Below are 60,948 nucleotides of genomic sequence, written 5' to 3'. Positions count from 1 at the left end.
GACTTTAGCCTTGTGTCTCTCCCTCCTGTTGAGCCTATAAAACTTTTGTATTTGCGATTATATGTAGTTGCCTCTGGAACTAAATCTATTAAGAGGTTCAATATGCTAAGGCAAAGCAGAAGAAAGATAGTAGAGCCTTGAGGGCTCACAAATAAAAGACTTGAGCAAGTGTAGGAAATAAGAGAAGCAGAAGGGAAAAAGTGTCTCAGTAGTTCAGACTAGTGAAGTCTCCACATAGCAGGCTTTCTCTACAGGTAACAGTAAGTAAGTTTTATTTATGACTGATTAACAGCGATTGATTTATAAAAGGCTTCCCTTCCAAAGAGAGCACCAGGATGCTTTATTTCCTAATTGGATAGTGACTTTGCACATAAATAAAGGGAGAATCCCCGCCACTGGTTGGGAAGACATTTTGACATGGCAGGTTTCTTCTTGTCTCTGCCCTGATTTACTGTATGACCTTGGACAAGTAATTTATCTTCCCCCAAACAAGTTTCCCTAATTATAAAACGGAAATACAAATACTTGCTGCCGTCACTGAGGATTAATGAGCAAGGTGAGTGTCCTCAAGCTCCCAGAGGGGAAAAGGCTGTATATAACGGAGCAAAGAACCCCTCGGTAACACTGTTGGACTTTTCACAAAACTGGGGAAAGAAAAAAACCCACAGCACTAAAAATCCCTGCAGCTTTCAGTTTCACAGTCTAAAAACAAAAAGCGCTCCCCTCTTACAACCAGACCAATTTTTCCTGCACGTTACCCAGCACACGCTGGAGACGAGGAAGTTTCCTGGCTGGAAGACAGGCGCTGAATTTATTCCTCCAGGGTTCTGGCCCTTGCTCTACCGTGAACAGTGATATCTTTGGGGTGGGGTGGGTGGGCAAACTGGTGTTTCGGTGCCCCCATTTCTTCTTCTGTAAAATGCTGGATAATAATACGGCTTGCCATATATAAGGAGATATGTGTAGGTGCCTGGCGTATGGTAAATTACAAATAAATAATCTGCTGTAACTTCTGTTCTTAGCAGCATAGTTCAAACTGCTGGAGTATTTTCCTCCTAAAAGTCAAAGGTCCTTATGAAACAGTGTCGGGGTACAAAGGTAAACCTGATGTAAACATTTGTATTTTAAAAGGGGGCCGGGGAACTAGTATAAAGCCTTGAAGCTCACTTCTTTGGGGGGGGAGGTGTGCTTGAACAACTCGTTAAAATTCGGCCGCGCGATCGCTAGGGGGCACTGTGAGCCTGCTTTGGCGAGAGAGAGGCGGCGAGCTGCGCGGGGCGGAAGGGTCTTGGTGCTTTCAGCACCCAAGCGCGCAGGAGAAACGCAACCTAGCAGAGCCGGCGACCCTAGGTCGAGCTCCGTCAGGCGTGACCCGGGCGACCCAGCGCGGTGGGGGACGGGCTACATGCAGCCCCACAGCTCTGCGCGCTCGACTCCCCACGCCCACCAGGCTCCTTCCTGGCAACTGTTCTTAATGTGGTATCCGCGAGTCCGGAGGCTTGGGAACCCGGACCACCCTCTCCCCCTGCCCCCAACTATAGGCAATATTTTGGGTGCACCTAGGTGGGTTGTTTTGCCTGCCCAAAGGGCCAAAGCTGTCATTTGATTCTTTAAGGGGTCTACGGCCGCAAACGGGTTCAGCTCTTTTGATTTAGGAAAGAGGGCCCCCTCCCTGCCCTGAAGGCTAAATGAGCAGGTCTGGAAACGACACTGAAATCATCGTCGTCCACCTCCAGGGTCGGGGCTAGCGGCTGGCATGCCCCACGGCGACTCCAGGAAAAGTGTCCAGTTCAGGTCCTGAAATGGCTCAGGTGCGAAGTTGAAACGCCCTTCCGCGAAGAGTGGAGTCAGTGAACCTGCCCCACTGAGTACCTAGACTAAAATTCCCTTAGCCCCAAGAAGAGGTCAAGACACTTAAGGAAACTCGGGCGAGGCACTCGGCGGTTCCACCTGCTCCTCGGGTCCCCACCCTAGGCGCCCGTTCAGGCGTTGGGCACGAAAGGGAATATCGGTAGACTGCGTTCTTCCCTAGAGAGAAATTGTGGCGGGCGGAGGTCCGTGCGTCTCCTCTAACGCGAGCTGGGTGGTGGTGTATCGATGTCCACGCGATCCCGGGGCGGGAGGCGTAAGCTCTGCTCCCCAGGATCCAGGACCGAACGCCTCGAAGTGTCGTCCCTGGGGGGCAGAGCACCCGGAGAGGTAGGGCAGAATGCTGGGGGGGATGGGGGGGGACCGGAAAGAAAGCATAGTGGAGACGAGGGTGAGAGGACCCGGCAGAAAGTCGCGCGGGGAGGGGGGGGGCGGGGCGGCAGGGAATGCGCCAGCCGAGGGGAAAGTACAACCCATCCCAAACTTTCGCAGATCCGGGGGCCTAGGAAGGGAGAGCCAGGCCGAAGCACCAGCCTCTCCCGCCGCCGAGAGTGCCCAGCTGCAGCGAGGAGGGGGTGCACGCAGCGCCGGCTGAAAACGGGCGGTCCCCGCATCGCGCCCACCCGCCGAGCCAAGGCGCCGCGGCCGGGCGCCGAGCGGCCGTCCCTGGGAGAAGCCAGAACGCCGGGCTCCGGCCTGCGCGCGGGCTCCGAGCAAAGGGGGATCCAACGCGGATCGGGAAAGGAGAAGGGAAAGTTGACCTCACAGCCTCGCCCAGCCTGGGGAAGTGCCCGTGGGCGGCCGGCGAGCGCGCAGGCTGCAGCCAGAGAGGTTCGGGAAGAAGTGAGCGCAGAGATTTCCACGAGCTAGAGAAAGCGGATTAAAAAGAAATGTGAAAAGCAATCCAAGGCATCCGCGGGAGCCCGGCAGTTTAGAAGACACCCCGTCCCCGCTAGGAGGACGACAGTGACTCGCACTCGCGAAGACGAGGCGCTCCTGGGCGGCCGCGGATCTGCGCCGAGGAGCTGCCTCCGCAGCGTGGGGCGCGCGTTCAGACGCCAACGGCGGCGGCCAGAAACTGAGATGCGGCGCGCAGCCCCAGGACGGTCCGGGCTGCGGAAAGTCCTGGGCGGCGCGACGCGCCCCTGACCCCGCGCGGGTCCGAGGGGTGTGCCCGGGCCCCGCCCGCCTCCGCCCCCTCGCGCGCCCGCCGCGCGCCCCTCCCCGCGGCGCCGGCGGCGGCAGCGGAGAATCTAGGGGCGGCGCGGAGCGGCTCCCCGAGCCGTCAGTGCCTGCGAGCTCGAGGCTGCTTGGGGAATTCACTGTGCCGCTTTTCCGCTTCTCCCTCTTCAGGCTTCTGATGGCTTTCTACCTCCGGCCCTATCCTTTTCTTTAAAAGGAAAACTTCACTGAGATTTTTCTTTCCCCTTGGAGGAGAGGATTAAAAGTTCTCAGAACTGGTGCCGCCCGTGCCGCTCGGGCGCTGGGACGCCGTTTGCCGGCGGGGGTTCCAGTCCCACCATGTGCACCAACATAGTTTACGAGTGGCTGAAAGCGCTGCAGCTCCCGCAGTACGCGGAGTCCTTCGTGGATAACGGCTACGATGACCTGGAGGTGTGCAAGCAGATCGGGGACCCGGACCTGGACGCCATCGGGGTGCTGGCGCCCGCGCACCGGCGCCGCATCCTGGAGGCCGTGCGCCGGCTGCGGGAGCAGGACGCCGCCGCCGCCGGCCTCTACTTCACGCTGGAGCCACAGCCACCGCCCGCGCCACCCGGGCCGCCCGCGGTCGCCGTCCCCACTCGCCGCCGGGGGGAGCCTTGCGGCGGCCAGGCCCAGGGCCCCCGCGAAGACCCCCGCAGCCAGACGACCGCCCCTCGCGGCAGGGAGCTGGTGAGCTACCCGAAACTGAAGCTGAAGATCATGATCAGGGATAAGCTCGTCCGCGACGGCATCCACCTGAGCAAGCCCCCGTACTCCCGCAAGGTAAGGAGGCGGCGTGGGCGCGCGGCGGGAGGGACGCGGCCCGGCCGCTCCTGCCCAGGCTTGGCAGCCCACTTTTCCCAGGAAACGACGGGAGACGAGGAGGCTCTGGGTATTTGGGATTCTCTTCTGGGTTCTTTCTGTGTTCGCTCTTCTATTCCTTGCTTCCAGGTGTCACCAACGGTTGATAAGACAGGATCCCTCACCCAGGTGTTACTTCTAAACTAGGGCCAAGTGTCCGCGTAGTCTCGGTCAGGAGCTGGGCGCGCGGGGCTTCTACAGGAGCACAGGACAGGTCATGATACCCTCCGTGGTAGTGTTTGGGTCTGAAGGTACCAGAAGACTGGTTAAAACCCACATTGTTCTCGACCTTTCTTTTTCTCACCTTTTTGAGAAGCTCCCAAGGGAAATTGGCCGACTCTTTTCTTCAAAGAGTGAGAAATGATGCCCTGTTGCTCTCAATTCCAGAAAGTCGAATCCCAGCTGCAAATTTGAAAAGTGAACGACTGACATGAGCAGTCTAGGAGAGAAGTTAACAAAACACAAGTCAGTCCGCTTGGGATAAGTTCGTTCAGCTTAAGTATAGGGAGGTAATGGGTGCTAAGGACATTGGTGGTAATGGGGTCACGAGGGCGTGCTGCCGAGTTCTGTGCTGGGTCACCGGTTTGGTTGATTGTTAATCCAGATGAGATGAAGCAGGTACAGCTGTGACTTCTAGAAAGCCTGAGTGGATTCGCATGTAGGAAAGGAGGGCACAACACAAGGAAGTGAGATTTTCCGTCACCAGTGAGGACTTCCCTGGGGAGAAACTGGGAAAGTATGGCAGCTGATCTGTGAGGAAGGCTGAACTGTGGATTTGGGCTTTTAATAATTAACTACAGAAAGTCTTAATTTCTTACAAGAGCTCGGCCACCAGCTGAGTCTGTTCAGTTCAGGCTTCTGCAGCCGTCCAGGTAGAGGGTCCTGACTTGAAAGGGAGAAGTAAACAGTACATGTAATCCTCAAGCTTGCCTGGAGTTGCCCAGGAAAAGGAGCACCTCAGCGGGAAAGTCAAGACATAGAGAGAAGCCCAGCGGAAAATGATGGCAAGCATGCTGTAGCTGGAGGGGAGTAGACACAGCACCGCAGCAGAGACATGCGGATAATCCAAATGTTGTGTGCGGATAATCCAAATGTGTGCTTGTCTAGGACACTTGCGTTGCTTTATAGTCTTAAGTTAGGGTCATAATGTCTGGATTTAAAGAAGTTCAAGAGAAAACTTTGTAAAAAGTAGATAAAAATATCTAGGGTAGATGAGAATAGAAGGTTTAATATTATCCATATGTTATCTTGTAAGACAGGCAACTGAGATAACCTGCTTAAGAGTATAAATTTGTTTTATAAGAACTATATAAAGAGGGCAAGTCCGGAGGACAGTTTGCCTCAAATTAAACACATGTTCCAATTACCCACTCTGACTGTGTTTCTGATATGTGCCCCAAACAGGGCGATGAAGGGGAGAACACAGTTTTCCCAGGCAGGTAGAGGTGGAGATATGTGTAGTGTGTATATAATGACTCTGACCATCACTGTAAAATAAAGGCTCGTTTCTGGAGATGGCACGTCAAAGGAGTTCAAGGCCAGTCAGACTTTTGTGATTACATCCCGGGAAGTGAGGCGGGCTTAGGCTGAGAGAGTGTGAGCTCCTGGGCACATGGTGAGGGCAGAGGTCAAGTCCTGGCCAGAAAGGGATGCCAAGAACAAGTTAATATCACTAGGGCTTGCTTCTTCTTCAGGAGAAGAGCTGGGTACAGGGCTGGGAGGGCAGAGGAGAGTGTGGGCTGCAGGTGGGGATGATGTAACACATTTTGATTCTGATGCTTAAAAAGACAGGCCTCGATATCAAACTCAGAAGCTGAAAAGGATAAGTGGAAGAGGATACTAAGGACATGAATAGTCTGGGCATTGGCTTTGGACTGTGCATTCCTGCCTAGATCAGTGTGTGAGATGGTAGTGCATGTGAGTAAGTGCAATTTATCAAAGAAAATTTCGACTTACGTTGTAGTACTATTTACTTTTGTAAATAATAATTTATGTCAACTTCTATATAAATCCCATAACAATAATGTTTGATAGTAAAAATATACCCTCATTCACTTTCTATACATATGTAATTTGTCGAACTGATGAAGAATAAAATGGGGCCAGAAGTGTTTTTGTACCTCCTTCATTGATGCTCCAGGTGGGGATCAAAAAAATGGAGCTGACGAATTTAAGTGTAAAAAAAATTCTGTAACTTCATATACTTGTTACAAGAAAAACACACACTGAAATAGAAACTAAAATACAATTAATGTACCCCAAACTGAGCATGCACGTGTGTAGTGCCAAATCATGTTGGTTTTTCTGAATTTGTTGTTTACGTGTGCATTGCTTCTTAAATTTTGGATTTTAAATGATCTAAGACGTTGTTTTCTGCAACAGTGTTAGGACTCTTTTTTTAAAAATAAATTTATTTATTTATTTTTGGCTGCGTTGGGTCTTTGTTGCTGAGCTCGGGCTTTCTCTAGTTGCTGCGAGCGGGGGCTGCTCTTCATTGCGGTGCGCGGGCTTCTTATTGCGGTGGCTTCTTTTGTTGCGGAGCACAGGCTCTAGGCCCACGAGCTTAAGTAGTTGTGGCACTCAGGCTCAGTAGTTGTGGCTCACGGGCTCTAGAGCACAGGCTCAGTAGTTGTGGCACACGGGCTTAGTTGCTCCGCGGCATGTGGGATCTTCCCTGACCAGGGCTTGAACCCGTGTCCATTGCATTGGCAGGCGGATTCTTAACTGGGCCACCAGGGAAGCCCAGGACTCTCTTTAAAGTGTGATCCACTTTTTAATCTCTCCAGATTCCTTTGCTCTGTCATGATCAGAACACAGTGTTCATTCTGTGCACTTGGACTTCTGCTTGTTAGAGAGGCTACGTCGCCTTTATAGTCTGCATGGCTGATCCTTGTAATTTTTTTGTACTTTGGTGAGAATATTAGATGGTTTGAAAGCGGATTTTACGTAGGGTGATCAAGGCAGGAATAGTGAATCTTTACAGAGGAAAGTAAGTTGAGGAATTTTCCCAAGAATTACTTGAAAGGACTGCAGGATTGTGGTATTTGCCCCAGTAACAGTTAATGTTCCCAGGAACTGTGCTGCAGTGCTGTGTTCATTGTCTTATCAACAGTTGCCACTTTCCTCTTTTAGGTGAGTTAAAATGTAAGAAAAGTAAGTTTTTCTTTGTACCAAGGCAATCCACTTTGGAAAACCAGGAGCTTGGAAAGAGCACTACTTGAAATCTAAAAACATTGGATGAATCCCTCTTCTGCCCTGTCCTTAGCTTCTCCGACTGCTGTGATTTCTACCTTAATGAAGTGGGGATATGTTTTCACAAAGTAAGGATTAGGAAAAGCTTTGTGTACATGTTCTCAATACTTTACCAAGCTTCTCTATGCTGAGGCTCTGCCAGGCTCCAGGTTACTATGATTGGCAGGATGCAGAAGCCCTGCCTTCAAAAACTTGGGATCGAGCGGGGAAGACATAAAATGGAATGAACAACAGTGATGAAGTGTAGTGATTGCTTCCAACCTAGTTTGCGGGGAGGGGGGACCATGGCAGACTTTCTAGAACTGGCCTTTGGTCTGAGAACTGAAGGATGGAGGGTTTAGCCTGAAGGAGAGGAGGGTCCTAAGGGAACAAGTGTTCTAGGTATAGAGAACAGTGTGTGCAAAGGGCCAGAAAGGGAAGAAGTGCAGCAGGGCACCGGGAATTTAAAGGAATTCAGTCTGGCTGGAGCATAGAATGCTTGGAAGAAGTGGCAAGAGATGGCGAGACAGGCAGGGGCTGGTCCTGGATGGCCTTGGAGTAATATGTAGGAGTTGGAGTGTATCTCGAGAGGGGAGCTATTGATGGATCCTGACCAGAGATAGAGGAAAGGATTAGGACGAGGTTGCAGTGTCAGGAGAGATTTGCTGGCAGCCTGGACTGCATGGCGACAGGCTGGGAGGTGCCGTGGAGGTAACTGAGAGGTAGAATTGCCAGAACTGGGTGATTGTTTGGATGACAGGGATGAGAGGGGAGAGAGGTTGAGATGACGTGTAGATTTCTGATTTAGGATTGCGATGCCCTTTCCTGAGCAGGGGACCCAGGAGAAGAGCAAGTTTGGAAACAAAGGTGTTACCTTCAGGTTTAAATATACTGAGTGTCTGATGCCGGAGGCATATTTGAACATATTTGTCTAGTTGGCAGTTGGAAATACAGTTGTGGAGCAGAGGAGAGATGCTGGGACAAAAGATACAGATTTGGGAGTAGTCTGCACATTGAAGCCACAAATATGAGTGATCTGTAGAGGGAGAAGGGAGAAGGGACCAGGACAGAACCTTGGGGAACACCAGGATTTGGGAGATGGGCAGAGGACGAAGAACCTTCGAGGGAGGCGGAAAGGGTGAGTCAGTGGAAGCAGTGACGCTTCGGGGAGGAGGGACTGGTCAGGAGGTCAGAGACCGGTCAAGCAGGACAAGAACTAAATGTATCCATGCTATGGGAAGTAGCAGCCATGCCAGCAGGGACCTCTGAAATAGCAGGTTCAAGTGAGGGACCAATGAGAGGACGTGGAAACAGGGAGCCTAGACAACTTTTATTTTAAGATTTAATTTTTTTTAAAGAGCGGTTTTAGGTTTGCAGCAAAATTGAGAGGATGGTCCAGAGAGTTCCTATATACCGCTGCCCCACACATGCATAGTGTTCCTCACTCCCACCAGAAGTGGTACTTTTGTTACAGTTGATGAACCTACCTTGATACATTATAACCACCTAAAGTTCATAGCTTACATTAGGGGGTCACTCTTGGTGGTGTGCATTCTTGACTTTGAACAAATGTATAATGAATGACATGTAGCCATCATTATGGTATCACGCAGAGTATATTCATTGCCCTAAAAATCCTCTGTGCTCTGCCCATTCATTCTTCTTTTCCCCCAACTCCTGGCAAGCAATGATTTTTTGCTCTCTCCACAGTATTGCCTTTTCTAGAACGTCACATATTTGGAAAGGCTACATAATATATAACCTTTTCAGATTGGTTTCTTTCACTTGGTGATAGGCATTTATGGTTCCTTTGTGTCTTTCCATGGCTTGATAGCTCATTTGTTTTTAGCGCTGAGTAATATTCCATTGTCTGGATGTACTATAGGCAACTTTTTAATGAAGTCAGACTGAGAAGATAGAACTAAAGCTATAGCTGGAGGAAGAAGGGAGAATTTGAGTCAAGGGAAGAGTTTGTGAATTTGTATTTTTTTCTAAGGATGAGAGAAGCTACAGCATGTCTAAGTGTTGGTGGGAGGGAGCCAGAGAGAGGGAGCGGGTGAAGATGTGGGAGAAGGGAGACCACCCAAGAGATCAAGGAGGTGGGAGGGAATTGTGTCCAGAGTACTGGAAAAAAAAGGGGGACACACTTCCAGTGGGAGGGGATGCCTTCTCTATGACAGAGGGGCGGAGAGGAAGGGTGAATGAGGAGACTGGGAACTTTGTGGGGATGGTGTTGAAGAGCCCTCACTTCTCTGTCTGCTCACATGATACCAGTGAGGGGGGAGATGGAGAGATTAAAGGTTTATGGAGCGTATTGCGTTAATATACAAATACTAGGTATTATGCATCTGGTGTTTATAGCTATGCCTAAATGTAAACATTATACAATAATGCTTGTAGGGTGGATATAGCTAAACGTGAATAGAAAGTACCCTCACCATTCCTATGTTTGCGCTGCAGGTTACAAGCTATGTGTGATGTTGTATTGCATCCTGTAAGTTTGGCAGTGCTTGTGCATGGAGGTTGTGGTAGATGTGGATTGTATGGGACTGTAAAAGTATCCTGTTTTCTAGCAGACTTGGAAAAGCGGAAGGCAGGCTCTAGGGTAGATGGTGGATGGGGAAGGTGTATAGACTTCTTCACTGAAAAATATCTCCTTGCCACACACTACCAAGTAGAGCTGAGTTAATATAATGTTATTTAGCATTGCTGTAGGAGTGTTAAGCTTCATTCACGCCTCAGTGTGAATTTAATTACTGTAAGTAACAAGACTCTCATGGTAATAGGGTTATTCATGGATTTTGGGGAGAGATGGCTTGGGATGGAGGTGTTTGGAGAGACAGGTGGCATGAAGGCTTTTGTTTTTGGGGGCCAGGGTGAAGGATATAGAAAAAATATTTAGAAAGGAAAGAGAGAGGTTGGCAGAGAATATGCTTGTGTCCTTTGGAGTTGTGCCTTGGGTCCTGGCAGAAGCTGAAATGACAGTAAATATTCCTTCTCCCAAGAATTCCTCTGCCTTCATGGTGCTATCACTGTTTATTTTCAATTTATTGTTTAACTTATTCATGTAGTACCATGGGAGACATGACAACTTTTGCAAACTTATTTTAGAAAATGACTCTTATAACCAAGTTTGTGGATATTAGCAGGCATTGAGCAAACAACATTTGCCAGATGGATAGCCTGGCCCCTGTTACCCCGTAGCTGTCCTTGCTTGGACATTTCAGCCGCCATCATAGTGGTCATGTCTTGGCTGTGTACAGAAAAGCCTGTTGGCCCAGGTCTTACTCCTGATAATAGGGGGATTTGGTAATTAATCAGCAGTAAATTTTTAGTACAAGTGATACCCAGTCATTTCTGCAGGCCTGAGGATACAATAATGAAAATTATTTGTAAAAACTTCAAAAATTAGATTTTCAAAATTCGGTTGTAATGTTCAAAACTGTCACCTGGTAGTGAGAGATTGACATATATACTACTGATACTGTGTATAAAATAGAGAACTAATGAGAACCTACTGTATAGCACAGGGAACTCTACTCAGTGCTCTGTGGTGATCTAAATGGGAAGGAAATCCAAAAAAGAGGGGATATATATACGTATAGCTGACTCACTTTGCTGTACAGTAGAAACTAACACAACATTGTAAAGCAAATATACTGCAAAGAAAATTTTTTTAAAAAGGAAGATAAAAAAAGAGCAAAAAAAAGAGAGAGGTTAAGCAACCTGCCCAAGGTCATACAACTTGCCCAAGGTCACACTCTTAACTACTGTGGATGGGAAGAAAAATACAGCTATTCCTTCTTGGTACGTATTATTATTTTCATATTTTTATTAAAATTAAAAAGGTCAAAAAAAAAGAGAAAGCTCTTTTCTCTGCATTGGCATCTCCAGTCTTAAAGAGGTCTCAATTGTGCTTATTCTTCCTTCCTCACTGTTCAATGAGAAAAAAATGCTCGAGGCAGGGTTAGCAGTACTAAGGGTGGCCTCATGAACCTTGTCTGTCCTTAGGTAGTTGTCTAACACATGCCAAAAAAGAAGAAAGAAATTTTGATAAAAAAGCACATTTTTTCAGATTATGTAAGTAATTAGATTCCAGTTCACCAGAAATATGTTCTGAAATGGATTTTCTTGAAGTAAGGTAAGTCAGATGACACGGACTCAACCAACGCTGGTGCTTGAAATTAACAAGGGATATCCTAAGGTATTTGGAAGAACATTGCCCATGGTGAGGGAAAGTACACCCAGGACCATGATCGGTATAACTTTTCAAGGTTATAGTCTGTGTAGAGCTAGAAACAGCATCGAGTCCTTAGCTATAGCTAAGACTTATTATACTATTGCTAGCACTTGAGTTAAAAAGTTTTTAACAGTTATTTTCTAAGTTTTATGAAAAATGCTATTTCAGATCAACCGCTGATTTGGACTCGAGGACACCTGGGAGGAGTAGGAAGGGAATCCTTGTTTTCAGTCAATATAAAAAGTATTAAGGGCAGATAATTGTGGATCATGCCAAACGGCATTAAGCATACAATCCGTCTTACATAGAGACTAAGTGACATCTAATAGTTTAAAGAGATTTAATTACTGCTTCTAATTGAAATAAATGGTCTGATGAGCTCTTAAAACCTTACTGTTATGTTTCCATAAAGTTATAAATACAAACAAAATAAGACCTACTTCATTTGGAACATGTCGGAAAGGTGAGGAAAACAATCAGCATGTATTCTTTACCAAAATCATAATGAAAAGATTTTCGAAATTTTAAGATATTTTCCCTAGAGCATACCATAATTTTATAAGACTGGAAGTGTACCTGTTGTATTTGACACCCATATTTTTTTAACACCCTACCTCTATTTGACAAAACTATTTTAAGTAAAGTCATGGACTAATACACAGCAATTATTTTCTTGATTTCTTCTTTAGTTTTAAACAGTTAACAGTTAAAATAAGGAATATATTTCAGTTTTAAAGAATTCAAATTTAGTAAAAACATTTCGTCTATAAAATAGAATTTGCACTTAACCAAACTAACATATTGCACCTTGCAGTTTGTACTCTGTTTCACTGTTTTGAGTTTTCAACACATACAAAAACTCTTAAGTGGTCATAAGAATAATGGAATTGAACTAACTCAAGTTTCACGTTTTTCTGTTTTTTTACAAATCACGATGCTATCATTGTTTATTTTCAATCTACAGTTTAACTTATTCATGTAGTACCATGGGAGAGACATGACAACTTTTACAAACTTATTTTATTTATTTATTTTTAAGTTTTTTAAAAAAATTAATTAATTTATCTTTGGCTGTGTTAGGTCTTTGTTGCTGCACCTGGGCTTTGTTTAGTCGCAGCGAGTGGGGGCTACTCTTTGTTGCGGTGTGTCGGCTTCTCATTGCGGTGGCTTCTCTTGTTGTGGAGCACGGGCTCTAGGCGCACGGGCTTCAGTAGTTGTGGCATGTGGGCTCAGTAGTTGTGGCTCGCGGGCTCTAGAGCGCAGGCTCAGTAGTTGTGGCACACGGGCGTAGTTGCTCCACGGCATGTGGTATCTTCCTGGACCAGGGATTGAACCCGTGTCCCCTGCATTGGCAGGCGGATTCTTAACCACTGCACCACCAGGGAAGTCCTACAAACTTATTTTAGAAAGGACTCTTATAACCAAGTTTGTGGGTTGGTGCCAACCATATAACCAGGAGTTCTGTGAATTAACTCCCAGGTAGAACACAGTGCCTATAAAAGGACAGGTAATAAAAGATGCTAATTAGAAGCAAATGTAAATGCCATTGAAACTCGACAGTAACTGTGACAGCTAGAAGTTAGGCCAACAAAAGGTTTTTTTCAGGGAGAAGTGTTTTATCACTGACATTGTTTAGAGTTTCTATACGTCTTGTTCATAATTTAAAATTTCATTTTGTTTTAAGGGCCCCTTCTTTGCCTGCCCTTTCTCTCTGCCCTTTCCTTGGAAGACATAAGGAAATATGATCTTTTTAGTTTAAGAAACGTTATTTCTTCTTTAAAATAATGCCAGTATTTATCTCAAAAGGTTGTAGTATGAATTAAATGGGATAATATTTATGAGGTTGTTTTGTAAATTCTAAAAGAACTTCACAAATTTGAAGTGTTCTTACTGATAGTGAATAAATCATTGTTTCTAATACAATTTTGAAAATATTTCTGATTGAAAAGTAAATATACTGAATTGAGAAAATTTGGAGAACACTGAAGCAGACTGAGAAGAAATTTAAAACGGTCTGTTTTACAGTTTCTAACACTACAGTGTATTTCTTTAAAAATCACCTATGAATTAGAATTTCTGTCTTGTACACATGCATAAATCTGGTATTGGATAAGAGTAAGGATACGGCTAGTCCTATGTTGGCAGATATCATTTGAAAAATGATTTTAATGCTAAGACATATTCCATCTTAGTTTAGCACCATAATTAATTTAACCATTTTCTTATTGGGTTGAAACCTCACCCATGTTATTATTGATTATTTTAATTTCTTCATAATTTGAAAATGTCATGTTTGAGAAATAGTATTTCATCATTCTTTGAATGACATTTCTTAGATTATTGATTTACATAATTTCATGTTTGTGGCTTTTATAATTATGTATTGCTTGTTCACTGTGCTTGCCTGTTTTTTCTGTTGGTCTTAGACCACTTCCAGTTGCTTGGCAAGAGCTCTTTATATATTAAGGAAAATAATCATTGTTGCATAGAGGTTGCAGAGATTTTTCAGAATGTGGTTTACGTTAGATTTTAATGATTTATTTTTGGATGTCCAAAATTTAAAAACTCTTATGTATTCCACCTTATCAATAATTTTAGTTGTTTCTTCCAGACTGGAGGAATATAGAGGGTACAGACTTAGATAGAATTGAAGTTACATTCTTTTTTACCACTTACTTGGACAAATTATTTAATATTTCTAAAACTAAGTTGCTTCATCTATAAAATGGGTATAATATTACCTACTTCTTAAGGGTGTTGAATCAGAGAGACAGTATATGAAAAGTGCCTCAAAGAATAACTGACAGTAATTCCTCAAAACATCTGGCTAATCTTTGTCGTATAATACAAAATCTTGTGATTATGAAGTTATTCTCAATATGAAGACCTATCTTAAATTATTAGTTCATGTCCTGATGATTCTGTTGAGGCTAAATGTTCTTTCCATAATTTCAAAAAGCTCTTTAAATAACAACATACATAATTTGTTTGTCATAATAATTGAAAATATTTTACTCAATTTACCATCTGCCTTTTCGGTTTTCCTTTCTCTTTTTTAAAATTAATTTTTATTGGAGAATCGTTGCTTTATACTGTTGTGTTAGCCTCCACTGCACAACAAAATGAATCAGCCATACACATGCGGATATCCCCTCCCTTTTGGACTTCCCTCCCATTTAGGTTACCACAGTGCATTAGGTAGAGTTCCCTGTGCTATACAGTATGTTCCCATCAGCTCTCTATTTTATACATAGTACCAATAATGTATATGTGTCAATCCTAGTCTCCCAATTCCTCCCACCCCACCCCTTTCCCCCTTAGTATCCATACATTTGTTCTCTATGTCTGTGTCTCTATTTCTGCTTTGCAAATAAGATCATCTATACCATTTTTCTAGATTCCACATATATGCTTTATTATATGATATTTGCTTTTCTCTTTCTGATTTACTTCACTGTGCATGACACTCTCTAGGTCCACCCATGTCTCTACAAATGACCCAATTTCATTCCTTTTTATGGCTGAGTAATACTCCATTTTATATATGTACCACATCTTTATCCATTCATCTGTGGATGGACACTTAGGTTGCTTCCATGTCCTGGCTATTGTAAATAGAGCTGCAATGAACATTGTGGTACATGACTCTTTTTGAATTATGATTTTCTCAGGGTATATGCCGAGTAGTGGGATTGCTGGGCTGTATGGTAGTTCTATTTTTAGTTTTTTAAGGAACCTCCATACTGTTCTCCATAGTGGCTGTATCAATTTACATTCCTACCAACAGTGCAAGAGGGTTCCCTTTTCTCCACACGCTCTCCAGCATTTATTGTTTGTAGATTTTTTGAGGATGGCCATTCTGACTGGTATGAGGTGATGCCTCATTGTAGTTTTGATTTGCATTTCTCTAATAATTAGTGATGTTGAGCATCTTTTCATGTGTTTTTTGGCCATCTGTATGTCTTCTTTGGAGAAATGTCTAAGTCTTCCACCCATTTTTTGATTGGATTGTTTGTTTTTTACGTATTGTGCTGTATGAGCTGTTTGTATATTTTGGAGATTAATCCTTTGTCAGTTGCTTCATTCGCAAATATTTTCTCCCATTCTGAGGGTTGTCTTTTCATCTCGTTTATGGTTTCCTTTGCTGTGCAAAAGCTTTTAAGTTTAATTAGGTCCCATTTGTTTATTTTTGTTTTTATTTCCATTTCTGTAGGAGGTGGGTCAAAAAGGATCTTGCTGTGATTAATGTCAAAGAGTGTTCTGCCTATGTTTTCCTCTAAGAATTTTATAGTGTCTGGCCTTACATTTAGGTCTTTAATCCATTTTGAGTTTATTTTTGTGTCTGGTGTTAGGGAGTGTTCTAATTTCATTCTTTTACATGTAGCTGCCCAGTTTTCCCAGCACCACTTATTGAAGAGACTGTCTTTTCTCCCTTGTATATTTTTGCCTCCTTTGTCATAGCCTAGGTGACCACAGGTGCGTGGGTTTATCTCTGGGCTTTCTATCCTGTACCACTGACCTATATTTCTGTTTTTGTGCCAGTACTATACTGTCTTGATTACTGTAGCTTTGTAGTATAGTATGAAGTCAGGGAGCCTGGTTCCTCCAGCTCTGTTTTTCTTTCTCAAGATTGCTTTGGGGACTTCCCTGGTGGCACAGTGGTTAAGAATCCACCTGCCAATGCAGGGGACACAGGTTCGATCCCTGGTCCGAGAAGGTCCCACATGCCGCAGAGCAACTAAGCTCGTGCGCCACAACTACTGAGCTTGTGCTCTAGAGCCTGTGAGCCACAACTACTGAGCCCGCATGCCACAACTACTGAAGCCCGCACACCTAGAGCCTGTGCTGGGCAACAAGAGAAGGCACCATGATGAGAAGCCCGCGCACTGCAATGAAGAGTAGCCCCTGCTCGCCATAACTGGAGAAAGCCTGTGAGCAGTAATGAAGACCCAACGCAGCCATAAACAAATAATTTAATTTAAAAATTTAAACAACCTAACCTCACACCTAAAGCAACTAGAGAAAGAAGAACAAACAAAACCCAAAGTTAGTAGAAGGAAAGAAATCATAAAGATCGGAGCAGAAATAAATGAAATAGAAACAAAGAAAACAATAGCAAAGATCAATAAAACTAAAAGCTTGTTCTTTGAGAAGATAAACAAAATTGATAAACCTTTAGCCAGACTCATCAAGAAAAAAAAGGAGAGGACTCAAATCAATCAAAAAAAAAAGCAAAAAAAAAGATTGCTTTGGCTATTCGGGGTCTTTTGTGTTTCCATACAAATTGTAAAATTTTTTGTTCTAGTTCTGTGAAAAATGCCATTGGTAATTTGATAGGGATCGTATTGAACCTTTTTTTTTAATGGAGAAGTATAATCAATCTATTTTTGTGATTACTTTTATTCTTATAATAAATCCTTTCTTTAGTCCAGGATCAGTTAATATTTACCTATATCTCCAATTAATTTATTTGGTTTTAGGTTTACATTTAACTCTAATTCATCCGAAATTTATTTTGGGACATGATATAAGATAGAGTTCTAATGTTATATGTAATCATACACAGGTGATAATTTTATCACCTACTTTACAGGAATTATAGCTTTTATTTCTGTGTTCTGGTCCTATTGCATTGGCTAGAATTTATGTAGCATTGTTAAATGATAGTGATAATTAGATGTTCTTGTCTTATTCCAAATTTTAATGGACATGCAACAAGTATTTTGTTATTATTCTGACATTGGCTCTCAGCTTAAGATACTCTTCATGATGTTGAAAAACATCTTTGTTTTCCTAATTTTGTAGGCATTTTTATTGGGAATGGATATTTGATTCTATTAAATATCTTTGTAGCAACTTAAAAATAATTGAAAGTCTTTTTCTTCCTGGGCCTAATGTTGTGATGTATTGCATGAACAAATTTCCTAATATGAAACCATCCGTAAGTGTTCTCTTTTGAAGCAACCTGAGTGTGAGAGGAGGAATTTTGTGATCTTACTCCCAGATTATTGTGACATTCTTTTACATTACATAGCTTTTCTTTCATGAATGATGTTTGACATTTACCTTCAGTTTGGTAACTACTATGGCAGTTATTGTCATGATATTATTACAGTTGACTTCCTGCCAATAGCTTTTTGGAAGTTGCCGTCTCTGTCTAGACAAGCAAGAGAGGCAGTGACAGCAGTGAGACGTGGGGACCAGCCCCGCACCCTTCTTGCTCAAAAGACAACAGCCACATAGTCGTGGGTAACGATTTAATTTTCTGGTTTTGCAGGCATTTTGTTTTTGAACCAGAGGGCAGAGACTCTGAGGGGGGTGAGGGGTTAACTTGAATCTTTATTGATTTTACTGTTTTCACAGCCAAAATGGGCTTTTTTCCCCCGTAAGTATAGTTCGGGAAATTGCTCCCAGATTCTAGAATTATATTCTTCTCCTTCATCCTCCCACTCTTCCACTCCCCCCACTCCCCTGTACTCCCCCATCAACTAGTCTGCTCCCTTCCTGCCCTCACCCTACCCAAGGCCTGTTGGTGGAAAATACAGATGGGGGCTGCTTGCCAGATGCCATGTTAAACTGAAAACCCTTATAAAAGAAATTGAAGTGGCGTTCATTTTAATTTGAATGTTTGGCTTTGCGTAGAAACAATAGCCCAATTGTAACAAAGATGAAGTTGGAAAACTCTGTAAGAAATATTGTTATAACAAATCCTTGATTTACATTTAAACATCTGTTGACAGGTCAAAAAGAATTACTTTTTTAAAAGGTAGTTGAAGCAAGGATTAAAGATGGGGTACAGGAATGGTATGTTTCTGGAAGAAATACCTACCTCAGGTGCTGAATTCAGCTCAGTGTGTAGAAATGGATGCACCCAACGCTTCCCAAGCTGGCCATCAATCATGCAATAAATATATAGGCACTTTAAAGTAACCATATATCAACGCAGAATGGAACACTGCTGGATTAGGAAGTGCTCCTTTGGGAAACTCTTGATTGACAAAAGTAGTACTGCATTAAGTAGCAGCAATATTTTCATGGCCAGAAAGTAATAAAGCAATAGATAATCTTTATGAAGAGGAAAATATTTTACATAAAAAACCGTTGAGCAATTCTTAGGACTTGCTAACTACAGGATCCAGTTAAGGTGAAAAATAGCTCTACCTAAAGAAAAAAATGGTAATTCAGTGAATTGTTAATTGCATCCAAGTTCAGTGCTCTAGTCACTGTCATTGATAAGGCATCTAAAGAAAAGAGGGGATTCGTTGCTATCTGGGATTGCACGAACCCCCTGTATCTCTGGCTTGCACAGTAGGAGAAAAATTCAGGATATGCGTATTGCATCCATTATAGATTAGAGTGGAGCCAGAGGGTATGCAAAATAATTTACTCTTTTGAGACCTACTTCGTTATGGAGAGGTGGTGGAGAGTTGGAGTTAGGTTGGTGACATTAACTTTTTTTTTTTTTTTTTATTAAGGTTTGCATTTTTTTTTTTTTAAGTTATTTATTTACGGCTGTGTTGGGTCTTCGTTTCTGTGTGAGGGCTTTCTCCAGTTGCAGCAAGCAGGGGCCACTCTTCATCGCGGTGTGCGGGCCTCTCACCATCGCGGCCTCTCCCGTTGCGGAGCACAGGCTCCAGACGCGCAGGCTCAGCAGTTGTGGCTCACGGGCCCAGCCGCTCCGCGGCACGCGGGATCCTCCCAGACCAGGGCTCGAACCCGTGTCCCCGGCACTGGCAGGCAGACTCTCAACCAGTGCGCCACGAGGGAAGCCCGGTGACATTAACTTTGAGTTTTATTGTTGTGTCATTTTATTTTATTTATTTTTATTTTTGGCTGCACTGGGTCTTTGTTGCTGCGTGCGGGCTTTCTCTAGTTGCGGCGAGCAGCGGCTACTCTTCATTGCGGTGCGCGGGCTTCTCATTGCGGTGGCTTCTCTTGTTGCAGAGCACAGGCTCTAGGAGCGTGGGCTTCAGTAGTTGTGGCACGCGGGCTCAGTAGTTGTGGCGCACGGACTTAGTTGCTCCGCGGCATGTGGGATCTTCCCAGACCAGGGCTCGAACCTGTGTGCCCTGCATTGGCAGGCGGACTCTTAACCACTGCGCCACCAGGGAAGCCCCTTGCTGTGTCATTTTAAATCAGTTTTCACCGCCACTTCTTGGCATAGCAGTTTGGGCCATATGTTTATTCTGTTAATATGGTTCCTTGTATTGATATACTTACCTTGAAAATGGTGGTGAATTGAATCTTCTGATCGTTTATGAAAACATTGTGACAGTGACATGCTTGACCTGCTGAGGCATATTAGTCCTGCTCCCTGACAGGAAGCATGATCTTCTTTGTTATCCCCAAGATTGCTGTTTTGGGATGCACATGCTAAATTATATTACAAGTGATTTGTAGGGAAACGGGGAGAGGGATGGTGTTCTTTTGAAAGCAGGCAAATTGAAAAAGCAAGAGCTTCCTAGAGTAGGGAACTCACCCTGTAGTCTGAACACCTTTCACTGTGCTTTGATTTCATTCACTGTAAAATTTAGACTTATTCTTGATTCAACCTTATATGAATTATTTATGGATATGTCTGATTTTCCTCTTCACATCAGGGGAGGACTTCTCTTTTTCCTTGTACCACCTCCCTCGTGCAGGATAATAATAGTGATAACAGTCTATATTATTTGTTAAGAGTGCTTTATCACATTATTTCATTCAATCCTCATCACAGGTCTCTGAGGAAGATGCTATTTTTGCTATCCTTGTTTTATAGGTGGGAAAAATGAGGCATAGTTGTGGGGTAGGGAGTGAATATGTCCTAAAGATTTTTACTTTATTTTTAAAATTTAATAGCATACTAATTAGTGTAAATTTCACAGACTTACGGTAGAATGAATCCATATTTCGTGTTTGATTTAAGATAAGGAGAATTCCTTTATTCTTTCCACATGCATTACAAATACTGATTGGCAAAAGGAGACTGGAAAGAAAGTCATATATAAATTAAATCACACCAGTTTGTTTGTCTTTACGGAATGTCATACAGTTGAAATCACACAGTATGTAGCCTTTTCTGATTGGCTTCTTTCACTTAGTAGTATGTATTTAAGGTCCCTTAGTGTCTTTTCATGGCTTGATTGCTTATTTCTTTTTAGTGCTGAATAATATTCCATTTTACAGATTTACCATAGTTTATTTATCCATTCACTTACTGAAGTTCATTTTGGCTGTTCCCAGGTTGTGACAATTATGAATAAAGCTGCTATAAATATCAAAAAAAAAAAAATCACACCAGTTTGGTGACAAAAGTCCCTGTTAATCTTGAGCATCCACTGATGAAGTGAGTAGCCATCATTAACTATGTATGATTGTTACTGTGGTACATACTCTGCAAAGCAAATATTGGTTTCCTTTGGTTCTGCTTTTCAGGAGTTTTTACTGAATTAATGTCTTTGCTAATAAATACATAACCTGTGATTTTAGTTTAAGATAAGTTCTTAAGATCAGGACTTTTCTTCTTTTAGACAAAGTGGAGAATAGTACTGGAAGCAGGCATTTAATCAAATGATTCTTTTCTTTCTTGGAACACTTCTTGAAGTTAATTTGAGTTGCTTTCTTAGCCTCCAGCACAGTTTTTGAATATCCATAATGGCATATTTGGTGTTTGAGGTGGGATTTGGAAACAGTTGAAAGTCATTTTGGTAAACAAGTTAGTTAGCGGGTAGTCCTGTTTAAGTCCCAAATACCAAACAATCAAATAAAAAACAAAACAAAAATGTTGACTATCACGAGACAAGTCTGATTTTCTTAGAACTGTGCATTTCTCAGGAGAAATGATTTATTAATATCTTGATCATGTACATAGCTCTACTGTTGTAATAAGCATTGTCTCCCAACAAAAATTATTTTAAAAAAATTTCTTATTTTAAAATTTTTTTAAAAATTTAATTTTATTGGGTTATAGTTGATTTACAATGTTGTGTTAGTTTCAGGTGTACAGCAAAGTGATTCAGTTATACATATATATATATATATATTCATTCTTTTTTAGATATTTTTCTCATATAGGTTATCACAGAATATTGAGTAGAGGTCCCTGTGCTATACAGTAGCTCCTTGTTGGTTATCTATCTTATATATAGTAGTGTGTGTATGTTCATCTCAAGCTCCTGATTTATCCCTCCCCCCACGTTTCCCCTTTGGTAACTCTAAGTTTGTTTTCGATATCTGTAAGTCTGCTTCTGTTTTGTAAATAAGTTCATTTGTATCTTTTTTTTTAATTAGATTCCACATATGAGTGATATCATATGCTATTTGTCTTCCTCTGTTTGACTTCATTTAGTATGATAATCTCTAGGTCCATCCATGTTGCTACAAATGGCATTATTTCATTCTTTTTTATGGCTAATATTCCACTGTATATATGTGCCGCATCTTTATTCAGCCCTCTGTCGACGGGCATTTAGGTTGCTTCCATGTCTTGGCTATTGTAAATAGTCCGAAAGGATACATGCACCCCAATGTTCATTGCAGCACTATTTACAAAAATTACTTTTTTTTTTTTTTAAAGAAATGTTTCTTTTTCCTTTTGCTTTCATTTATTTATTTATTTTTTTTTAATATTTATTTTTGGCTGTGTTGGGTCTTCGTTTCTGTGCGAGGGCTTTCTCCAGGTGCGGCAAGCGGGGGCCACTCTTCATCGCGGTGCGCGGGCCTCTCACTATCGTGGCCTCTCTTGTTGCGGAGCACAGGCTCCAGACGCGCAGGCTCAGTAGTTGTGGCTCACGGGCCCAGTTACTCCGCAGCATGTGGGATCCTCCCAGACCAGGGCTCGAACACGTGTCCCCTGCATTGGCAGGCAGATTCTCAACCACTGCGCCACCAGGGAAGCCTCACAAAAATTGCTTTTAAAGATACCTTTTTGGGTCAACTGTAAGTCTTGATTTGTTTGCTTAAAAAATCTATTTAATCATTTGTAATAAGTATCCCCTTTGCTTAGGTTCATGTGTTTTAATGGTCTTATTTTGCAATTAAAATTAAGAATAGATATTTGAAATTGAGTAGCAATTATAAACTTGGAGAAACAGGCTGTCTTCTAGGCCTAAATTATAAAAGAGGGAATTAACCTCTTCTGAAGAATTAGCTGACATATTATTCAATTCCAGTAAGACTCAGCCCATGTTACATCTGTGAACACTGTGTGTGTCTTAACGGGAATATTCCTAGGATACCTTCAGATCATTTGAGTCTGAAAAAAGACTCACATACTGAATATGAGGCTTAATTTTGTTGGAAAGAAGGAAAGGAAAGTTTCAAAATAATGAGAAAGCCTTTGGTTCTACTGTAAAGTCCTATAGGATCATTAACTTGTTTTAAATAATACTTAACTCTAGAGTTCTGCTTTCATTTAAGGTGTAGAAAACCACAAGAAGATACTGCTCCCACATTAACCGTGAGAAAAAGGTGGATAATGTACAGTATCATGCCTATTTTTGGTCCCATCAGAGACCTGAGTTCTAAAGGTAGTCGGATGATCTAAATTCCAAGGAGAGAAGGGACACATCATTGTTTTGTCTTTAGCAGGGCCCGAGAAGGAGGGTTAGCAGCCATCAGAGCAGATGCGAAGACAGCAAGTAAAATTTTTGTGAATATTTAAAAGCTAGTATGGGCTAGCATGACAATTTTAAATTGTCAGGAACCCCAGATACAAAGAGGATCTGTGTCTATCAGTACTTACCACTTTTTACCATAGGCCTTCAACTCCATACTCATGAGAAAGAATGAGTGGGGCAGGAAACCAGAGGCAGCTTGTCAGTGGTGCAGGCATGTAGGTGATGACCAACTCTACCCCTCGGAGACAGGCACAAAATCCACCAGTGTCCCAGGACTTGTGTCATAGGACACAGAAGCTGTCATAGGCAGGGGATGGGCAAGAAACCTGCCCAGACCTGGATCCAGGCAAAGTTTGGCACATTGTTGGAATAGGGATAGAAAGTATACTGTCTCAGCCCTGCACTGATGCTGGATAGATCCCATCAGCTGAGGAGAGCAGGCTTGGATTCATGATCCACTGATCCACCAGTGGTGCAAGGTAGAGGCTGGCTGTCGTTCATAGGTAGCAGAGGAAGGGATGCTGAGAAAGCCTCACTTCTGAAGCTCAGGTGCACAAGGTCTGTCAAGACAGAGGCTGCAGCAGGAGAATAAAGAAAACTCCTTTGACCCCACCATGTATCGTTGTGGAACAGGAACACTAAGAAAAACCCTCTGTTACCCCAGATCTCACATTAACCATAAGGTGGCTGGAATCCACTGCTAGAAGAATTCATAGTTTTCGCTGTACCGAAAGTTACTATAGCATCAACAAAACACACACCCACCTCAGTACTCTTAGATTAACTCAAGCACTCACAATAATAGCCTGACAACAGAAGAGATATGCCCATTCCAGAAGTAAATTCATTTACCTCAGTCTCAGCTGCTCTTCTGTATACAGTGTTTTGTATTTAATCAAAATCTGTAAGATATGCAGAATAAAAAGGGAAAAGAAAATTAACCTACCAAGAGAAAAAGCAGTCAATAGAACCAGACCCAGGAATGACCAGGATGTTGCAACTATCAGATAGAAACTTAAAAAATGGCTATTAATTATAAAAAATATACCATAGTAATGTAAGATGTTAAAAACGGGGAAGCGGGTATGGGGTTATATGGGAACTCTTTGTACTATCTTCTCCATTTTTCTGTAAATCTGAAACTGTTCTAAAAATAAAGTTTATTAAAAACTATATTGTTAAGGAATATATTTAAAATATATTATTAAGGAAATAAAAGTTCAAGCCAGAGACTGAGAGAAAGAATTTGCAAAGTGCCTGTCTGATTAAAGAAAGAACTCTTAACAACTCACTAATAAGAAAATCATTTCAGCAGGAAAATGGACAAACATTTTGACCTTCACCAAACAAGATTTATGGATTGCAATTATGCACATGAATAGGTGCTCAACATCATTAGTCATTAGAGAAATGCAGATTAAAACCACAGTGAGATGCCATTAGACTGGCTAGAATTAAAAAGCCTGTCAAAACCAAGCGCTGTTTAGAATATAAAGCAAGTAGAACTCGCATACGTTTCTGTTGAGAATGCAGGATGGTCCAACCTCTTTGGAAAACAGTTCGGCAGTTTCTTATGAAGGTGTGTGTTAGCTTACTATACAAACAAGCAGCCCCACTCATAGCTCTCTACCCAAGAGACATTAAACGTATGTCCATACAAAGACCTATGCATGAATATACATGGAAGCTTTACTTAAAATAGCCCCAAACTGGAAACAACCCAAATCTTCATCTACTTGTGAATGGATAAACAGATTGTCATATATCCATACTATGAGATACTACCAAGCAAGAAAAAGGAACAAATTACTGATACTTGGCAATAACATGGATGAACCTCAGAAGACTTATGCAAGGTGAAAGAAGCCAGACACAGAAGACTACATAGTGTATGATTCCATTTGTATGATATTCTAGAAAAGACAAAACTGTAGTGACAGAAAAAAGATCAGTGATTGCTGTGGGCTGGGCTGGAGGGATGGGAATGACTGCAAAAGGGCACGTGGAAAATTTTTGAGATGATGAAAATGTTATATATTTTATTGTGGTTGTGGTTTCATGACTGTGTACATCTGTCAAAACTCATTGAGCCAAATAGATAAGAAGGGTAAATTATTGTATGCAAATTATATTTCAACAAACTTGTCCAAAGACACGATTAAACCATAGATGAACAAATAGTAAGTTCTCAGAAAATAATTTAAAATGTAATTTTAAGAACTTTTGGTACTTTCTGTCTACAGTAATGCTGTGCTATATGAGGGGCCTTGAACAAGTTACTTCACTTCTTGGGTCCTTATTTTCCTTATCTATAAAATGGGATAGCAGTCCTACATATAACTGATATGAATTTTTTGTGAGCATTTAAATAATACTCATAAAGGACTTAGAAAAATTCCCAGAACATAGTAAGTACTCAAATAATGTTATTTCTGTGCTGCTTTAGCTTCTGTGTATAATAGGGGACTGAAAACTTAGATGTCCATGTGTTGTTGATAACCTGAAGTAAGGATTTAGAGAAACATTACTATTGTTAACTGAAAAAAATGCGCAACCTAAAAGTTGAGGGTTATGTTTTATTTGGTGGACTTACTGAGGACTTAAACCCCCGATATAGCCTCTCAGATAGCTCTGAGGGACTGTTCCAAAGAGGTAAGAGAGGAGCCAGGATATATAGGAGTTTTTGCAAAAAAAACCCAAAAACCCCAAGACCCACGTAGTCGGAACATCAAAAGATTACTGCTAACTAAAGAAAAAAGAGACATCTCAAGTTAATGAGTTTAATGCTTTTCTATGTATGGGAAGATGCAAGAGTCTGCGCTTACTGAAATTATTCCTTTGATGTGCACCTTAACTATCTAGGGCCAGTGTCCTGTTTTCCTCCACCCTGAGTCCCCTCAGGTGCACCATCAGGGGCTGCAGAGGCTGACGACTTGATGGCTGCAACGTCCTTTGTTTACTGAAGTGGCAGGTGACATTCTTTGTCCACACAATTTTACTTCAAAATTGATGTTTGCTTGTGCTATTGCATAGACTCATTTCTGCATTCATTTGAAAGTTTTTAACTGGGCACTTCTCTCTCTGTTAGACATTGTTTGTCTTTTTTTTTTTTTTTTTTTAAATTTAGGCTGCCTATTTTTTTTTTTTTTTTTTTAAATTTATTTATGGCTGTGTTGGGTCTTCGTTTCTGTGCAAGGGCTTTCTCTAGTTGCGGCAAGTGGGGGCCACTCTTCATCGCGGTGCGCGGGCCTCTCACTGTCGTGGCCTCTCTTGTTGCGGAGCACAGGCTCTAGACGCGCAGGCTCAGTAGTTGTGGCTCACGGGCCTAGTTGCTCCGCGGCATGTGGGATCTTCCCCGACCAGGGCTCGAACCCGTGTCCCCTGCATTGGCAGGCAGATTCTCAACCACTGCACCACCAGGGAAGCCCACATTGTTTGTGTTGAAGAATAAGACTCAGTCTGTGTCCTCAAGAACTTATTGTGAAAACAGACCACTCAGTAGGGGATTACAGTGCTTTGACTGTGATAAGTACTGTTGAGTAGGCATGGGAGCCTGTTATGGGGGTCTGTGGAGTGGGTATCTGATCGGGGAAGCGGGAAGGCTTTATGGAGGAGGTGATGATATGGCTGACCCCTGATGCAAGCTGGTCATCAGTCAGCCTGTTTGGGAGTGGAAACACATTTTTAAAGGTCCATGGAACACTGATACAGAAGGAAAAGAAACTTAAAAAACAGAACTGGATCTGTATAAATAGTATTCGACCTTTTAGTAAAATCAGTTGATAACCAAAGTTTAGGTAGCTAGAGGTTACAAGGGATCGGATTCTAACTTTTCCCATTTGTGATATGGCATTGTTGTCAGTCACAATGGAAATGTCAAATTTAAACCACAACCATCAAATTCCTGAAGAGAGCAGTCAAGGTTTTTAAACTGAGGCGTGAACCATGGTGGTAGGTTCCTGCATGGGCAAAATCCTCTGAAGCCTGTGTCTCAAAGCCTGATGGCGAGAGAAACATCTGTCAGCCTGTGTTAGAGAAGCACTGGTTATCGTTACCGTCCCTGAATATGCTTTAGAAGGATCAGTCTGTTGATATGCTTACCTACAGGTAGAAAAACACAACTAAGAAAGCCAGTATGCCATCTGAAAAACTAGACGGTTTATGATGGTGATAAGCATCAATTTCTAAACCGATCTTAGGTTCCAGCAAGCAGGTACAGGTCCAACCTTTGGGCCATTATCCTTGGATATACCACAGAGACCATACCTGGCTGGCTTTTGTCATTTTGTTAGTGTCACCTACACACCACACTCTAGATGGCCTGCTAGAGATGAATTCCTGGGGCAGAGTCCAGGCATCATGAAGTGGGCTGAGGCAGTTCAGCTCAAAAAAAGTACGAACATTTGCAGAGGGAATGGGCAACAGTGTTTTGCAGAGAAAACATTGTAAACCTAGAAATTTGGGGGCCTAGATTTGCTGAGTTTCATATTTTTGTTTAGTTCTGTACCTTAGCATATTACTGATTATTGTTCATTAATATTTTAAAATTAATTGACGTTCAGCAAATATTTTTTGAACACCAAGAATGTGCTAAGTACTGTTAGGTGTTATGTGGGGAATTCAAAGGTAACTAAAGTATAAACTATGCTCTAATGGAATTTATAATCTAGAGGAGGATCTATATGGATATATCTGTATCTGTATTGATATCTATGTACACCCACAAATCCATGCATAGTAAATATGTATATATGTAAGTATATGTAATATTTCAGTATGATATGAATGCCAAAATGAAATATAAACAGAATTTTGGGGGGTACCAAAGAGAAAGCTGTCCATTTTGATTGGAGGTTGGGAGGATCTTTGGAGAGTAAATGGTAGGTTTCACTAGGCAGAGCTACAGTGCGGACTAGGGACTGGAAACTGAGGGAAATAGACTGTCCATTTTATAAACTTTTGAATATTCAGCACCTTGCTACACAACATTTGTTGAATGAATGCATGCATGAAACATCATCACCAAAATTTCAGAGTAAAGAGGGGCATAATGTAAATTGGTGAGTAGTCCACCATGGGCAGTGCTCAGCTAGGGGCCAGTGTTTATATGGTATAAGGTGCAGCTTAGCGCTGGGCTGGGTTTTTGAGGGACTTTGCTATAGTGCTAAGGAGTTCAGAATTTATTCCGCTGCCTGGGACCTGTCGGATATGTTTGACCTGGAGAGTTACCTAAACTTACTTATTTTACAGAGCTCCTTCATGCTTTCACCATTCTTTGCTTTCTTTCCTGTTATCTCCTCAGGAGTTCTGAATCTCTTTATCCACAAGCACCCAGTTTATTGGGCTCCACCCTACCCCCATCTTTGGGGCTTTGTTTTAAAAGACTATCTCCTACATTGCTCTAATGGTAATCAATTAATTTTCCTATTTTATTGGTCAAAAGCATGTAATTCAGGAACATGATATTCCTGCAGAGGTTGAACGTGGATTTAATTGCTGACTGTATTAGTTGGCTGGGACCGCCATAACCAAATGCCACAGGCTGGGTAGTTTAAGCAACAGAAATTTATTTTCTCACAGTTCTGGAGGCTGGAAGTCCAAGATCAAGGTGTGGTCAGGGCTGGTTTCATTCTGAGGACTCTCTCCTTGGCTTGCAGATGGCCATCTTCTCACTGGGTTCTCACATGGTCTCCTCTCTGTTTGTTGTCTGTGTCCTAATCTTCTAATCTCCTCTTCTTATAAGGACACCAGTCAGTCCTATTGGATGAAGGCCCACCCATATGACCTTATTATACCGTAATTACCTCTTAAAGGCCCTATCTCCAGTACAGTCACATTCTGGAATACCGGGGGTTAGGACTACAACACGTGAATTTTGGACGGGACACAGTTCAACCCATAACACTGACCTAAGAAGTTACATCCGTGCTCTACCACCTGACAGGAAGTCATACTGTTGGGATTTAAGGCAATTTGTGTCACATGTGGTTGGGATCTAAGCTTGATCTAAGACTAAGTGGCTAGTTGCTCAGAAGCTGATGGAACTCGATTGTTGCCTAGTGAAAGTGATCCCTTCCGAAGTGCTCAGTCTCTACCAAATCCAGAAGCAGTCCATATTATAATAGTTTTAAGTAAGTTTGGACAGGATGAACATAAATCCAGAGCATAGTTGTATGACATTTACTAGAGAATCACTAACTAAGCAAGTGCTAAACAGTATAGTTGATGAGATGAGTCAAGTCAGGTGTACTGGACTCCATCATTTTTTGATCTGTGTGACCTCAGGCAGATGGCTGAATCTTTCTCTGCCACTCTTTCCTTATCTATAAATCAAAGATAATGCTTCCTACCTCATAGGATTGTTCTGAAAGGTTAAAGGAGAAAATGTAGATCAAGCATTTAGCACAGTGCTTGGTACATAGCACTCAGAAAGTTAACTAATCTAATATGTATTCAATGTTAGCTGCTATTAAAGATGAAAATGGTGGATCTATTCATAGGCATGTTAGCAATAGAACTATAGCAAAATATTAGTCTTTGTAGCCATATTTATATAAATAGCAGAAATAATTTTTATATGTTTTATATATTTTAAAAATATCGTAAATATTGTTCTGATACCCTTATTAAATAAATGTCCTTCTTATTCTTGTGTACACTATAGTATTATTGAAAAATAACTTTCCTTGGCCTTAATCCAACAATTTGAGGAATACCAATTTAGATGTAACTTAGGTGGATTTATCTTCTAGAATTGAACATTGGATTCTGTTAATAGTATAAACTTTAATTGTCTTATGGGGTATAGATACAAATAAGTTATTTCTTTGTGTTGTTAAGATACACAAAACAATTGGACACCATTATTATTTCATTACAGATAATGTCATAGGAAGCCTTCCAGGAGGTTTGCATAAAGGAAGGGTGGCACTCGTAGAAAATGCTGAATAAACTCATCAGTAGTGATTTTCTTGGACCTTTTGTACTTTCTGCCTACTTCTTCCCACCTTGAGTAAAGCAGTTTATTATTAATGCTTTTCATACCACTTATTTTGCTAGTCCTATACTTGTTTTAGAACATTTTGAAATATCCAATAAAAATGAGTCAGGCACTTATAAATACTTTGTAATATATGGCTGTTTTGAATATTATCATAAAATAATTCTTTCAGAGGTTGCCCAGTTTATACAATACAAATGATAACTGAGATACTTAAGGTTTGTATTGCATGTTTAAAAGAATAAAGTTAGTAGGAAAGGTTTGTTAGTTTTAGAGACGGGTTGAAAGGACATTTAAAAATATTGTCAACAGTTGGGATGCTTCAGCATCTTTTCTTTTGGTGACCTTTCTTTTTTCTTTAAAGTGGATTAGTCTTTACTACATATGGTGACGGTACTTTTCTAATATTTAGGTTCTGCTTTAAAAAAAACCCCAAAACTACAAGCAGAGCTATCCAGCGAACATATTAAGAGGTTCTGCCACAGGAACGGAAATATTTGTTGTTTGTGGGGATTTCTCTTTAGTAATAATTAACCTTCGCTTTTTTTTTTTTTAATAGAGAGAAAGTCTTTTTTTTATATATATATTTATTTATGGCTGTGTTGGGTCTTCGTTTCTGTGCGAGGGCTTTCTCTAGTTGCGGCAAGCAGGGACCACTCTTCATTGCGGTGCGCGGGCCTCTCACTATCGCGGCCTCTCTTGCTGCGGAGCACAGGCTCCAGCCGCGCGGGCTCAGTATAAACTTCGCTTTTATACTATAAACAGATGGGACCTGGACAGGAATCACTTCAATATTAGTGGGGGAATGTTTTTTGGCGATATGGTTAGTTACTACCGTGTTGTAGCCACGTGTGTGCACACACGTGCACATTTTTCTTGTTGGCATTTACCTTGGAGCAGGGCCTGTGGGCAGTGTGCAGGAGACAGGTGCAGAGAGCTTTTTATGAGTGATAGGGTATGTCAGTTCTCATTTCCTTCTGCAGAGAAGTGCAAAGTGAAGCAGCCCACGGTGCCCTCTGGGGCCAGCCCACTCCTTCCTTTAGCTGGCATCCTGGAGACATGCCATCCAGCTCCTACCCCCGCCTTCTCAACCACAGCTGGCTTGTAGTTTTTATTTTTGCTTTGTTTTGTGTTTTAAATCTTTGTGGTGATTGTTGAGGATTGTGAAATTAATTTAATAAGCAGAACAACCAGTGAGAAGCAAACTTTACAGAGGTTTGGCTGTAAACGCTAAGAATCAGCAACTAAAAGGCAGAGAGCTGGGGTGCAGAGTGGCTTGGGGTGGAGTTAAGGAACTAGTGAGATGCATGGCCAGGCCACTATTTCCCAAACACTGGGAGAAAAGTCCTGGGTTCTGAGCCCTGGGCATTTTGCATAATCAGCCTTCTTTGCAATTTCTGTCATCAGATGTCTTAATCTGTTATTCTTAGAACTACCAAATTGTGTTACAGAGATCCAGGTTAATCCAAGTTACCCTCTGAACTTGACCTACTTTCAGAATTAGCCTTATTTAAAATCGTAAACTACTGTCATGACTATGGCACGTTAAACAGTGTTCTGTTTATAAAACATATGCCTTTTTTCCTACTGTAGATCCCTTCTGGCTTGAGAAATCTCTATAACAAAACCAGAATATGTATTTCAATTACCCCAGGACATTTGAACTTTCAAGGATTTAAAAATAATAGTTTTTTTTCCTTTTCAATTTTGGAGATCAAAGAGGTTCTTTAGGCTCTAAAACTCTCAATTAATTTTTGTTCTAATGTTTTAGAAAAAACACTTTAATCTTGTTTATGTGAATAAAGTCCAGTCCACATGAAATCTACACTCAAGTCATAATAGTCAGTTATGATTATGTAAATTGTAGAAGTGAATTTGGCTCAGCATTTAAAATATTCTGCCTGAAATTACAGTATTTAATTGTAATCTTAGATGATTAGCAGGATAATTGCTGTTTTAAGTCTTTTTCGTTCCGTAAGATGTGAAGGCAGGCCCATGTCTTATTTACTTCTTCAGCCCCAAGGCCGGACACCATGCCTAGTGCTTGGCACTCAATGGAATGTGCACCAAGAGGACACTTGCTGCCATTTTCATCTTGCTCATTAATTTAAACAAACATAGCAACCAACATTCATGTCAGAACTAGACTCTTATAATATGGGTTGGCTTCCAGTACAAGAGTTCAGCCCAAATCAACAGAAGCATTCTGTGAGAATCAATTGGGTATGATGGAATTACAATAAGGGGTATTACAGAGTTTACCTTTTTGTAAATTGTGTGCTACACATCATTTATATCAGTAAAATTTATAATATATTTATGAACGTGTATGTATGTATATATACATTTTTTTCCCCCTGGGGAGCCGGTTATTAAATATTAACAGCACTCCACTGAGGAGGCCTTATTATTAGAGTTACTTCGAAGATTTTGGATAGTCAAGGTTAACTTAAGTTCTTCTGAGCTGAGATTCTACACACCTGCCATGCAGCCTGGTCCCAGGAATGGTCAGGCCTTGGGCAGGGTAGGAGTCCCGCAGCACTGCCAGAGGCGAGGCAGGCAAGTTCAGAGCTCAGACTCCAACATAGGGACCCAGGCCCACACAGCCATGGAACCAAGGGGTGGAGCGAGGTCTTTTGGAGATGAGGTTTATCAAACTGAGAGGACCCTTTTTAAGAAACTAAATACACAATTAGGTAAAAGGCCTGGGAAAAGCCCAGGTAAGAAGCCTCGAGGCTTCTACTTCATGGTATACCTGCCTGTGATCAAGCAAAGGGAACATTTTAGAGATCAGGCAAAGCTTTCAGGCTGAGATCAGGAAGATAGACAACAGGATTGCAAGACAGGATACACAGGAAGCTCAGTGGTGGCAGAAGACAGTGAGAGACTTACTGCAAATCCAGCAGGGTGAGTATCCTGTATTAGAGGATCAGAATCGATAGGGTGTGTGCGTGTGGGGTGTGTGTGTGTGTGTGTGTGTAGAGAGAGAGAGAAGGAGGGAGTGAGAATGATTTATTTTAAGAAATTGGCTCATGTGATTGTGGGCACTGGTGTGTCGAAATCTGCAGGGCAGGCTGGAGACTCAGGGAAGAATTGATGTTATGGTCTTGAGTCCAAAGTCAGTCTGAAGGCAGAATTTCTTCGTTCTTGGGGGCTTCAGGCTTTTCTCTTAAGGCTTTCACCTGATTGGATGAGACCCACCGACATTGTACAAGAAAAGCTGCTTTACTCTATTGTCTAGTGTTAAACACATCTAAGAAATATCTTCACAGCAACATCTAGACTGTTTTGGGGCACCATTGCCAAGCCACACTGACACAGAAAATTAACCATCACAAGCCCCAGTGCAAGTTCTCAACCTGGACCACAACGAGGGGTGGGGGAGGGCAGGTCACCTCCTGCCACAGTGTGGAGATGGCCTGCTACACCTAGAATGCAGCAGAATGACCACAAGTGGAATATGGGGGTCCAATCCCTGCTCTGCCATTGGCTACTTTAGTTTGGGGTCCTGAGGGAGGTGAGCCCTTTAGCCTTTCCAGCCTGCGTTTTCTTCTATATTAAATGAAAGCATTTGTAGAGACATGCCACGTCAGAGGTGAAAGAACTGGGGTTTTCAATTTTTTTTCATATAGTACTTTTTAAAAAAAATTAATTTATTTATTTTTGGCTGCGTTGGGTCTTCGTTGCCGTGCATGGGCTTTCTCTAGTTGCGGCGAGCAGGGGCTACTGTTTGCTGCGGTGCGCGAGCATCTCACTGCGGTGGTTTCTCTTGTTGCGGAGCACGGGCTCTAGGCGCACAGGCTCAGTAGTTGTAGCTCGCGGGCTTGAGTAGTTGTGTCGCATGACCTTAGTTGCTCTGCAGCATGGGGGATCTTCCTGAACCAGGGCTTGAACCCATGTCCCCTGCATTGGCAGGTGGATTCTTAACCACTGCGCCACCAGGGAAGCCCTATAGTGCCTTTTTTGAAGCAAAAATCTCATAAGGAATTCCTAAACAGAGTTAAAAGGAGCTTGTCTGAATGAACAGTTAGGGCAAGGACTAAGAGTCAGATAACAAACACACAGCAGGCTGGGTAATTCAGTGGTTTGAGAATCACTGATCCGTGTCATTCTAACCCTACTTTCCCATCCCGGTTTTCTAAACCACTGAATCAACATCCCAAGCTTGTGGAATGACAAAATCAAGATTTGAAGTCACATTCCTTCTGGCTGCAGAATTATTTTCTCTATTTGAAAGCTGTGTCATTTGGCCTGACGTGCATTGATTTGCTTAAACACATGTATACATTTTGACATCTAGAAACATTTTTATGGTTTCAAACGAGAACATCCTCTGTTCACTCCTCTGGAGAAAGTTCTAGTGAGAGCAAGGTCAGAGTTATAGAACTTAGTTGAACTTATCTAGAAGTGAGAAAATTTTAATTTAAAAAAAATTTTTGCCATTTGTTCTGCCATTTGTGTGTTTGATTTGCTTGGAGCCAAATCGGATATAATGACCAGAATATACAATATTTAGGTCTAAATAACTTGAGAAAGAACGTCTAGTCCTAAAATTATGGAACTCTTGAGTGTTGAGAATTATGGACAATTTTTAAAAATACTTCAGCACTAAGGCATAGTTTCTGTTGATGAACTTACAGTTGATAAGAAAAGACAGAAATTTGTGAAATGTGAAATGCATAGCTTAAGGCAGCAAAGATGGGAAAGCAGGATGGCTGCTAAATGAATGTAAGAGTTTAGAATAAGGAGAATGAATTCTTCAGGATGGGGTGATCTGGGAATTTATAACATAAAGGATGGAATTGGAGTCAGGTTTAGATGTGAGTCAGGAGGAGGAGCGGAGGCATTCCAGGAGAATGTAATAAGATATAAGCAAACACATACAAGCAGTGGGAAAGGACTGTTCAAGGGAGAGCAAGATCCTCTCTTTTGAAAGGTAGTAGAAAAGTATATTCAAAAATGAGATACTCAAAGGAGATTAAGGCCCTTCAGATGCCAGTACGCTGTGAATAGAAAATTATAGCGCATATAATTTATAAAAAGGCTTTCTATGGTGGCACAACCTCATTGAAAGAAAATTGTTGGTCTTTCAGGGCTGTAACGTCTATTGTGGACATCAGGCAAATTAGTAGGCGTTAGTATATAGGAAATTTAATGTTAATAGAATGATTACACTGCATACTCAGCCATGTGATGTAAATAGTAAATACTGTATCTACACAGATACATATATTCATGTGAACTCCAGCATTTACGGCATATATTTAAGAGGGAGTTATTAGATCATTAGCTATTAAAGTTATATTCATAGTATCACCATCCTTCCCAGTGTCTTGGTGGCCGATCCTGTGTTCCTTGCTCATATGCACGCAAATAACAGTGTTGTCGTTATCACCTTTTTGTAAATGTCCTGACACCCCCTGGTCATTTGTAGTAAGGAGATTGATGCTGGTGTTGCCGGGTCTCTTGTAGCCCCCATCACATCCCATTGGGCAGGGTGGGGGGGGCTATGGAAGTGATTTGGAAAGGGATGCACCATTTAATATCCTTTCGTGGATGGTAGATTCTATTTGATTTTTCTGTTCTGTTTTTCTTTTTGCATATTATGGTTTGCTTTAGAAATGTAAAATCCTGAGTGCTTAAGAAACCATCCACATAGTTTTGCTCCGAAATCAACTCCCCCAATTTGGCAGTGTAAAATGCTCTTACTTATTGCTCTAGACAAAGCAAACGCTTTCAAAATTATTTCTGAATAGCTGAAATTCTTTGGCAACAAAATAATTCTGAATACTAGCAGAAAATTTATGGATTTCAATTCGAGTTTGTAGGGTATCATAATTCCAATTTTATATTCCATGCAGTTCAGTGTTCTGGATTTTTAATGGGGCCAGTGCAGTAATAATAAAAGTGATTCAAAATGCACCCAGTAATTACAGAGATTTGCTGTTGCCTTTGCATTAAAAATGATGATGATTTATGCTCAGTGAAATTGCGGTCTGTGGCTCTGTTTAGGGTATTCTTGCTATTAAGCTGCTTATTAGTTATGGTCAGTGATTTAAAGCTTAAGAGCTGTATTAGAGGGCTGTAAAATTATTTACTCTTTAATAGATAACAGTAAATTTGAAACAGACTTTGGGTTAATTATAATCTCGTACATTAAAGGAATACGTGTTAGCCCTTTGTCTCTTCTTAGGTCTTTTGAAATTCATTTCAAGTAAATGGCAAAATGGGTGATTGGGTTAGAAGGCCTGGTATATTCACTTCTGCCTCCTGGTTTATAAATGGTTAACACCTTTTCTGAATGTTCAGGAAAAATAATTTGACTTCTCATTGTGAGTCCTTCTGCCTGCTAAACAAATGCTAGTTTTCACTTTAAACTTGTCTTTGTTCCAGGCTGACATTGATTGCTTACATTAGGCTGAAAAGATCAGAGCGCTGGGCCCATCTTCTGAGGCTGGGGTTGGGGGGGGGTAGTGGGGGATGGAGATGTGGTTAAGGTTAAGTGTACTTTTTTTTTTTTTTACACTAGTTTTATTTTAAAAGTCTTGTTATTGCATAAATAAGTCTCCACAAGGTTAAGTATACTTTAAACTGGCATTGCAGGAAGGAGTTTGTCATTATTCCTATTTTTAATAATTACATGTATATGTATAAATTTGCATGTATACGTGTGCTCCTCATTGTAGTTTTATGTAAGACAGAAATTATCCAGTGTAAATATCAGATGTGTCGGAATGTGAGTGTCTTGTAACAGTAATTAAATTTGATATTCAAATTCCTGTGTTAATGTCCTTGTGTAATGCTTGGGTGTTACACTAAATCAAGAAAAAGCCTAAGATAAAGAGATTCTGTCTAAACCTGTTAAATTAAATCCAAGGAGAAAATATATTTGTATTATTTAGGATAAGTGAATATTATTAAGCTGTGCTGTAATAAGAATATTACCCTCCCCCCGCCCCAAATCTGAAAACCTTAACAGATACTTATTTCTGGCTCCAACAAAGTCCAGTGTACCTTGGTGGAGGCTCTCTTCCATGCAGTGACTCAGAGATCCAGGCTCCCTCAACAGGTGGCCTCTTCAGGGACAAGAGAACTTCAGATTGGTTCACGATATTTTTGAAGAGGGTGGCCTGGAAATGACTTCTGTTATTTCTGCTTACATCCCATTTGCCAGAACTCCATTGTTTTTCCAACATATTTGTAGGGTAGCCTGAAATGGTAGCCTTCCTTTGTGCCAAGGAAAAGGAAGGGGCATCAGGTGAACACACAGTGTTTCCTCTGCTGCAATATGTAAATACTTCTGAACTCTGCATATAATCCTGTGAATTTATAATTGGAAAAATGCCAGAAAGGCATGACATCGTTTAAGCAATTTCGTCATCTCCCCTCTCTCCCCCACCCCATGTACTAAGAATTGACAAGAAAATCAGTTGGTTGTACCCAGTTTCCTGTCACTTTGTGCCGTGGCACATTTTAGTTTATCCTAGCTGTTCTGCCTCTTTCCTTCCTTTAGAGTACTGTAGTTGGTGGCCCAGCACATGTGACACTGCAACCGGGCAGGGTAAATGATACAGTGTTTGCCATTAGTCTGTCTCACATTGGGTCCTACTTTTCCATCACTGACCCTCCTCCCCCTTTTCTCCCAGACAATTCCCCTCGTTTCATTAGAATTAATGGTGCATATTCTGAAGGTGGGAAAGAGTCGTTATTTAGCTGCTTAACAATAGAACACTCAGTTGATAAATCTGGTTACATGTTGTATTAGTTTTCTCTTGCTACATGACAAATTCCTACCAACCTAATGGCTAAAAATAATACCCATTGGTTATCTCACAGTTCTGTAAGTCAACACTCTGGGCAAGTTGGCTGGGTTCTCTGCTCAGGGTCTTATAAGGCCAAAGTCAAGGTATCAGCCAGCTTGGGCTCTTATCTGGAGGATTTGGGGGAGAATCTGCTACTAAGGTGGTAAGTTGTTGGGAGAATCCAGTTCCTTGCAGGAAATTCCCTGGCCGTCCAGTGGTTAGGACTCCACTCACAGCTGTAGATTCGAGGTTCCCAAATCTTTGCTGGCTGTTAGCAGTGGGTGTCTGGAGACTGACTGCATTCCTTCTCCTGTAGCCCTGCCATCTTTAAACCAGCAGTGGTGAGCCAAGTCCTTCTCATACTCGCAATTTCTCTGTCTTCCTGTCTTCTAGCCAGAGAAGCACTATGCTTTTAAATGACTAGGATTAGATTAAGCCAACCTGAAGAATCTGCCTTTTGTCATACAGTGTAACCTAATCATGGGAGTGACATCGTGTATTCATGGGTTTCAACCTTACTCAAAGGGCAGGGACTTGGACAAAGGCAAGAGTCACTGGGGCCATTCTTAGAATTCTGCCTCTTGTACGTGTTTCTGCCCAGGACAGGTAAGAAAGGAAGTTTTTGTTTAGCAGAACCTGTATTTTTGCCCAAATACAGACTTGAAAGGTAAGAAATCTTTCTACAGTAAGAATTAAATGCAGGTAGGAGAAGAGGGGGTAACTGAGGGTGGTGAGGAGGGAGGATGAGTTTTCTTCCAAAGGCTTCATGATGTATAGAAAATACTTAAAAGGCAACTTAATTTGGGTAATGGGGATATAAAATAGCTTCATTTTTAAATTGTCTGTAATCATAAAAGTGTATTTAATAAATAAAACAAGAAAAAATGTAGTAATGGGCAATTAAAAGAGAGATTTAGTGGGGAATGGGAAGTGGAGGGAAAGTACAGGGGGTAAAATCCATTCAAAGATCTTACTAGAGTAACAATAGCCCTTAAAGGATAATGTTGCTGATTGTTACTAACAACCGGGTTGTGATTTTACATAAATAGTGTCATAATTCTCTTACATGATGCCTGCTCAGAGAGACCACCACTTACAGATCGACATCCCACCTCTCACCATCAAACCACTGTTTTACTGTCTTTAAAGACCTACCCTAATGTGAAGTTATGTTGGTTATTTACATGTCTAATTGTTTATTCTCTGCACCCCCCCCAACCCCCTCCCCAAAGTGTACACTCCGTGAGGGGAGGGACATTGCTGCCTTGCTCTTTACTGTCAGCTCAGTGCCTAGAACTGCGCTGTGCGCAGGATGGGCGCTCAGGAAAAACGGATTCAGTGAGTAAACGGATGGAATAGTTTGCCACGCTTTCATCATTGGCCTCGAAGGCAGATCAAATTAGGTAAAGGCTTGGAGGTTACAGTTTCCTCTCACAAATAGGGACTCCCTTTATTTAAATGAGGCTCGTCTAACCTCTTCCCTCTTCCCTCTTGGTTGTTTCATCTGACAAAATTCTGATGGTTCTTAAGTTTGTACAAAGAACTCGATATCTCTCTGGTCAGCAGGCTGGTAAATCAAATGCTCTAACTGTAACATGCTTCCTTTAATTTATTAACAAATTAAATTGACTTTTGTCTCGTCAGTGTAGTGCTCACCTCGCTATTTTAAACTGTTTCATTGTTACATTAGGTTGTTAACTTTATAAAAGAAACAGATATTTTCTGTAAAATGTATGTACTTTTCAGGTAATTTGAACGCAAAATGATGACAAATGTTTTCTATCAACTCTGTCCTGGAGTGGAAATACAGAGAACTGAAGCCTAGTCCCAGGTCTGTCATTAACTTCCTCAGGAGTCACTTCATTTGGGATTTCTTAAAATCATTTGAACATCTATAAAATGAAGAAATTCACAAAACAGGAAGTAGATGGTTTCTTAACCTTCCCCATGAGGTATCCCCCATGCTTTCTTTTTCTCACTGGAAAAGGATTTGCCTTCTTTGATTGAGACTTAATATTCCTAAATATTGGTTGCCATGTGCCCAAAGAAAAATGGTGCTATGAAATAACTTTCACAGGATTCCTTTAAGTTAATTGTTCCTCCTACCCTTGGCTTTTCTGCCATGAAAATGAAAGTATAGAGTAACAGGCTGTATTACTGTACTCCAAATCACTCTTCCTACATTACCCCTCCCTGCAGGAGGATTATATATTCCAGCCCTTCAAACTAAGAATAGGCAGATGGCATGTTTTGGTCAATGAAAGGTGAGTAGAAGTGATGTGGACCTCTTCCAGGCAGAAGCTTTATAAAACTGTGCATAGTTCACAAATTTAATATTTTCCCTCAAGTCACAATGACTGGCTATGTTTTCTGATGGAGACTGATGTGTCAGTTTTGGTCCTGGAGTGAAGAAAATGGCCCAGAACCATAGCAGACCCACCTTGGATTTGTAGCATGAGTAAAAATTAAACCTTTGTTGTTGTAAGCCATTGAAATCGTGGGGTCATTTGTTACTGTGGCATAACTGGCCCATCCTGACTCATACACATGCCTGATGCTTGTGTGCACCAGTTCAAATCACCTTAGCCTTGTTTCTTATTCCACCCACTGCTGAGTGAACACTTCTGCACAGGCTTAAACAGGTAGCACATAAGTGTAGCCTAATGGCTCATTGGCTCAAGCCTGCGCTTCTTGCTTTACAGCCAGGAGCTTCTTTGATTTTGTAATTCACTTCTATGGGAGCTGACTAGGCTCTCACCGTGTGAAAATACAAAGTGCAGAAAAATTGCCACCCACCAGGAAAACCTTGACAAGTGGGTAATAGAAGATGAGGTCTAAATGTTCCTCCTTTCTTCTTTCACATGCATGGTTCTGAGATGCATTTCCTAAGGTTCCCCTGAAGGTCTTACAGAATTGAACATCACGTCACTGAGTGGCCAACTCCAGATGCATCCTTGTGTTGGCTTTCCCTTCTTTATTTCACTCTCCCTGGCCCCTACTTCTGCTCTCTGGGATCACATTCCCAAATAAACGACCTGCACCTAAGCTTTTGTCTCAGTCTCTGTTTGGGGGAACCAGTCAAACCTTCATTTAATTGAACCAATCAGAACATTATCCACCACCAGAGTGAATTATTTAAGTAATTCAGCGGTGTAAAGGATTATGCTATGCACTTATAGAAACTTGCAAAGCATAAACACTTTGTTACTCAACCTGGAAGTTATTGTTAGATTTGCTGATCCAAAAATAAGACTTTCCCCTTCCCCCCTACAGAGATTAGTTTCCTGTCATTAGTTCTCTGTCCATTCTGATGGTGTGACACAGACCTTAGTTGGGAGGAATCCATGTTTTTTCTTTTTTTCTTTTTTTTTTTGAGGTTCAGTGATTTGTTGAATAGCATATTGTTAGGCAAATGTTTACTTGTTTTGTTTTTATTTATTTGTTTTAAAAGCCAATACTCAGTTGAATATTTTGTTTTTTAACAGGTGTCATAGGGATCCTTGCATTAACAATAGAATGGATTAAATAAAGTGTGTAGGCAGATGTTTAAATGTTAATGTGGAGTTGAGGTTTTGGTGAAACTGCTGTTCTGTGGTAGCTTTGAGTTGCCAGTCCACTGACAGCGCCCAGTGGGATGTGTGTCTGCATCATGGGAAATACTGCCTTGTTTAGGAACTGAATTGACCAAGTTCCCATAGCATCTTGGCTCTGTTTCCCCTTTGCCTCCTCATCAGACTATTCCCTAGAAATCTTAAAATCACGGCATGATAGAACCAGAGGGTATCTTAAGATCATCTAATCACACTCGTTATTTCCTAGGTCAGAAAGCAAGCCCATAAAGGTTAAGAAGAATGACCCGCTTTGGTGGCGGGGGAGGAGAGAAATTGAGGGGGATGCACTTCTGGTTGTTAAAAAGATACCGTTCTTTTTTTTGACATAATTAAATTCTTGATTGTGATGCTCTTAAATGAACCATGAAATTATAAGTGCTTCCAATGCAAGTGTGATTTTTAACCAAGGCTTTTCTTCCCCCCAATCTGAATGTTAAGGTGGCAGATGCATAACTAATCTTAGCTGAATCCATATTAAGAAATCAGCAAGGTGTCTTTATTTAGCTTGCATGATCTGTGAATATAATGTAGTGTCAAATAACATGATTTTGCACATTATGTCCTAAAATAAAAACAACTCTGCCTTTAAAGTGATAGCAAAATGCAATTATGTGAGAGGTTGTTTTACATTTGCTCTCAAAGGGAATGAGAAGCACAGAAGAAAATAACTGAAGGACTTGTTCCTAAACGTAATTTCAGCAGACGTTTATACCTATTTTAAATACTATTTTGTCTGAGGGACAAAAAGTCAGCTCTTGGGATTGCGTTCCATGTCATACAGAGGAAAGTCCTATCAACAGTAGGGAGTTTCTAAAATCTCTTGTAATCCTAGTTTTGAATTGTCTGAAAAATGTCCAGTCCACTGAGCTGCTCTGTTTTTGCCTGGGGATGTTTCCATGGATCTGTTTTAGTTCCAGGAAATTTGGGTCCTTTCTATTATCTCTGGAACCAGGCATGTTTCCTGTAGAAACTGCATGGGATTATCTGTTTCTCTGTTTGACATCTTTGCTGCAGAGGGTCAGATTCCTGAAGGAGTAAACAGTGAAAAATTGTGAGGCTCAACTGTGAAAGACTGTGTGGAGAGGAAAGCAAGCTATTCTGATTTAAGTCATAAAAAATGTTGGCCTTTAGCTTCTTGGAATACTGCTGTATTCAGATGTACTGAAATACTTCTTGCCTGCCATATGCTAACCAATGCAAGCCTGGAGTGACCACTCGGTGTTAGATTAAAGTCGGGATCCTGGGGTTTGACTTTCACTTGGTTAATCAACTTTTATTTTAATATATTTGAATTTCTTCAAGAACACGATCGTAGCTTCTGATGATTCCATTACTCTGTGAAAGCGACTTCTAATCTGAGAAACCCAGACCCCTGAGGAATTAATACAGGAGTCTTGGAACCAAGTTTCCTGGTGGCCTACTGGTTAGGATTCTGTGCTTTCACAGCCATGGAATCCCTGGTTCAATCCCTGGTTGGGGAACTGAGATCCCGCAAGCTGCTCGGTGCAGCCAAAAAAAAAACAGTTGGAACCTACTTGGGTACCAACTATCCTCAGTGGATCTGTACATAAATAATATGTTTCATATACATTTATTTGAAGGTATTCTTACATTCTTGGTCACTTTTAAAGCAACAATTTTTCTCAAAGAGTGGTAGGAAAGTAAGAAGAATTTAATAGTGAAGTTACTCTCTTTTGTGCGTGTGTGTGTGTGTGGATGCATGCACTCACACACATGCCCTGTGGCGGAGGGTGTGACTTACGTTTTAAAACAATTAAAGGGGTCTTTATGCTTGAACAAGCTGAGAACCACTGCTATGGCAGTTATGTTCTATAGGGCGTGCTTCACAAAGCTAAATGAAATTTTTCAAACTTAATGGCTAGACAGTGCTTAAAGCATACACATTATTCATGATTTATTCTAATAACATTTGTGGATGACTAACTTAATAATGTTGCCGCACATCCATTATGTTTTTGTTCTGAAGATGTGCCTAAGTATCTGTGCCTCCTTAAGGGTGGGTTTATATCACTCGGTGATTGAATGATGAAATAGAATTCCATGCCTTTTATGGGGTACGTTTTAGAAGAAACATCCACTTATATAGGCTTACACCATGCCAGATACTGTTCTAAACAGTCTTGCAAATATTAGCTCGTTTAATCCTCATAACAGCTCTCTGAAATGGTACCACTGTTGTTCCCATTTCAGATGGGAAACTGAAGCACAGAGCAGTTAGGTTAAGTAATGTGCCCAAGGCCACCCATCCAGGAAGTAGTACACCTGGGGTTTCCTTCCAGAGTCTGAGCATGGGTCTCTAGCCCTGCACTGCTTCCCCCCAGGGGCTTTCACTTCTGTCCTGGCAGGAAGGGATGTGCTGACTGCTGAGCAATACCTGGAGGTTAGGCTGGTTTGGTTTGAGGAGGTAGACCCAGGTGTTCTCCATTCCCCACCCCAACCCTCAGTGTCTCTCTGTCTCTCCCTCTCTCTGTCTTTCTCTCTCTCTCTCTCTCTCTCTCTCTCTCTCACACACACACACACACACACACACACACACACAAAGAGCCACCCTGGGCTCACTCTGGACACAGTGACATTAGGCTACCTTGTGTAACCGTGTGAAGGCCTGCGATTTGGGTTTTGCTCCCAAACCTTCTAGAAGTGTCACTTCACAACAGCAAGTGTGTGTGTGGTAAGGACCTTCAGTGTATGATGGAACTCAGTCCTATTTACATATTTTGCTGCTTCAGGTAACCCATTTACATGTCTTCAGAGTTTATTTGGACAAGGCCAGCATCTTGAGGATTATTCAGATGACTTCATAAGTACTGTTTCTTTCTTTTTTTAATTTAATTTAATTTTTTTTGTTTTTGGCTGCGTTGGGTCTTCGTTGCTGTGCACGGGCTTTCTCTAGTTGCGGCGAGCGGGGGCTACTCTTCCTTGCGGTGCGCGGGCTTCTCATTGCGGTGGCTTCTCTTGTTGTGGAGCACGGGCTCTAGGCGCATGGGCTTCGGTAGTTGTGGCACATGGGCTCAGTAGTTGTGGCTCGCGGGCTCTAGAGCACAGGCTCAGTAGTTGTGGCACACTGGCTTAGTTTCTCGGTGGCATGTGGGATCTTCCCGGGCCAGGGGTCGAACCCGTGTCCCCTGCATTGGCAGGCAGATTCTTAACCACTGCACCACCAGGGAAGCCCAGTATTGTTTCTTTAAAGCAATTAGCTGATGGTCCTTAAGACTCAGAATGATGGCATCAGAGCTTGTGGCTTTCTTGAGACATTTAAAAATGTCCCTCTTTTCCCCTGCCAAAACCAGAGAAGAGGTAGAGTGATGGAAAACAGCACAGATCCCCTGGGTAGTGCTTCACTCTGGCTGCCACTATACATGCAAATGTGCTTTCCAAGGAATTGCTAAAAAGGATTATGACAGTTGTCTTGCTTCCCTGCCCATTCCAATTTGGCAGGTGAGGTTAAGGCCCAGTGGAGGCCACGCTTCAGTGTTCAGGGGTCTGGGACTGGACGCCAAGAGACCACGGGTTATTTTTGATCAGAATTGCCCAAGTCACGTGAAAAGCTCTTGCTTTCGTCAAAGCTGGCAAGCACTGTCCCTCCGAGAAGCATTTCCACCCCCAGCCAGCCCAGCTACCTTTGCAAACCCTCTCCCCACAGGAGGAAAGTCAACTCAGCTTCATGGCAGGAAGGCTACAGACTTTCTAGTTTCATGGGGCTGAGGCAGGTGGGGAGCCAGGAGGGTAAATACCGAGCGATCCTTAGGAAAGAGTTATCATTTCAAAGGGCAGAATTATATTCCAGACTGATGAGTTGGTCTGAGATCTACTGGTGCTGATTTTGTGGCCTGTACCATCTAGAAGTGGTTTAGACAGTGGTTCTCAAAGTGTGGTCCACAGATCCTTGGGGGTCCCAGGGGTCTTTGAGGTAATAGTTATTTCATAACAATACTATAACATTATTTGCCTTTTTCACGTTGTGGACATTTGCATTGGTAGCACAAAAGCCACAGTGGGTAAAAATGCTGGCACATTAGTGCCAATCAAGGCAGTGGCATCAAACTGCATCAGTGCTTATGGCATTCATCACCTGCACACATGCCAAAAAATAGCTGTTTTCCTTAAAATATCCTTGATGAAGCAGTAGAAATTAGTAAGTTTATTAAATTCTCAACCTTTGAGTACATTTTTTTTTAATATTCGTGTGACGAAATGAGAACTACTCACAAAGACTTCTGTTGCACATGGAAGTGCATGTGAACCTTGTCTCGTCACCAGCCACTTCTGCTGTTAAGTTACTAGCTGAACTAGCTGCTTTAGTCATGGAACAGCATTTTGCTTTAGAAGAACAACTGAGGAACAAACTGTGGTTACTTACTGGGTATTTGGCAGCTAAATTTCTTTCTTTTTTAATATTCATTTTATTTTATTTTTGCCCACGCTGCGTGGTACATGGGATCTTAGTTCCCCAACCAGAGATCGAACCCGCACCCACTGCATTAGAAGCCCAGAGTCTTAACCACTGGACTGCCAGGGAAGTCCCGGCAGCTAAATTTCTTGAAAGTGAGTAAAGTGAACCTAATATTTCAAGAAAAGTAATGGATAATATTTGTTAATGATAAAATTTGAATATTCAAGTAAAAATTACATTAAAAAAAAACTTGTGTCTGCCACAGTGAGCCTGACAGTTTCCCAAGACTTGAAGGCTTTTTGGATGAGCTGGGTGGTGATAGTAACAAATGTTACTTTTTTGATATTGAATGATGATACGTGTTAACATTTAGAAGATCTGCGTAACTTAGGAACCTAATATTTTCCAAATGATTAATGCATGATGTTGCCAAATCACGTTTGACAAGAGATCTGTTAATAGTAGAAGACAGACCAAAGATTTTCATGTAGTTGATGGAGTACAAAAAGTTCATTGATACGGTTTCAGATTTCACATGGTAACTGACAAGAATCTATATGTTGTCAAATTTTGGCATGGTAGCAAAAGAATATCTACAATTATCTATCTTAAAAAGCTATTAAAATATTTTCCTTTTTCTAATGGCACAGATTTTCTTCATCTATTTCAAATAAAACAACATATTGTCACAGTTCAAGTGTGGAAGATATGAGAACTCAGTAGCCTATAAAACTAGCCATTAAAGAGATATGCAAAAATGTAAAACAACGTCATGCTTATTATTAATTTTGGGGGAAATATATTTATTTTTAATAAAAATGTTATGTTAACGTGATACATGTACTATTTTAATTTTTAAATGAATTAAATAAATATTTTAAACATTTCTCAGTTGCAGTTTCAAATATGGTAAATGTCGATAATTATAGCACATATAAACAAAAGCTCTTTGGAATCTTCAGTGTTTTTTAAAAATGCAGTTTGCTCCTGGAAACAAATGTTTGAGAACTGCTAATATAGAAACTGCCATGTTATCCAGCTGGAGGTTTCTGAGCTGTCAAAAGAGTCAAGAAAGTTTTCCAGGTTGGGAATAGTAACTGTTTCATTATATATCTTTAAGTATATCAATGAAAATTATTTAAATATTTTCCTCTGTAAAATGAAAGCTTCATTAGAGTTCAGATATGCTTACATTGCACATTAAACTCACATTCTTTAATAACTGATATCAAAACAGAAAAATACTGGTGTTTACATTCAATTTTAACTTATTGGAAATAAAAATGTCCACGTATATAGCGTGTTATTTGTAGAGAAATGCTTACAAATAGTCACTGTAACCTTCCCTCTGGTCTTGCAACTTAAAGGAAATCATAAATATTCAAGTAAATTAACTAGTGGACATCAAGCAAAATGAAAACAATCATCCCAACTGCTGATTATTTTCTATTTTTGATGCTGTGGGAAATAGTTAAATCTCAGTCTGCATCGTAATATACAAGGAGGATGCATAAACACAGCATATAGTTGTTAATGTATTTTTTACAATCATATAACAGTTTGCATCATTTATTTAATAGGACGAAGTTAAAATTTTCTTGTATATTTTGAATGACATTAAATATATCTAAGTAAGCATTATGCACAACATTTTGTATCCTGAATAAAAATAAAATACCTTTTGCCTAAAATCACATTTGCATGTATTGCTAAAAACGATGGAGTGATTAAAAATACTCCCAAGAGCATTTGAGAAATTAGGTATTTCTGTGAAAGGATTCCATATTAGTTTATGAGCGCTGCTGTACAAAGTACCACAAACTGAGTGGCTTCAAGCAACAGACGTTTACTCTCTCACAGTTCTGGAGTCCGGAAATATGAAATCACAGTTTGGGGGGGCCATACTCCCTCTAAGGGCCCGAAGGGAGAATCTTCCTTGCCCCTCCCAGTTTCTGGTGGTTCCTGGCATTACTGGGCTTGTAGCTGCATCACTCCGCTCTTTGCCTCTGTCTTCACATGGCCTTCTTCTCGGTGTGTGTCTGTGTCTTCTCCTCTTCTTAAAAGAACACCAGTGACTGCATCTAGGGCCCACCCTAAATCCAGGATGATTTCATCTCCAGAGTTTAAACCATCTGCAAAGGCTGTATTTCCAAATTCACATTCTGAGGTTTCAGGTGGATGTGAATTTTGGAGGATACTGTTTAACTACTATACATTCACAGTCAAAAATGATGGGGGGAATTCCCTGGCAGTCCAGTGGTTAGGACTCTGCGTTTCCACTGAAGGGCGCACAAGTTCCATCCCTGGTCAAGGAAGTCCCGCATGCTGCATGGACCAAAATAAATAAATAAATAAATAAATAAAAACAAAAATGATGGGGAGTGCAGACATACTTTTACAAGGTTGGGCATTGCTGTGGGACAGGACTGCTCTGCCACTGATGAGCTCTTTGACCCTCTCAGGCTATCTACACTTTAAAGCCTCAGATTCCCCATGTGTAAAACTGAGTCCATGATAGCCATCATGCTGGCTTGTGGTAAGAAGTAAAGGAGATTATGTTTAAATATACTGTGTCCTTAGCACAGTGCCTGGCACAGAAGAAGGTCGCTCAGTTACTGTTCGTAGCTGTTTACTGTTGGCGGGGTAGGCAGGTAGTAATAATTGTAATATGTACTATAAACCTACAGTTGATGGCAATTACATTGGTGATAATTGTAATCAGAGTTAGTAGGTTAGTGTTAATGGCGGTTTCAAGCACCATTAGTACATAATAAAGGATGATTTTACTGTTGAGTAGGTAGATGAGAGAGAAGGAGAGAGGGAGGGACAGAGAGGTGAGAAACCCTTAAATGGGTAGCCAGGGAGCCTGGTTAGAGACAGATGATGCTATAGACTGAATGTCTATGTCTTCTCAAAATTCATATGTTGAAACCTAATCCCCAATGTGATGGTATTTGGGGGCGGGGCCTTTGGGAGGTGATTAGATTATGAGAGTAAAGGCCTCAGGAAGGGATTGATGCCCTTATAAAAGAGGCCTAAGAGCTCTCTTGCCCCTTCTTCCTTGTGAGAACCCAGTGAGAATATGGTGTCTGTGAACCAGGAAGACGGGCTCACCAGACACTGACCCTGTGGGCACCTTGACCTTGGACTTCCCAGCTTCCAGAAGTGTGAGAAATAATTCTGTTGTTTATAATCCACCCCGTCTGTGGTATTCTGTTATAGCAGCCCAAACAGACCAAGCTAGTCCTCAACGGCACTGTTTCATTCAAAGGCATATCAAATATGCCTTAAAGAGCTTTACTGGAAGACAGAACACTCATATACAACATACTGTAGCATTTATCATTATTTCTGTTCTGGACTTCCATTGCGCATTTCCAGGCCTGTGTCTTGATCACTATTTTGGGTAGTATTTGGAGACTTTGAAGCATAATACAGAAAAACTCTAAAAGCTCATTTCACTGTAATTCTATGCAGTCCAGCCCAGCTGAATCTGCCCTCTTGCAGCTGTCAGACTGATTTCATGTCCCAGTTCAGGCCCCCCTTAACCGCCTCTGGGCACCTTAAAACTGTACCCTTGCTCCTCTCACCTCCCCTTCTGCAGATGACCTTGGCTAGGTCGTTCCTGAGAACTGCAAGTCCGTTGCACACGAGCTACCTCCCTCGCTCTCTCCTTCATCTCCAAGTGTGTTGACATCTTTGCCGATCTGTTCTTCTTTCCCTGTTTCTGATGAGGAATTGCCCCTCTCCCCTCTAAGACTAATCCCTCCTCTGGGTATCTACTCTTGGCCCTAGTCATAATTATGGTCCATAATTATGCCTTTATTTTCTTGCATTTGGTCTCTCTCCATGGATTCCTTCCACTCCATCTGTAAACATGCTCAGAATCCCTCTTTGTTCTTAAAAGCACTGTCCCCTCCAGCTACTATTTTACCTCCTTAACAGTACTATTAAACTTCTTGAAAGTGTGGTGACCTGGTCCCAGTTTCATGTTGTGATCAGCTGTTAATTATTATAAAATTGTTGAAAGAAGAATTCAGAATTCCCAACGGTTAAACTCCTGATCATTTTTTCCTGGTAGAGATAAGACATGACCCAACTCTGGGCAGCGAGGAGGTCCCAGGCCTCTGAAGCGTGGTCTCCTGGCGTTTGCTGCCACTTGCCGACCGCAGCCCTGTGGGCTGTCCTCCGTGTGGGGGGAATTTAGCATATTCAGAATATGTCAACGAAGACTATAACAAAGTGCTTGTAAGAAATCGGGAATTTACATAGCTATTCAGTTGGAAAAATTATAAAATCGGTGAATGCCCTGAGGAGAGCATAAATAAAGACGCTTTTGTCTTTTAACCTCTGAATTTGTTCCTGAGGGTTTTCTGAATAATAAGGGGTAGGCAAATTTCCATCCTCTCCAGTATACTTTCTATTTGCTTAAAACCTGCAGATTCAGTCCTGAGTGAAGCTTAGAACTCTTGTGGGTCCAGAGAAGGTGGCGAGAAGCCGCGCAGTTTATTATAACCTGTTTAATTTGTTTCAGGAGTTAGATAGTAAATCAGTACTTACCAAGTACACACCATAGATGGAGGCAGGATAGTTGTACAGAATGGTTTATAATGCGTCTGGGTATTTGTGTTTAAAGTCAGAAAAAGAAAATATACGTGGATCATTCTGGAGCAGGCCAAACATTTTTCTAGTCTATAGAATCCCTGGAAACCTACCCTGTAAGACTCCTGTAGAAAAAAGGACATATATGCCCGCTCATTGTGTAACATAACATTGCATCCTCCAGCCTACTGGGGGCTGGGAGGCAGCCTGAGGCGTCCCCCCAGAGGCCTTCCGAGGAACTGAAAGATGACCGTGAAGATGCAGATGGGTTTAGTGAACATATTGCTATTTTATTCTCTGCTGTGTAGGCAAAGGAAACTGTACTCCTATCTCTCTAATATTCCCGAGGCAGATAGAAAGAAGTGTAAAATGTGGTTTCTGCCTTTGGAGAAATTTACAGCTAAAATGAGGTTGTATTTACACCCACCCACCTCCCCCGGTCTCTTATCAAATTACCAACCTTCCATGGTTCCATAACAATAAGTAGTGTGACGTGGCTGAATGTTGAGAAACTTATGTGGCAAAAAAAATCTTGTCTTATCACCAGCCACCCAAAGGTTCAGATTCATGTGCCTTGTGCCATCCAGGAGGAGAGAAGGCAACATTAGCACCATTGTGCTTTATTAATTTTTTCCTATGAGAGAGTCGTCCCTCTCCCCCCCGCCGTAAGGAAATTGCATGGCCTATTATTGTACAGTCACCAGTTTTATTTTTTTTATCTCAGCCACCACATGTGGAGAATTTATTGGTTCTACATCTGCGATGGAGCTACATCCTTTAAACTAATATCGCAATAGAGAAGTAACTTCTAAATGGTTTAGCCTGCATATAACTCTGATTGCCTTTTAATTAGGGGGAAAATCACAAGCTGAAAAGAGCAACAGACTGGAAGCCAGTTACAAATCAGAATAATCAACTGAGAAAAAAAAAAATAACATAATCTCATAACACTTAATTTTTAACCACAGGATAATAGTTTCTTTATTCCTTAAATAACTTTTTCTGCACCCCTGCCCACCCCCTCTGTTTCTCAGATTGGAACTCTAACACAGATTAGAATTGCCAAATATCTGTGAAATGAAGGACTGTCTCTGTACCCCTCCCATCCCCCATAAGAGCTTAGAGCAAATAAAACTGAGAAAGTCACAGTTCAGCCCAAGAATTAGGTTTGTATGGCCCTGATGTAGGAACTGAGAGTGGGCTCAAAGGCAGGTCGGGGAAGAATTAGGCCAAACCAGAGTATAAACCTTTTAGTAATGTTTCCTTAGACATAGATAATAATTTGGCATATTACAAACCGCTGGCATTCAATTTTTACAAACTTTAAAAACAGGAAAACTTCAGGAGCATTAGTAGAACCAAAAATATAACTTGCTATTTATTGGTCCAGGGGTTGACTTTCATGAATTTTGAGAAAGGACCAGATTTGAGGCAATTCCTTTCATGATTTGTTAAGTCAGCCTAGTCATATCCAAAGAAGGCTGTAAACGCATATAAACAGATTGTTATTTTTCTTGGTGGAGTGAAGAAAGGGCTTTTTTCTTTGTAGGAGTATGCTGGATTATTTAGGGGGGGAAAATGAAAGGAAAAAATGTGAGGTGGTAGGAGCAGCTCTGTGAAATGAGGCTAGACTGGCATCGCTTGTTTGCCCCAAAGACGTATTTCTAGCAGTTATCTCCTTAAAGCTGGTCAGAGTTGTAAACATCTGTTCATTTCTATTCGGCTTGACGACTGCGGTCTGTAAGGAACAGGATCTGGGATGTCACAATGCATGCCAGGCGCCAGAGCTCCAAGGAGCCTTCCTAGCATGGAAATTACTCACGTTTCCTATGATCATGAAGCAACATGTGCTCAGCTAATTACTGTTCTCTGCGACTGCTCTCACATCTTGAAATTCTCCATGACCCAACTGTGGAAATCCTGTTTGCCTCCCACCTCCTCCCCACAAAGAATGAAAAGTAGCAAATTGCAGGGCTGGGCTTGTTTAATGAATGCGATTTGTTTTTGTTGAACCAAAGACAAAAGAGGTTTCCGAGGCTGTTAGGTTGATGCTAGATTTGTGAATGACTTCGTGGTCCACATCTTTAGATAAGTTTAAGGTGGAGGGTGTCTGCCCGTTTACTAGATGATAGTCTGTACAAAGGCATTTTCTTTATTTGCACAGGTTCCTGGAATAAAACGACCTTTAACAGTAGACAAGGTCATCTTGCTGACTTCAGGCAGAGCCTATCAGTTGCGGTGCAGACATCTGAGAATCATTTTAATAAGAATGTCCTCAGTATGCTGCCTCCTTCCTTTGTGACCCCTTCAGAATTCAGCTGTAGTCTTCCTGAGGTCTTAGTAACCCTAATGCTGTAACCTGAGGCTCTTTCTGGTTTTTCAGATAGAAATAGCAAGTTATCTTGCACTCTATAGCAAATACAATTTCTGTTGCAATGCTTTTTCATTCATTCATTCATTAGAGCATTAAAAATGAAACAGTTTTGCCTTCTTCGTGTTAAGGTAACTTTGATCACTCCCCCCTAAAAAAAAAAAAAAAAGCTTAGTTTGTCAAGACAGATTGAACATTACTTTTACATAGTTTATAACAGGAGTTTGGTTTTCATAGAGGCATTGATTGGCTTGGGTATGGGTTTATCTGAGTGACTGTGAATATATTAGTGAGTAGTAAGATATTATTACTTGGTCTTACAGTGGCGAAAAAGGCCTGAAAACAGATTGATTTTCTGGAGAAAGAAACTTCCTGAGCATGGCTAGTAATACTTCCTATACATTTAGATGCAACTGCCGGATGATATTACCCAAAGTAATTAATGATGACATATTAGTTAACATATTGCCATGGGCAGGTTTGAGCAAGGGTGAAGATGGCACATGCTAAAACAAATTATTATGCCCTAGAGAAATATGCAGAATTGTTTCTTAAAAGTCTTAATAATGCCTGCAATATGATTTTTTTTTGCAAGAGATAAAACTGGGGGTACCACTGGACAGATATAGACTAGAAAAACAAAACAAAACAAAAACAAAAGAGAGCAAAATTGATTCAACCTTTTCCAAAAGCTTTTCCAGTTAAAAAACAACAACAAGAAAATCGTTGAATCCAAGCAGCACAGCCTGCCTGTCATATCAAAAATCATAGGAGAGACCCAGGCATCCTCATTCTTCCTTTGCACTCTTTTTTTTTTCCTTCTTCTCCTTTGTCCATTCTCGTTCTGTCAAGGGATTCTAGGCCCAGGGCATAACTATGACAGATGGGCAGGAAACTGTAATCTGTTGCTGTCTTTCAATTTTGGAGGAATCATGGTGACCACGAAGGGGTTAAAACTGTCAACACCGATCAGAGCTTGGAGATAATTAGTGTAATATCAATCCCAGAACACTGGTGCAGATGACCACACAATAGCAGATGAATTCAACTAGGTTACTGCTTTGTAAGAAATCCTTCTTCATCTCTTTCCAGCTCATGCACAACTATGCTTTTTAAATGCCTATGTGAAAAAGTTATGTGCATACAAATCATGATTAAAGATGATTGTGAATCTTTTTTTATTTTGGAAGGTACATTTTGAATTAACACTTGCACAGACAAGCTGGATAGATATGTACCCTCTGAGCACGAGCTAGGTAGCCTTTGAAATGTTTTGCAGTATGTTGACTGTTACCTATGACTAAGGCTGACAGAATGTAGAATTCAGTGATGTGATTTAGGAAGGCAAACTATTACAAGATATACTTTTATTTATTTATTGTTTTTTAACTTTCCTTTTCTTATAAGAAACATGAAAGAGAAGTAGACCTTTTTTTTTTTTAAACAAAACAGAGGCTTGAGAAGAATAAAATACATTTTTCTCTTATTAGCTTCAAAGAGAAAATTGGTAGATAAAAAGCAGAGACTGAAAGCTAGTTTTCAAAAGTCCATGTGGTAACTAGAAAGGGACAAGTATGACTTAAAAATTGGAGCAGGAATCCATGATGGACTAGGGGAAGAATGGGTAAAGGAGAACTTAAATAACCCCGATATGTTCAAATCCACAGGTCCCAATGGCTGGCATCCTAGAGTTCTTAATGAATTGGCCGAAGTCATCACAGAACCGCTAGATATCATTTTTGAGAACTCGTGGAGGACTGATGAGGTGCCTGAAGACTGGAAAAGGGCATATTTAGAACCTTCTTTCAAAAAGGGAAATGGATGATGACCCTGGAAATACTCATCAGCCTAACTTTTTGCTTGGAAAAATTCTGGAATAATCAACTTAGTACACTGGGTAACGAACTTATAATAGCTAGACAAAAGGCAGTGAAATATCACACATAAAGAAGTACTGAGTTCATTTTTTAAAGACATACCATTGTGAGATACAGTCTTCTACATATTTTGGGATTCTGCCCTCGGTACTAAGAGTTCTTGCTGAAAATAAGTGAGGTTGGCTAAGGCATTTGGGTACTGACTAATTTTAAGTGGTAATACAAGACAAAAAGATTTCTGGCAATAGCTAGAAATTACATCATTTCCAAATTAGCCTTTAACTTGAGAATAGTCATTTTAATTTTGTATTTTAACATACTTTTTCACTTTATGTAGGGCTGCTTTCATAGGTTAAGTATTTTATATAATTCTCTATAGAATAGTTTGGTGAAGGAATTCTTATTTTAAAGTGCTTTATATAGTTATTTCATATGTAGGTACAATGATAAAGGTGACAAATTCAGGAACATCTGCAAAGGAAGAAACTTTTTTGTAACTTCTCTTTTTAAGTTTCATCTGGCTGAAGTTGAGTGTTAGGACCTGTGTCTTACTCTGATGTACACTGAGCAAGGGCCAGCTGTGTGACTGGATGGCCAGTTTTCCTCAGCCCTGGACACTGCCATGGCCCAGATTCCCTCCCCAGATTCTGATTTCAGGCCTTTGGAGGTGGGGCAGAGAGGTGGGCCGTGGCAGTGGACATTAAGAGCACTGTATAACCACAGCCAAAAAGGAGAGTAGAAGGAGGTGGGAGGAAGAAATTAAGATGAATCCGGAGTTCTTCTAATTCCTATTGTTTATGCCTTTGGATGTTGGCAGTTTTCTTTTCTGCTTAGAAAATGCAGTCATGTTGACCGGACCCAAAACTTAGTTAAAAGGAGATCATCAAAAGAGATCCAGACATGCAGCAAGCTCCACGGTCAGACAGCTTCTGAGAGCAGCTAGGCAGTACTGTATTCCAGAATCTTCCCTGCACTACTTAGAAGTACAAAAGAGATTGAAGCTTACATCACATTGTAATGCTCAAGAGTAGGGAACCCTCGGAGAAAAAGAGATAGATGTACATTCATTTATTCCTGGTGCGTAGGGGAATGGGTAGGCAGTTAAGGTCTCCAAGGGCTATTTTAATCACAATACTGCTTTAAAAATCTGAGGTTGACATAGTTTAGCTACTTCTAGAGATTAATTTAGACATCGGGTAAAGTCAGTCTCATTCTTACCTACAAATGCAAGGAAATTAAGCTCTAAAAGCATGTATACGTTGTCTTTTAAACTACATGTTTAAAAAAAAACTGCTTGCAGTTTTGTAAGAATTATACGCCAATCAACCTTTCATCATTTTTTTTTTCCAAGTGAGTCTTTAAAATTTCCAAGTTATGTTTTGTTTTTGTTTTTGTTTTTTTTAAGGAGTGGGGGTCTCTGTAGATTATAGATATAATTTATTGTGATAATAAATGGCTTCCTGTTCGAGACCTCATTTCCAGGTGCAGGATCTGTGGCAGATTTATTTCACAGATGTACATTTACATGCATTTGTTGAGTTGTTGCTAGAGAGGACCCGATTTCTGAAAAATCTAGTATTTTTCACTGTGGGCATTATGATGCAATCTGCTGCAACCAAAAAGGGGGCTCTTTGGTCATTGCAAGTTTTATTTTCTATTTATATAATGTCTAGCTTCAATTATTTTGCCAAATTTAAATCTTCTCTTTGTGTTTACTATTGGAATTTGAAAATAACAATCCTCTGTCACAATGTAGAATGGTGAAATAGCCCATGGATTTTAAAGACTTCTTACCTAAAGCTACAGGAAGAAAGCTTTAAAATAAGCAGAGAAATATTAAAGGAAGCCCATTAATTCTTTTGCATTAAATGAAGATGCGTTAAGAGTTAGAATATAAGACATAAGAGAAAGGAAGTAATCTTACCATGAATTATATCTGGAGATAATTATGCTTAAGAAGAGTAATTTTTTCATAGTGTTTTTTTCTTTTATCTAATATTCATGATATCCTTAATTTTTTAAGGTAAAGGAAATAGCAAAGGGACAAATAAATATATTATCAAAACTAGAGGATTATCTTGATTTGTATTTCCTAGAACATGAAGAGAGGTTAATTACAGACTTTTACTTCATAATATTGAGGAAATGAGAGGATTATAGCAACACTTTCTTCATTTCATCTTAAAACAAAATTTTTAAGGTGAGGAAAGAAAGATTTTACGCACATATTCTTGGCATAGGGAATGCATGATTTTAAGGGCTCTTTCCTCACAGAGGAATTTACAGCGACATAGAATAGCTGTACTCAAGCAGTTTTTCAATCCAGAGAAATTTATAGCATCTTGGTGTTGTGAAATTAATAACAGAAACAGTAAGCACTGAGTTTTTATTTTGGAGTTCCTCAGATCTGAGTTCAAATTCTAGAATCACGTTGATAGCTTTTTCCTGTCATGAATCTGTTAAGAACATAAGCTAAGAATGTAGCATGAGAAATGATCTTGAACAATTATTAAACTCATCAAAGCTTTTTATCCTTGTCCATAAAATGGGAAGAATACATACCCTCCCTTAGTTCTTAAGAGGCTTAAGAATTCTGCAACATACACCCACACAGTTCTTGGCTCGGTGTTGGACACATAGTAGGTGCGCAGTGCCTCGCTCCCTTCCCTTCTTTTTTTCCTCTTATATGAAAGAGATTACCTTAAAACTGACTAGAACACTCAAGAATAAATTGACTCAAGCATAAATTGTCCTTATTGATGCCTTAAACCCACTGAATAAGGCCCTTTGCGTTCTTTTAGGAAGGATAAAGGAGAGCTACAGTGCCTGCCCATAGTAGGAGTTGAGTAAATGTTTATTGATCGAATGAAAAGACTGTGATTTTTAAAAACAATGAGCGAATAGCTAAGGCCAACATTTTTCAAGTCTGGGGAAATTGTCACATAGACATATAAAGGTATTCTTTAAGTTGCCCCTTTTTAAAACAGCTTTAGATTTATAAATTTAGTGTGCAAATTAGAGAGTGGCAGATACGCATTTCCTCTGATGTTATGATTGTGATTTACAAGTTAAGAGTGCAAATGGGCATTCCCCCATAGCCTTTTCTGGGATAAATCCAGCCAAGACATGAAGCAGATGATGGTGGATCGGCAAACTCTTTCCTATGCAAAGAGAAACCAGATGTGCAAGTGCCTGGGATGCACCTGCCAGCAAACTGAGATAAGCCTGTCTGGATTGTCCTCTGTGAAGAATCTGAGTGTTGTAAACAGGTCCTTTGCATGGGCATTGAACAGTAACAAAAAGGAAGGTGGAAGAAAATTAAATTCTTCGACAAAATGGTTAATTTTTACATGTCATATTTAATTACGTGTCAAAATATCATGTTCAGACAGGTGGAGGATTTCTGCATTTCAAAGTGAATAAGGAATAAAGAGTAGAAAATTACATCCAGAGACATATGCAAGAAATGAGCAAGAGCTACACCTCCAAAATGGCTAGTTCACCATTCAGACCAAGGGCAGAGGAACAGAATTCTTAGAAGAGACCAGCTGGCATCTTATGCTTAGAATAAAACCATCATAGTTGCTGTATTAAATTAAACCAGATAAGTTGTGCAGAGCAAAGTGAATCAGCTAGGCTTTCTCTTTTAGAATTTTCTAATTGGCAGTCTCAGTGGTCATCAATTAAGTATTCCTACATCAGATGTTTTATACTATCAGATTCTTTGATTAGAAAATCCTCTTCAGTTTTCTATTATTAATCTCTAAGGAGATAAAAATCTAATAACTTTCTACTCCATGATCACTATTTTAGATATTTCCATAAAAGGCAAAAAAAAAAAAGGTAGAATGGTAGTTCAGAAAATTGAAAAACATAACTTTTTTTACTTATAAAAATAGATATTTTGTTTTAAATTGTTTAAATTCCTGGAAATTAAGTTTTTAAAAAAAATTTTGTTGTTCAAAGATAACTTTTAGAGGAAAATTGGAGGTTAAAGTCTACCTCAAGAGCCTGGTGGTATTTTTTTTTTGACAATTTTACCAAAATTTCTTCCACTGGAACAAAAGGAAAGAAGTCGACTATTAAACATTGTTTGAGATGAGAAATACCTTTTATAGGTGTATTCCGTATCATGTCCTTTGTCAGATGAATTTTCCCTTGTTATTCCAAAAATGAAGTGCTGTGTTGAATTTCTTGAGGGCAAAGTAGGATATTGATTGGGGCAAATGTTAGAAATTCTGTTGTTCACTGAAGTTGTTGCCCTGCTTGCTAAACTCGACACTATTCTGAGATACTCTATGGGTTACGAAAGCATTATTCTTTGAGAAGTTCTGACCATACAAAAATGTGTGCATGGACCTGAAAAATCACCTTGTGTCCATCCAAGTAGTAGAGCAGAGATTCATTCTAAATGAAAGTTGCCATGTGGTTTTGTGCATGTAACTGCAATTGACACCTTTTTCCTTTCAGTTACTGTTTTAAAAAGGGACTGTGTGAGAAGGCCCTTTGGAGAGCCGAATTGGAACAGCATTATGAACCCTGGACTGTGTGCTCGTGCAACGCTGTAATTTGCAAACATATGTCCTCTGTTCAATAAACGTTAACAGCTTTCACCGCGGTTCCCGCCTTGACTCTTTTGTGATTGTTTACATTTCGATGGATGGGACAGAGTATGTGCGTTATTTAAATGGACAATATATAAATGTTTAGGGTACTGGAGCATTATGGTTAGCATGGGAAATCAGAGTGCGACCTCAGAAGAAAGGAGAAAACCAGACTTCCCACACTGCCTGCAAAATGCAAATAAATCCTTAATGATGTTTGCTTGGATGCTTTTGTGTGATGGTTGTATACATGTATGTTGTGGCTTTCTCCCTTCTCCCCCCACCCTGCTTCTGACTAAAAAAATACTTCTGAGGGTGATAGCATGCGATTCTGTGCCAGTAATTGTGGCCCCCCCCCCCCCCCAGTGGGAGGTGGGGTGGTGGTGTATATTAGGTGGTAGGCAGGGTCATATGTGGAGTTTCTCCGTATGGGATCCTGCTGTGGCTGCCAGAGTCCCTGAATCTCCCCCCAAAGGTTGTTGTGATTCAACCATAGATAAGCAGCATCTCAGGGGTCCTGAGACCTAAAGATTTGAATCCCAGCCTTACTACTTTCTTCCTTCAGGACCTTGAGCAGATGGAATAATGCTTGTAAATGCTTAACACGATAATTAGCACATGATAAGCAGCCCCGAACATTAATTCAAAGAAGTTTTGTAATAGTGTTTTGGGTTCTGTATAAATGGCATCATGTGATATGTGTTGATGATGATGAATAGCTGTTTTTATTCACGTTGAATACAAGATGAAAGGAAAGTAAATTTAAAGCAAGGAAGATGTGGAGTAAATATTAGGAAGCAATAGCTACATTTTTGATTTTTAGAAATGAAAAGGGACCTGAGGATGTCCTAGATGGATTCAGAATTGTGTAGTTAAGACACTGAGGAGCCTAGAGTGTGTGGCACACCCGCCGTGACATTGGGCTGGTGATAGACAGTTGAGGTTATTCCCAGGTCCTCTAATCCCAGCTTTTTGTCTGATGTCAGATCCTAGAAAGTATACCTAAGATATGTGGCATCTTCAAAAAAAAGACCTATCTTTCTATACTGTCCTAAATTTCAACTTAGATTCATGGTTTTCAAGACATAGCCTTAGAATACTTTTGTTCATAAACTAAAGCTCCAACCAGCCCCAGGGTTCTGCAGGGGCCAGCATTATGGTATGAAAACCTAATCTGTCAGCTCTAAAATCGTATGCTTCAAGACTTCGTTGATCTGTCAACGAAAAAGTCAATAATAGAAAAGTCAGTAATATTGGTGAACAGCACTAAAATGTATTTTTAAAAAAGGGAAAATGCGAGCATGCAGTAGAAACCCCGAGTAAGGAGCGTTTGATAAAGAGTAGGATGGTTTATATCATAAATAAAATCACTTGACCTAAGGCAGCCTTTAAAGTCTGTCAACTGAATCTGGAAAATGAGTACCTTTTAGTCTCATTCCAGGTCATATGCTGTCCCACTGAGGACTTTTTAATTTAAAAGAGGAATCTTGAACAATTTTAAGTGAAAAACTTATTTCCCTCCCTCCCCTACCCTAGAATTACTCTGAGGACAGAGTGCCTTCATGTAATTATGGACACTTTTTTGGCCCACCTTCTCTACTTTATTATATCCATGTACCATTAACAGGATGTCTGTGGAATCTCATCTGTCTCTTGGTTGAAA

The 60,948-nt window shown here is 40.8% G+C and overlaps 1 protein-coding gene across 1 annotated transcript; it reads left to right on the top strand.

Annotated features, from left to right (window-relative positions):
- The first annotated feature begins 3,264 nt into the window (after nucleotides 1-3,264).
- On the top strand, nucleotides 3,265-54,906 carry SAMD5 (sterile alpha motif domain containing 5). The gene is made up of 2 exons (XM_036871721.1): nucleotides 3,265-3,855; nucleotides 54,472-54,906. The coding sequence occupies exons 1-2, from the start codon at nucleotides 3,391-3,393 to the stop codon at nucleotides 54,532-54,534; spliced, it is 528 nt and encodes a 175-aa protein (XP_036727616.1). The 5' UTR covers nucleotides 3,265-3,390; the 3' UTR covers nucleotides 54,535-54,906.
- Nucleotides 54,907-60,948: the final 6,042 nt, after the last annotated feature.

This window comes from Balaenoptera musculus, chromosome 12, assembly GCF_009873245.2.
Source record: "Balaenoptera musculus isolate JJ_BM4_2016_0621 chromosome 12, mBalMus1.pri.v3, whole genome shotgun sequence".
Taxonomy (NCBI): Eukaryota; Metazoa; Chordata; class Mammalia; order Artiodactyla; family Balaenopteridae; genus Balaenoptera; species Balaenoptera musculus.
Note: the sequence above shows the minus strand (reverse complement) of the source record. Positions and strands in the feature narration are given on the sequence as shown.

Bases quoted from the DNA above. Each gene is read 5' to 3' on its own strand.
- SAMD5 (XM_036871721.1), top strand. From the start codon at position 3,391: ATGTGCACCAACATAGTTTACGAGTGGCTGAAAGCGCTGCAGCTCCCG. The intron at 3,856-54,471 runs GTAAGGAGGCGG...TCAAATCCACAG, and splicing joins AGCCCCCGTACTCCCGCAAG to GTCCCAATGGCTGGCATCCT.